Genomic DNA, 62,394 nt, shown 5'->3' with positions numbered 1-62,394 from the left:
GCTCGAAGCCCTTTGTGAGTGCAGGACATTCACTGCATAGAAACATAGAAAATAGGTGCAGGAGTAGGCAATTCGGCCCAGCGAGCCTGCATGATCATTCATTAAGAACATGGCTAATCATTCACCTGAATTCCCCCTTCATCCCTTTAGCCGTAAACGCCATATTTAAGTCCCTCGTAAATATATCCAATGAACTGGCATCAACAACTCTCTGCCATAGTGAATTCTACAGGTTAACAACTCTGTGAAGAAGTTTCTCTTCATCGGAGTCCTAAATGGCTTACCCTTATCCTTAAACTATGTCCCCTGATTCTGGACTTCCCCAACATCGAGAACATTCTTCCTGCATTTAACCTATCCAGTCCTATCAGAATTTTGTATGTTTCTATGAGATCCCCCTCATCCTTCTAAACTCCAGTGAATACAGGCCCAGTCGATCCAGTCTCCTCATATGTCAGTCCTGCTATCGAGGGAATCAGTCTGGTGAACCTTCGCTGCACTCCCTCAACAGCAAGAATATCCTTCCTCAGATTAGGAGACCAAAACGGAACACAATATTCCACGTGAGGCCTCACTAAGACTCTGTACAACTGCAGTAAGACCTCCCTGCTCCTTCAAACAATACAGGTGTAAATACACAGACACATGTTTGATTCAGGTGAGTCTACTGTGCTCATTGGTGGCATCTCCCGCGAAAGGGCAGTGCCTGTGATGTGATTGGTGGCTCCGGATCTGAATCATTGCCGCACTCTCTGCCCCATCTAAAGCAGAGTTTTAATCCAAGGGAACACCTCTCATCAGCTAATCCAGGACTGAACCACTTTTGCACTGAAACCAGACGTCACCACTTTGGATCTCCGAGAAACACCAACATGAAAGGCCAATGACCAGAGGGGAGAGATGAGGTCGATTATTTTTACGCAGCGTGTTGTGGTGATCCGGAACGCGCTGCCTGAAAGGGCGGTGGAATCAGATTCAACAGTAACTTTGAAGAGGGAATTGCATATATACTTGACAAAAGTTGCAGGGCTATGTGGAAGGAGCTGAGGAGTGGGACTAATTGGATCGCTCTTTCAAAGTGCCTGCACAGGCACGATGGGTCGAATGGCCTCTTTCTGTGCTGATAGAACCTATGATGAGCCAGACAGTTAGAGCATATCTGAGCCTCATCATTTCAATCAGATTTAAATATTCATCATTTCAATCAGATTTAAATATTCTTTCGCCTCACTGAAAGCCGACTGTAAAAGGACGCATCTAACACACCAAATTGAGGGGCAGGAAAAGACCAGCTGGTCCATCAAGCCTGCCCCAAAACACGCCGGAGCAAATCATAGAATCATAGAATGGTTACAGCACAGAGGGAGGCCATTCGGCTCGTCGAGCCCGTGCCGGCTCTCTGCAAGAGCACTTCAGCTAGTCCCACTCCCCCGCCCTTCCCCCGCAACCCTGCTATTAATTTTTCCTTCAGGTACTTATCCAATTCCCTTTTGAAAGCCACGATTGAGTCTACCTCCACCACCCTCTCCGGCATTGCATTCCAGATCCCAACCACTCGCTGTGTAAACATGTCGCCTTTGGTTCTTTTGCCAGTCACTTTAAATCTGTGTCTTCTGGTTCTCGACCCTTCCACCAATGGGAACAGTTCCTGTCTATCGACTCTGTCCAGACATCTCATGATTTTGATGGATCAAATGGAGATGTGGGTGATAATATGTTCAGTAATGTTCACTCCCTCTCATTCTCGCTCACTCTATTGAATTTTACCAGGCATCATTCCATGAGAATAAAAATGACAGATCGTTGATGCTCCCATGTAGCCAATCCTCAGACACATGCCCATTCTCTATATTTGAACTGGGGGAAGTTCACACCACCCACAGGATGGAATTCTCATTCCACTGGCCAATGCTTGGTTTGTAAATGCACCAAGACAACTTGATTGCTTTGAATATTGTCTCAGTGCCACAGAAACTTGCAAGTAACAAACTTTGCCAGATTATGACAAACCCCTTTGGCAAAAGTAGAAAATTATCATTTCATTCAAGTGAGAGCGTTAAACAACGGCACACTTTCAGATTTGAAGACGTTCCAGGAACCCAAAGGCAGTGACATCACCAAAACTGATCTCCCCAGACCCCTCCCCCAAATCCCCTCTCCTTTGTTAATTGGTGCCTCAATTCTGGGACGATTCCTGATTGGCTCTCAGGGATTGTCAATCATCATTGATGATGTCATACCCTGTTTGAATGTAGCTGTTCCAGGGGGTAGTATAAATACAGGAGCTTGTGCAAAACAGTGTGAGTTTGAGAACTGTGTAGGTGATAGTGAAATATAGATAGTGAAGATGGCCTCCCAAGTGTGTCAGAACTACCACAAGGACTGTGAGGCTGCTGTCAACAAGCAGATCAACATGGAGCTCTGTTCCTCCTATGTTTACCTCTCCATGGTGAGTTGTGTATTCCTTGTTGCTGCATTCTGAAAAGTTGGAAATTCTCCAGTTCAATGAACTGGCTTTAAACTCTATTTCTCTGGATTTCCTTCCCTGGGAGAGCAGAGTCTTTGGGCAGTGAGGACTTCAGGTGTGTAATACAGGGGGATATTGAGTTCATGGATTGCTCCTGACAGCAGCTGCCCTCTATTGAGGTTTAAAATCTGAAACCAGCTCAGCTGCTGCCTGAGTGTGTGACAGAAGAACACAAATGTGGTCAGGGGCCTGTTGAGCTGAAACAATGTTCAGTTTCAATGGGGGGACTGTAGTGAGTGAAATGTAGGCATCTCCTCACTAGTGTTCTCATTAATTGGAGGTGAAGTACTGAGAATCCTGGTGTTGGAGCCCTGCTCACTGCTGAGATCTCTTGATTACACTATTACTGTGTAAACTACTGGAGTGGAGGATTTTTCTCACTCCATGCCCAAACTTTGATTAGAATGGAAGAATAATCATTTCTATAGTGCCTTTCACTACCTTTGAATGTCCCAAAGTGCTTTGTGGCCAATGAGGGTGTTAAGTGTAGTTACTTTTTATGTGGGAAATGCAGCAGGCAATTAGTGCACTGTAAGCTCCCACAATTTGCAATGTGATAATGATCAGATCTTTTGTTTTAGTGGTGTTGGTTGAGGGATAAATATTGGCCAGGATACTGCAGAGAGCTCCCTACAGTAATACCTAGCACTTGGAGTAGGCTTGAGGGACCAATGGCCTACTACTGTCATTCACTAAGATCATTGCTAATCTTGTACAAACTCCTCCTGCACTGTCCCCATATCCCTTGGCATCCAAAAATCTATTGCTCTCTCTTGAATATACTCATTGTCTGGAATTCTCTACCCCAGGAGCTGTGGAGGCTCAAAGGGTCATCGCTGAGTGAAAAAATTCTTCCTCATATCTCCTCAATGACTGACCCCTGATTCTTGACTCTCCAGCAAGGGGAACCATCCTCCTTGCATCTAATCCTTCAAGTCCTGTAAGAATTTTGTATTTTTCTAATGAGATCACCTCTCATCCTTCTAAACTCTAGAATAGAGGTCTAGTTTGCTTAATCTCGATCTTTCACATCCACTGAATGACTGACACACTCGTGCATGACAGAAAGTAGAGGAGGTATTGCTTATCCAGGAGTAGAATTTAGTTTGACTGGACATGAAATATACTCCTGAACTTTAGTTTTATATGTTCAACCAGCAAAGAAAAACTTTCATCATGCTATAGGAAGGTGAGGCTCGACTCTGATTGATGAAGTCAATGGCATTTTGCTAGTTTACAAATGGTGTCTATATTTGAAGGATTAAGAATTCATGAACTAGGGGAAAAATAACTCTTGCATTGTATATGAAGATCAAGGTCTAAAGAAGCTGTTTTAAATTTTCTCTGCAGTCCTTCTACTTTGACCGGGATGATGTTGCCCTGCGTCACTTTGCTGAGTTCTTCAAGGAGCAGTCACATGAGGAACGTGAGCATGCTGAGAAACTGATGCAATTCCAGAATCGCCGTGGAGGACGGATCATCTTGTCTGACATCAAGGTTTGGTTCAATTATCTAGTGGCTGCCTGTCTGGATACCCTTAGACCTGATTGTTCAAATACCGTATATACTCGCGTATCATGTGACTTTTGAAGACCTAAATTGTAACCTAAATTTGGGGGGTCGCATGATACGCGAGATACAAAATTTGCGGGTGTGAAGTGCTGGCCAAGATTAGGCTGTTAGGCTGTTAAGCAGACCGTATCCACGCTGAATCTCAGCAGGTATCTCCTGGGCTGGATTGCAGCCTCTATTGTCGCTTGTACTGTATCGGGGGGGGATGAGAGAGAGTCGCGGGGGGGGGGGAGAGAGAGTCGCGGAGGAGGGAGACCGGACCGGATCCGACCTGACCCCTGCTCTCCCTACCCCGGCGACCCGACCTCTGCTCCCCCCACCCGGCAACCCGACCTCTGCTTCCCCCCGGTGACCCAACCCAACCTCCTCTTCACCCCCCACCCCCCCCCCCACCCCCCTGGCGACCCGACCTCCGCCACCCACAACTCCCTCTGAAGTTTGCTGCATTATTAGAGGCTCCATCTATCTCAGCCCATGCTGCTTTTACCCGCAAACACAGTAGAGGCTGTGGCTGAACGACGCTAGTCAAGCCAGCTGGAACGATTGCTGTATCGGTGTTCGATTCGCGAACAGCTTTCACAGCAGAATCCACTCTATGTTTCATGTTAAGGTCTGTATTCGATCTCAAAAAAGTGACTCGCATGATACATGAGATATATGGTAAAATCATGTTTTGGGGACAAAAATTTAGGGGTTGCATGATACGCGAGATCGCAGGATACGCGAGTATATACGGTACCTCCTAAAGCAATTGGTTCCATTGTTGTGGTAGTGGAATGCAGTAATTCTATATTCCTGTGATGCATTGTTTATGGTAATATGGATTTATGGTTGCTTTTTCACCCTTATTTTTCTTGTACTGTCTTGTGTATTTTGTTTGTTCCATTGTAAGTGAACTGCCTGTGACTTTCCTCTTCAGAAACCAGAGCAGGATGAGTGGAGCAATGGTCTGGATGCGATGCAGAGAGCTCTGCAGATGGAGAAGAATGTCAACCAGAGTCTGCTGGATTTGCACAAACTATCCACTGGGAGCACTGACCCTCATGTAAGTTCCTCATGTGGGTTTCTGGGTAAGTTAGATATGCTGGAACATTGCTGTCCTTGAGCTGTTTCAAAAGATCTCTGAACAATAGCTTTGTTTTTGGGAGGTGTCTCTCCTTGGTTCTTCAGGGGGTGGGGAGAGGACTGGGAAGTTAGCCTGCTGTGGATATTGAGCAGTAAATGTCTGTTTCCAGGATCTAAGCCCACATTGTACAGTAGTTACAGGATCATTAGAGCAAATTTACATCAATCTCAATTGCCCTACTTGATTCTCTAGGAGTGGACACTTCTCCACTCCCTAGAGAATTACAATCCCAACTGCAGGGGATGCTCTGATGTTCCATTATCTGCTACTGGCCATAAATTGTTTCCCTCTTCTCCTTCAGTTGTGTGACTTCCTGGAGACCCACTACTTGGATGAACAAGTGAAGATGATCAAGAAGCTTGGAGATCACATCACCAACCTGAAGAGACTGGGAGCCCCTGAAAATGGCCTGGGAGAGTACCTGTTTGACAAGCACACCCTGGGGGAGAGTGACTAAACTGACTGCTGGGATCAAGCTTATTGTGCTTAGTCCTTGTATTTAAATAAATCAGACCTGTGTCTTCTTTGCAATTATGGCTTGTGACATTGTACAAAGAGTTGAGACCTGTCACTAAGTAAACAAAGTTTGGATGGGGCTTTGTCACCTTGTACGTTTGAGTGGTTGCTTATTTTTCATTTAACATAAGTTGGTTTACATCAAACAAGAATTATGCTGAGGAACATTTATATTTGATTCAGTTTCATGAAATGTGTTTTTCCTCTAGTGTAATGTCGATATATTGACTGGGATATTCAGGCACCTGTTGTAAGATCTAAAATGTTCAAAGGTGTGTTCAGACAACTAACAGCCCCATGGGATTATAGGCCCAGAGACCAAAAGCATGATCAGAATTATATATTAAGGAGATGCTTAGGGAGGGAGCTCCAGACCTTGGGACTTAAAAGCTGCATAAAATTACCTGTTCCAACTATCTCCCCTTGCATAAATGAAAATTCAATCCAACAAGATGTAACATGTGTTAAACACAGGGCCAATTTGCCATTAAATCATTGTTGCACCATTTCAATCCAGTGAAGAAAAAGTCCTGGATTAGCTTCCTAATTTGTGTTTAGAAGAGCAGTTGGTATTCAGTAGCTGCAATAGATCCTGTTCAATTATCCATGTAGTTCAGTAATGGGACTCACCATTGTTGCTATAGTATTTTTGTTAAGCTTTTTAGGCAGAAAAGTAATATCTTAGCACACTGAACTCTGGGCACTACAATTGGGCGAGGTGGGAAAGCAACAGATGTCATCAGCTTACTATCACAGCTTCATTGGTTAGTGTGGATACCTTTTGTGGATGTGGTTCTGGGACAGCTTCTTTTCTGCCTGCTCCCATCATGGTTGAATAACTTATCAACATAATCTCCATTCACGTGAATAAGGAATTAGTCTTGAAAGGCTAACTATACTCTAACAAAATATAATCCTTCTGGAAGGAGTAAATGTATTTAATTCCACAAAGCTAAAGGCACAAGATGTTAAATCCATTTCTCCACTGCATTGGCTGCAATTTCTCAGCCTGCTAACTTTTTTTTTAGTACCATAGTAATGAAATTCACAATTGCCCTGGATTAGATCTCCATTCCTCTCATTTGTTCCATGAATGGATTCAAATGTTAATGCTGCAACTCCAATAATCCAGTGTTTACAACTTATTTTTAGGAATTGAGTTGAGAACTGTATGGAGTGCAATTAAATTGCCATGTACAGACATTCCATGTTAATGTTTTAGCATTGCTCAGCCACCTTTGGGATATCGATGTTACAAAATTGCATATATTGATGAGTCACAGCTCCACGAGTCCACCTGGGTTTGCGTGCTGATGGTTTCATGTAGTCAACAACGTCTCCAGCTCACTCGATGTGAAACTTTCGAAGTGCCCATGATTTAAGAATTACTTACAATTTACAGTAGAGAAAAAGACCTTTTGGGCCAACTGGGCCATGCTGTGGTTTATGCTCCATGTGAGCCTTCTCCCACCCCACTTCACCGAGATTTATTAGAATATCCTTCTATTCCTTTCTCATTCGTGATTATCTAGCTTCCCCTTAAATGCATCTATACTCTTTGCATTCAGAGTTATTACTGCGGGTAGCTCAGTAAACGTACCACTGCTGCTGTGGATTTTCTGTTAAGATGTGTGAGTGAAGAAGTGAGTAACAGCTATAGAGCCCAGCAATGTCTGAGCTCAAGGTCAGCATTTATTGCCCATTCCTAATTGCCCTTGAGAAGGTGCTGGTCAGCCACTTTCTTGAACCGCCGCAGTCTTGTTGGGAAGCTACTCCCAGTGCTGTTAGGGAGGGAGTTCCTGGATTTTGCTGCAGTGATGAAAAAGGAACCGCGATATATTTCCAAGTCAGGTTGGTGTGTAAGTTGGAAGTGATAGTGTTCCCAAACTTCTGCTGCCCTTGTCCTTCTAATTGCTAGAGCTCGTGGGACGGCTTGTGCTGCTGAAAAAGCCTTGATGAGTTGCTGCAGTGCATCTTGTCGATGGTACACACTGCAGCCATGGTGCACCGGTGGTGGAAGCAGTGAATGTGGAAGGTGGTGGATGGGGTGACAATCAAGCAGCCTGCTTTGTCCTGGATGGTGTCGAGCTTCTTGATGATTGCTGAAGCTGCACTCAGCCAGTCAAGTGGAGAGTATTCCACCACACTCCTGACTTGTGCCTTGTCGATGCTGGAAAGACTTTAGGGTGTCAGGAGGTGAGACACTCACTGCAAAATACCCAGCCTCTGGCCCGCTCTTATTACCAGAATATTTATGCGGCCGGGCTAGTTAAGTTTCAGATCACTGGTAACCCCCAGGGCCTGTGCTGGGGAATGCAGCGACAGGGAAGGTGATTAGATTCTTGCTTGTTGCAGATAGTCATTGCCTGGCACTTGTGTGGTGCCATTGGTACTTGCCCATTATCAGCCCCACACTGAATGTCATCCAGGTCGTGCTGCATGTGGGCATGGACTGCTTCATTTTCTGATGTGTTGCAAATGGAACAGAACACTGTGGAATCATCAGCAAACATCCCCACTTCTGGCCTTTATGATGGAGGGAAGATCATTGATGAAGCAGCTTAAGATTGTTGGGCCAAGAACACTGCCCTGAGGTATTCCTGCAGCGATGTCCTGGGGCTGAGATGATGGATCTCCAACAACCACGACTATCTTCCTTTCTGCTAGATATGAGTCCAGCTCATCGAGAGTTTTCTATATTCGCATTGACTTCAATTTTACAAGGGCTACTTGATGCCGCACTCCGTCAGATGCTGCCTTGCTGTCAAAGGCAGTCACTCTCACCTCACCTGGAATTCAGCTCCTTTGTAGATATTTGGACCAAGGCTGCAATGAGATCAGGAGACGAGTAGTCCTGGCGCAACCCAAACTGGGCATCGGTGAGCAGATTATTGTCGGCAAAATCTTCCATCACTTTGCTGATGATTGAGTGTAGACTGATGGGGTGGTAATTGGCCTGAATGGATTTGTCCTGCTTTTTCTGGACAGGACGTACCAGGGCAGTTTTTCACATTGTCGGGTAGATGCCAGTGTCCCTGTACTGGAAAGAGCTTGACTAGAGGCGGGGCATGAATTTACAGATTGTGGTGCAATATAATTCTGTAGTTGCTGACGGCCCACAATGTCTCATTGATGCGCAGTTTTGAGCTGGTAGATCTGTTTTGAATCTATTCCATTTAACACTGTGGTCGAGACACTCACCACGAAGGAGGTTGTCCATGACAGCATTGGTCCCTGCTACGAATTCTGTCATGGACAGATGAATCTGTGACAGGTAGATTGGCGAGGACGAGTTTAGTAGGTTTTCCCCTTGTGTTGATTCTCTCACCATGTGTCGCAAGCCCTATCTGGCAGCTATGTCCTTCAGGATTCAGCCCGGTCAGTGCTACTGAGCCACTCTGAGTGATGGGAATTGAAGCCTATTGCTAATATGAGTGCTTCTTCCAATTGGCCTTCAACATGGAGGAGTACTGATTCATCAGCTGAGGGAAGGCGGTAGGTGGTAATCAGCAGGTGGTTTCCATGCCCATGCTTGACCTCAATCCATGGGACTTGATCGGGTCCAGAGTAACAGTTGAGGACTCCTATTGCTACTCCCTCCCGACTGTATACCACTGTGCCGCCACATCTGGTGGGTCTGCCCTTCTGTGGGACAGGACATACACAGGGATGGTGATGGAGGAATCTGGGACATTGGCTGAAAGGTATGATTCTTTGATTATGACTATGTCGGGCTGTTGCTTGACTAACCTGTGGGACAGCTCTCCCCATTTTGGCACAAGATACCAGATGTTAGTGAGGAGAACTTTGCAGGGTTGACTGAGCTGGGTGTACCATTGTCATGGCAGAAGCCGGTGCCAATGTCGATGTCGGGTAGTCCGTCCTGTTTTATTTTTATTATTGTTTCTCGTAGCGGTTTGTTATAACTGAGTGGCTTGCTTGGTGTTTTCGGAGGGCAGTTAAGACAAGTTCTCCATGGGCGATGAAAGTAGATGTCGACGGGGTCCCAGTTTCTATGGAGAGCGACACAGGGGCGAGCCAGTCTGCGATGAGCCAAGCGACCTTTGAAGAACTTTGGAGGAATCCCGCCAATCGACCACAGCAGCAACCTGTCCAAGCGAAGCTGCTCCCAGGCCTCCGGGTTCCGGCAATCGACCTCGAACATGGATCCATCGCAGCATCCGGAGGTTCCACTGTCCAGCTCAACTGCCCACAGCACCCCGGCGAAATCTCCGAGACCGAGGATCCAAACTCCACTGTCTGGGCTGCAGCAGCACTCCAAGAGGTGAACATTGACGAAAGAAATGGATTCCCAACATCCAGGATCGAACCTGTGGAAGAAAAGAGCACCACAGGTGACCTGCAGCAAGACCAGAAAATGGCTGCAGCACTACAAGCAGCAGAACCTGTAATCAAAATGGCCTCTGCCATGCCACGAGTGAACATGCAGAAGCATCATGTGACACCGAGCGACCAATCAGATTTGAAGGCTCTCTTAAAGGAGACCGGTAACCAAAGAAATTTAATGGGGAAATTTCGACTAGTTGAGTACACGGACTTTAAAGCTAAAGATGCGATTAAAGGGTGCAAGTATGAACATGTATGCAATGTAACAATGAATAGCGATGCTGGTTTAACTAATGTGTCTAATGAGATGAATACAGGTATCAGTAAGGTTAATAAGTTTGTTACACTTAACAATAATGATAGAGAATGCAAAATGCCTAATGTAACCTTGTCTGTTGAAACCAGGACACCCAAAAGTGATGCAAATGCTAGAATGTATAATGTCGGCTCGACTATGTGTGATCAGAGCCAATGTGTCACGTACACCGGTACGACACTGCCAAAGGACATTGGGTCCTAAAGGGACCATGCTGATGCCAATAAAAATCCCCTGGTGGGAGACCCCCAGCTCTAGCAGGCTACCTGACCATGTAACCTGGAGTTTTGGAACGAATGTGATGCCCCTTGCAGGACACACACACGCAGCCAGTGGGAGCACATCCACTTCAGGGACAGTGGTCAAATGGCAGCCCAGCCACCACCAATGGCAACCTGCACCAGATCAACCCTACAACCCCTGGCCACCAGGGCCAACACCAGGAGCATGAGATCAATACCCTCCAGCTTCCCTGGCAAACCCTGGAATGACCTGACCCTCATCCCAATTGGTGGGCAAGGAGCCCACCCAGTCTTGTGGCCCTGCCCACCACCCCACAACAACAGTGGACAAGGAGCCCACCCAGTCTTGTGGCCCTGCCCACAACTACCCACATCACAGTGTATACATACCACCCACTGCTGGCGTGGCTACCCTCCTGAGGGATCCCACAACAGTAACACCCACATGGTCTATGTGTGAGGGAGGGGAAACATATGAGGCCAGCCTCAAGCACAGGGATCACACCTGACAACCACATAACGCTGACCACAACCTCCCCTAGCCCACCAGTGATCACCTTCCCTGGGCATGACAATAAGGATATGAAAAATGCTTAGGGGGGGGAAGTGTTGTTATGTCTGCATGCCTGTTTACTGTGTGATGTCTGTAACACTGTTATGCAACACTGAATGTACCCTTGCCTGTACACCAGAGGGTGCTGCTGCTGGAGACCTAAGAGTTAACTGCACACTGCAGGTAACCCAGTATAAAAATAAACACACAGCTTATTGTCTTCACTCAGGAGCTGCAAACAAAGGACTACAGGTCTGTACAGTTTAAATATCATACCCTGCCTCGTGGAGTCATTACTAAAGGTGCTGACATACATTACAGTTACCGTACTCTTTGTGAAGCTTTCCTATAAAGGATAAAACTGAGTTCTGTGAACAATGCACAAGTGTGACCTTAGCTCCTTTAATAAGACTCCAGAGTGCAGGTACCTCGGGGTGACCTGCTTATATGCTGGGATCCCTTTGGACTGCAACAGGTAGGCCCTCACTTGGTGGTGATGTAATACAGGGTGCAAGAGGTTAAATACATAACACTTTGCATCTCTCAATGGCACTTTTGGAGAATCAATGTCACCACAATTCATACATTGATGACTCACAATTCTACAATTCAGGTTGAGTTTGCGTGCTGATGAGTTTGACCGCTTCATGTTTCAGACAAAACAAACTCTTCAACTCACTCGATGTGAAAAACTTTACATGTGTCCATGTTTTAAGAATTACATAGAATTTGCAGCATAGAAAAAGGCTATTCAGCCTGGCAAATTGCAGTGGTGAGCGGTCTTTCTCGAACGTAAAATGCATCAAGGATGAGGTAAGGAACCGAATGGGACAAGATCGATTTAATAGTCTTTCAATCATGAGCATGGAGAGCGAAGGACTGAGAGGACTTGACTTCACACACTGAGCCTCCTCCCAACTTCATTTAACCCTATCAGCATATCTTCCAATCCTTCCTCCCTCATGTGTTCATCCAGCTTCCCATTTAACGCGTCTATGCTTTTTGTCTCAACTATTCCTTTCGATAGCGAGTTAAACATTCCAAACACCCTCTGAGTAAAGAAGTTTCTTTTGAAGTCTCTCTTAGATTATTAATTCTAACTTTCTATATAATTCTATGGAGATCAGAACTGTGCACCATACTCCAAGTGTTGTCTAGCCAAGGTTCAATATAAACTTAACATGCTGCACAGGGATGTGGTTCAGTTCACCTCAACCATCTTGTCCCTATGGCCGAGGAGCTCCTCCCGGATTCACAGTGCAGATTTCGTCCCCGACGGGGAACAACGGACATGGTCTTTGCAGCACGCCATGCCGGAAAAATGCAGGGAGTGCGCCAGCCCTTACACATGGCATTTTTCGATTGTACAAAGGTCTTTGACACTGTTGACCATGAGGATTTATGGAGCGTCCTCCTCCATTTTGGATATCCCCAAAAGTTTGTCAACATCCTTCGCCTGCTCCACGATGACATGCAGTCCGTGATCCTAAACAGCGGATTTGTTACAGACCACGTCCGAAGCGGGATCAAACAGGGCTGCGTCATCGCTCCAACGCTGTTCTCAATCTTCCTCGCTGCCATGCTCCACCTCACTGTCAACAAACTCGCCGCTGGAGTGGACCTAAACTACAGAACCAGTGGGAAGCAGTTTAACCTATGCCCTCTCCAGACCAGGTCCAAGACCAAAGAAACCTCTGTCGTTGTCCTGCAGTATGCGGACGACGCCTGAGTCTGCACACTTTCTGAGGCTGAACTCCAGGATATAGTCGATGTATTCACCGAGTCATATGAAAGCATGGTCCTTACGCTTAACATCCGTAAGACAAAGGTGCTCCACCAGCCTGTCCTCGCCACACAGCATGGCTCCCCAGACATCAAGATTCACGGCGTGGCCCTCAACAACGTGGACCACTTCCCATACCTCGTGAGCCTCCTGTCAACAAAGGCAGACATTGCTGCGGAGATTCAACATCGCTTCCAGTGTGCCAGTGCAGCTTTTGGCTGCCTGAGGAAAAGAGTGTTCGAAGACCAGGCCCTCAAACCTTCCACCAAGCTCATGGTCTACAGGGCTGTAATAATACCCACCTTCCTGTATCGATCAGAGTCATGGACGACTTCCAGAAGGCACATCAAGTCGCTAGAGATATATCACCAAAGATGTCTCCACAAGATCCTGCAAATCCCCTGGGTGGACAGACGCACCGACATCAGTGTCCTCACCCAGGCTAACATCCCCAGCATTGAAGCACTAACCACACTCGATCAGCTTCGCTGGGCAGGCCACTTAGCCCACATGCCAGACATGAGACTCCCTAAGCAACTGCTCTATGCGGAACTCCTTCATGGCAAACGAGCCAAAGGTGGGCAGCAAAAGCGTTACAAGGACACCTTCAAAATCTCCCTGATGAAGTGCGACAGCACCACTGATGCCTAGGAGACCCCGCCCGAAGACAGCCCTAGGTGGAGAAAGTGCATCCGGGAGGGCGTTGAGCTCTTCGAGTCTCAACACTGTGAGCGTGAAGAGGTCAGGCAGCGGAAGGAGCATGTGGTAAATCAGTGTCACTCACCCCCTTCCCCCGACAAATATCTGTCCCATCTGTGACAGGGTCTGTGGCTTTCATGTTGGACTGTTCAGCCACCAAAGAACTCACTTTAGGTGTGAAATCATATCTTCCTGGATGCTGAGCGACTGCCTATGATGATGGGTTCAGCTGCAGGCATTCCTCGCTCTGAGCTCAGAACTGCGCTAATGGTTAACCCTCATCTGTCTTTTTATGTCTAGAATTGACTATTTCAATGCTCGCCTGCTGGCTTTACATGCTCCATTAACTTAAGCTTATCCAAAACTCTGCTGCCTGTATCCTAACACACACCTAGTTCCAATCAGCCATAACCCCTGTGCTTGTGAACCATCATTGGCTCCCGGTCTGACAGCGCCTCAAATTCAAGATCCTTATCCTTGTATTAAAATCCCACCATGGCCCCTCCCTTACCACTTTTTCCAGCACATTGCTGGCATTGGTGCCGTTTCCTGCTCTCACAATAAACTGGAAAATTTAATTTGCTATGTTTCCAATTTCCACCCTTCACTCACCTTCACATGGTCCATCTCTGTCACGTCACTTCCCTTTCTCGACTTCTCTGTCTCTATTGCCAGACATAAGTCTATTGACAAATATCCAATGAGTTATTTGGATGTTGCTTCCAAGCCGCAGAACTCTTTTTGGGAGAAAAATAAAACATTAAATCATAAAATGGTGTCCCTCCGATCTGGGGGGCGCACCAAACATTTCCAAGGCCCTTTTTTTTGTGTTTTTTTGTGGTTTTTTTTGTTTTTTTTGTTTTTTAAAGTTTTTTTTTTGGGCACTAAAATCTTATTTTTTTCTCCAAGTGCTCCCTATAAAAGGGGAGGGGGACACTAAAAACACCGGCAATTAAAACAAATTAAACCTTAAAACATAAAATCAAATTAAAATTTGGTTGCCGGGCGTGATGATGCACTCCAGTCCCTCCGGTGCCCACCTCTCGCGGAAGGCCGCGAGCGTACCGGTGGACACCGCGTGCTCCATCTCCAAGGACACCCTAGCGCGGATGTACGCGCGGAAGAGAGGCAGGCAGTCAGGTTGAATGACCCCCTCGACCGCCCGTTGCCTGGACCGGCTGATGGCACCCTTCGCCGTGCTCAGGAGCAGTCCTACGAGGAGGCCCTCGGACCTACCCGCTCCCCTCCGCACAGGGTGTCCAAAGATCAGGAGTGCGGGACTGAAGTGCAGCCAGAATTTCAGGAGCAGCCCCTTTAAATAATAAAACAGGGGCTGCAACCTCGTGCATTCCACAAAAACATGGAACACGGACTCTTCCAGACCGCAGAAATTGCAGGCGGCCTGGGAGCCCGTGAACCGGCTTAAAAATTTATTGCACGGGACTGCTCCGTGCACCACCCTCCAGGCCAAGTCCCCGATAAATAGTGGGAGGACTCCCGCGTAGAGTGCCCTCCATCGGGGACCCCCGCCTCCTCTGGACAGCAAGATGGTACGCCATGGCATGTCCGGACGGCAGGCGAGGATGGCAAAGTTGAGAGTGTGCAGGAGCAGCCCGTACAGGAAACCCCTCCGCGCGGAACTGAAAGGCACGGAGGGGATTTCCAAGTCGCAGATACCTGCAAATGACCAACCCACTGAATAATCCAGAACTATCAAAAAGACACTGACTCGCAAACAACAGAGGATTCAATGAATCTTTTAAAGCGGCCATTAACTGGTCCAGGCAGAGCACGGTCGTATTCTCTCCGTCTGCCTGCCTCTCTTCCGCGGCTATATCCGTGTCCGGGTGTCCCTGGAGAGGGAGCACGCAGTGTCTGCCGGTATGCTTGAGGCTTTCCGTGACCGGTGGGCACCAGAGGGAGTGGAGTGCAGCATGAATACAGGGAAATAATGTAACATTTTTATGTTAGTTTGGTCATAATGTGGATCTTACAGTTTATTCCCCTTTTTAAAGGGGGCACTTATGATTTAAGTGTTTCTGATAGCTGATTTAATCATTCCAATTAATTAGCCCAAAGAATAGAGGGTCCAATTAACCTGTGACACTGGATATTTGAACTGTGTCTGAGGAAAGTGTCTTAGGACAATTGAGATCCTCATTGAGATGTCAGCCAATGATGCTGATTCTTCAAAGATCTGACTGGCTCTGGGAGTCCATCTCCCTCCTCCCTTTACTTGATTGGTGCTCTGAGAGGCTGCAATTTCTGATTGATAGTCGTCAATACACAATCATCATCAAGAGTGCCACACCCTGGATTATCCCTCAGTATAAATACAGGAGTTTGAGATTAGTTAAATGTTAGTTACATACTTCTACAAGGCTTTTTTTTAAAGTGTAGAAAAAGAAAACATTACGATGGCTTCTCAAGTGCGTCAGAACTACCACCAGTACTGTGAGGATGCTGTCAACAAGCAGATAAACATGGAGCTCTATTCCTCCTATGTTTATCTCTCTATGGTGAGTGTTGTGTTTTTTGCCACTTCACAATGGAGACTAACTGATGTAAATTTATGAAATCCTGTGCTGTACCCAGCTCATCTGTTTCTCTCTCTGCCCCCTGCCTCAATCTATGCAGTGAATTAACTTTTAAAGCTATACTATAAAATGATTTATCTTCCTGTGAACTCATTAACAAACTCTCAGCTGTTGCAAGGTACAGCATCATATTCTGAATGTGAATCTTTTTCCTGGGCTCTTGTGAGCTTGGTGAAGTTTATTTGCAATAAATTCTACACAATGTGAGGAACTCAGAATTTGTATCCTCATTCTAAATCACTCCATGGACTTTCCTTACATTGTTGGTTCAATGGGTGATGTCATAAAAATACAGCTGGGCTGTTTAGGAGGGAAGTCAGGAAGTATTCTTTCCCACCAGTGTGGTGGAAATCTGAAACACTTTCTTTCCCAGCCATCCTGCACCTCCACAGGGGGAGGATGGGAAGAAAGTGTTACAAATGTTTCTGCTTCCCTCCTGTTCCTAGTGTTTTTAACCTCTGAATTTTAAATACCAGTTTGTATCCTTCTGTCTTTCCTCCAACTTTTACCACCAATAGATCAAAGAAAGTTAATCATTTGGCTGCACTCAGTGGACTCTCCCTTAACCCCTGTGACCTTCACCAAGCACCTCAAATTCTGAGGGGTTCTCATAACTTTTATTCTGTGGCCTCTGGTTCTCCTACAATGCTTTGATTTGTGTAGACTGTGCCAAATTAATGCTGCTTGTGGTAGTTTTAGTTCCTGGCATAAATATAACCAGTAAAACTCAGCTAGGATTTTCTTTTTTTTTTGTAGGATATGAATTCTGCATTGTGACTAGATCTCTAGTTTAGGAAGTTGCTTTGACTTCCAATACTGCCCTTCAATTAGCCTGTACAAAATATATTGGTCAATAAACAATGATTTATTGGAGTGTGCTACTGGTGACCAGGGTATAAATCTTGTGGCAATTTCTTCACTAATTTCCAGAGCTACAATGAATATTGGGTGCCAAGATTAAGGTTCCAGTTTTGAGCATGTTCAATCAAAGCTGAATTGGTGATTGTGGAATAATGCAGCACAGGAGGCCATTCAGTCCATTGTGCCTCGCTGAATGTTGGGTGGAGTGATACAACTGTGTTCCCATAGCCTGCAAATTTTTGCAAATCACTAAGAGGATGAGACTAGGGAATTAGTAATGGGGAACATAGAGATGGCAGAATATCTGAACAAATATATTGTATTCTTTACAGTAGAGGACAGTAACAAAATTCCAATGCTGGATAGTCAAGGGGCTATAGGTGAGGAACTAATGCAATCACAATCACCTAAGGAGATAGTACTCAGCAGTAAGATAATGGGGCTAAAGACAGATAAATGGACCTGATGGCTTGCTTCCTATGGTCTTGAGAAGTAGCTGCAGGGATTGTGGATGCATTGGTTGTAATTAACCAAAATTCCTTGGATTCTCAGGAGGTCCCTGCAGATTGCAAAACTTTTAATGTAATGACCCTTTTGTGGGGGGGGGGGGGGGAGGAAGAGAAGAGAGAGGCAAACCAAAAGCAGGCAACGATAGACCAGTTGGCCAAATATCTGTGATTGGGAGAATGTTGGAGTCCATTATTAAACTAACAGGATATTTGGCAAAGCAAAATTTGATCAGGCAGAGTCGGCATGGATTTGTGAGGGGATGTCGTGTTTGACAAATTTGCTGGAACTCTTTTTAAGGATGTAACGGACAGGGTGGATAAAGGTGAACCAGTGGATGTGGTGTATTTGGACTTTCAGAAGGCATTTGACAAGGTGCCACATAAGATTACTGCACAAGATTAAAAATTCACAGGCTTTGGGGGTAATATATTAGCATGGATAGAGGATTGGCTAAAGAACTGAGTTGGGATAAATGGATCATTCTCTGGTTGGCAACCAGTATCTAGCAGGGATCAGTGCTTGAACCCCAACTACTTACAATCTATATTACTCAGTCCCTTTTTCCAAGTTGGTAACATAGCCTAGTTTGCTGTTCCTCACATCTGTTGTATTGTCAGTAATGTGTGAGGAGGGGACACAATTCTGCAAAAGGACATCGGCAGGCTAAGTGCCATCATGCACTTTAGCAGAAAAAAAACAAAGCAAATTTTTATTTAAATGGAGCAAGATGGCAAAGTGCCACATTAGTGGGTGGGTTGGGGGTGTGGCAGGTGGCCTCCACTCATTGGAATTCAGAAGAATGAAGTCATATTGAAACATGCAAGATTAAGGGGGCTTGATGGGATGGATGCAGAGAGGATGTTTCCACTGATGGGGGAGACTAGAACTAGAGGGTATTATCTTAGTTTTAAATGGGCAGTCCCTTATTCTGATGAGAAATTTCTTGATGTCAATCTGTGGCATTCGCTGCCTGAGCTGTGGAAAGCTGAGACATTGTCGATTAGTCTTAAATTTATTCTGTTTCTTAAATGATAAGGGATTATGGGGAGCAGGTGGGGAAGTGGAGATGAGACCATGATCAGATCAGCCATGATCTTGAATTGTGGAGCAGGCTCGAGGGGCTGTATGGCCTACTCCTGTTCACAAGAACATGAGAAATAGGAAGTTTCTATTTGACAGTTTCCCTACTGCTGGAGGTGAGATTATCCAATGTCTTTGCCAGGTTAGTTGAGTAGGTGCTAGTTTCCATAATGTACATACAAGTTGAGACTGAGCCCTTGAAAGCAAGAAAAATGAGTTTGGCTTCATGTACAGTGCCTATGATAATGGGACTGCCATGCAATAATCAACTACTCTTCTGATCCCACCACAGTCCTTCTACTTTGACCGGGATGATGTTGCCCTGCGTCACTTTGCTGAGTTCTTCAAGGAGCAGTCACATGAGGAACATGAGCATGCTGAGAAACTGATGGAATTCCAGAATCGACGTGGAGGCCAAATCATCTTGGCGGACATCAAGGTTTGGCTCCATAAACGAGGGGCCTTCTGTCTGGCTCCCCTTAAACTGATTGTTCCCAATACATTCCAAAGCAGTTGGTTCCAATTTACAGCACAGAAACCAGCCATTTGGACAAACTGCTCTCTGCTGGTGATCAGGCTCCAGATGTCATCGTCCCACCTTGCTTTATCCAGCAACGTATCCTTCTATTCCTTTTTCCCCTCATGTACTTATTTAGCTTCCCCTTAAATACATCTATGCTATTCATCTGGTCAATTTGACACCAGTGGTTGATGGCTTAATGCAGTAATTCAATATTCTAACACTGGTTCATGGTAACAGATGTCTGATTGCATTTTTTTGTGCCTAATTTCCTTCAATACTGTCCTGTTTTCTGCTTGTACTATTTGCCACCAGAGGGCACTGCAGTGGGAGAACTTGTAGGTTACCTGTACAGGTGTGCTAGGCCCAGTATAAAAAGCAGGCCACCATGTGTGATCCTCACTCGAGTTACGTTAAATGGATAAGGTTCACTACAGTTCAAGTACAATACATTGCCTTGTGGAGTCATTATCAGAGCATCTAAAGACACAAAATCCTTGTTTAATCCATTGTAAAGGAACTGTGACTTTACTCTTCAGAAACCAGAGCAGGATGAGTGGAGCAATGGTCTGGAGGTGATGCAGAGAGCTCTGCAGATGGAGAAGAATGTGAACCAGAGTTTGCTGGATCTGCATAAACTCTCCACTGGGAGCACTGACCCTCACGTGAGTTCCTAATGCTTCAATGTGGGCTCTTGGGTAAGTTGCTGTCCTTGAACTTAATTTAAAAAGATCTGTGCCCAACAGCTTTGTGTTGGGTCTCTTTTTCAGGGTAGATATTGTAAGTGTCTGATCCCAGCACCCTTTAATACAGCAAGTTTTCATCTAAATGATGCAGTAATTCCATCAATTTCAATTGCACCACTTGACTATCCTCCAGTCCAAGAGGATTAAAATCCAAGCACTCAAGGTGTAAGCTCCAATGTTGCTCGATATCTGCTGCGGGACATAACTAGTTTCTGTCTTTCAGTTGTGTGACTTCCTGGAGACCCACTACTTGGATGAACAAGTGAAGATGATCAAGAAGCTTGGCGATCACATCACCAACCTGAAGAGACTGGGAGCCCTTGAGAATGGCCTGGGAGAGTACCTGTTTGACAAGCACACCCTGGGGGAGAGTGACTGAAGCTTCTGATCAGTACTCGTGTTTATATAATTGTGTGAAACTCTGTCCTACATCGAATGGTGGCTTTGTACAGGCTGAGACCTGGGCTCTTGATGTGAAATGTAATAAACTGTTCAATATTGGACTGGCTTTTGTCTCCTTGCAAGTTTGAGTGGTTGCTTATTCTCCATTTACCAAAACTTGTTTGCAGCACAAGTATTGCACTAGGCTATGCAACAATCATACATTGGTTACAGCATAGGAGGGCATTCAGCCTGTGCTGGCTCTCCAAGAGCACTTCAGCTAGTCCCACTCCCTTGCATTTTCCCTGTAACCCTGCATTTTTTTTCCCTTCACATACTTGTCCAAACCTATGATTGAATCTGTCTCCACCACCCTCGCAGGCAGTGCAATCCAGATATTAACCATTCACTGCATAAGTTTTCCTCAAATCAGCTGTGGTTCTTGTGCCAATTGCCTTAAATCTGTGTCTGCTGGTTCTCGACCCTTCTGCCAGTGCGAACAGTCCTATAATTTTTCTCTTTGCTGGGGTAATGTCAATATATTGACATTTATAGTCATAAAAACAGTAGTAGTCTCCCTTTTGAAGCCTGCACCAACATTCAAGAGGATCATAACTGATCCTTAACACCAGTGTTCATGCTTTTACCCCATAGCCCTTGATGCCTTTTAGGATCAAAATATCTATCTCCTATATATTCAGTGATTGGGCTCTACTACCTTCTGTGGTTAACCGCTTCCCCATCCTGAGTGGAAACATTTCTCATCTCAGTGCTAAATTTCCTACCCCATATCCTGAGCCTGTGACCTATTATTCTCAACTTCCCAGCCAGGGGAACTTCCTCCCCACATCCAGTCTCTCCAAACCAGTCAGAGTTTTATGTCTCAATAAGGTCCCCTTTCACTCGTCTAGTGAATACAAGCCTGGTCAACCCAATCTCTTCATACAACAATCTTTCCATCCAAGGAATCAGTCTGGTGGGACTTTGCTGTGCTTGCTCTTATGGAGACCCAAAACTCTGCACAATACACCAGGTGTAGTTTCACCAAGGCCCTGTGTAATTGTAGTGAGACAACCTTGCTCCTGTACTGTGAAAAATTGGAAATATTATATTTGGTTTTCTCCAAATCTACTAGTGACTAGCTGGGGCCTAAGCACTGATCCCTGTGGTTTCCCACTAGTCACTGCCCACCACCCAGGAAAAGACCTGTTTATTCCAACTGTTTCTATCAATTAACCAATTTTCAATCCATGGCCATATATTGTCCCCAATCCTATGTGCTTTTAATTTTGCACACTAACCTCTTGTGGGACTTTATCAAAGGTCTTCTGAAAATCCAAATACACTACATCCACTGGTTCTCCCTTATCTAATCTCGGTTACATACTCAAAAAAAACTCCAGTAGATATGTCAAACACAGTTTTCATTTCATAAATCCACAGTGACTTTGTCTAATCTCGGTGATATTTTCTAAGTGTCCTTTATCACATTCTATTTCTGATAGGCTAACCGGGCTGTAGTTAACCCGTTTTATTTCTCCCTTTTTAAATAGTGGGGTTACATTTACCACCCTTGAATATGCAGCCACTGTTCCATAATCTCTAGGATTTTGGAAGATGACAACCAATGCATCCACTATTTCCATGGCTGCTACTTTTAGTACTCTGGGATGTAGATTATCAGGCCCTGGGGATTTATCAGCTTTCAGTCCCATTAGTTTCTCCAGCACTATTTAATTAATCATTCCCTTTAATTTCTCTTGCTCACTAGACCCTTAGTTCCTGAGCATTTCTGGGATGTTATTTGTGTCCTCTTTGAAGACAGCTGAAGTATTTAATTGTTCTGCGATTTCCTTGTTCCCTGTTATAAATCATAGAAACATAGAAAATAGGTGCAGGAGTAGGCCATTCGGCCCTTCTAGCCTGCACCACCATTCAATGAGTTCATGGCTGAACATTCAACTTCAGTACCCCCTTCCTGCTTTCTCGCCATACCCCTTGATCCCCCTAGTAGTAAGGACCTCATCTAACTCCTTTTTGAATATATTTAGTGAATTGGCCTCAACAACTTTTTGTGGTAGAGAATTCCACAGGTTCACTACTCTCTGGGTGAAGAAGTTCCTCCGCATCTCGGTCCTAAATGGCTTACCCCTTATCCTTAGACTGTGACCTCTGGTTCTGGACTTCCCCAACATTGGGAACATTCTTCCTGCATCTAACCTGTCTAACCCCGTCAGAATTTTAAATGTTTCTATGAGGTCCCCTCTCATTCTTCTGAACTCCAGTGAATACAAGCCCAGTTGATCCAGTCTTTCTTGATAGGTCAGTCCCGCCATCCCGGGAATCAGTCTGGTGAACCTTCGCTGCACTCCCTCAATAGCAAGAATGTCCTTCCTCAGGTTAGGAGACCAAAACTGTACACAATACTCCAGGTGTGGCCTCACCAATGCCCTGTACAACTGTAGCAACACCTCCCTGCCCCTGTACTCAAATCCCCTTGCTATGAAGGCCAACATGCCATTTGCTTTCTTAACCGCCTGCTGCACCTGCATGCCAACCTTCAATGACTTATGTACCACGACACCCAGGTCTCTTTGCACCTCCCCTTTTCCTAATCTGTCACCATTCAGATAATAGTCTGTCTCTCTGTTATACTTCATCTGCCATGCATTTGCCCACTCACCTAACCTATCCAAGTCGCTCTGCAGCCTCACAGCATCCTCCTCGCAGCTCACACTGCCACCCAACTTAGTGTCATTCGCAAATTTGGAGATACTACATTTAATCCCCTCATCTAAATCATTAATGTACAATGTAAACAGCTGGGGCCCCAGCACAGAACCTTGCGGTACCCCACTAGTCACTGCCTGCCATTCTGAAAAGTACCCATTTACTCCTACTCTTTGCTTCCTGTCTGACAACCAGTTCTCAATCCATGTCAGCACACTACCCCCAATCCCATGTGCTCTAACTTTGCACATCAATCTCTTGTGTGGGACCTTGTCGAACGCCTTCTGAAAGTCCAAATATACCACATCAACTGGTTCTCCCTTGTCCACTCTGCGAGAAACATCCTCAAAAAATTCCAGAAGATTTGTCAAGCATGATTTCCCTTTCACAAATCCATGCTGACTTGGACCTATCATGTCACCTCTTTCCAAATGCACTGCTATGACATCCTTAATAATTGATTCCATCATTTTACCCACTACCGATGTCAGGCTGACCGGTCTATAATTCCCTGTTTTCTCTCTCCCTCCTTTTTTAAAAAGTGGGGTTACATTGGCTACCCTCCACTCTATAGGAACTGATTCAGAGTCAATGGAATGTTGGAAAATGACTGTCAATGCATCCACTATTTCCAAGGCCACCTCCTTAAGTACTCTGGGATGCAGTCCATCAGGCCCTGGGGATTTATCGGCCTTCAATCCCATCAATTTCCCCAATACAATTTCCCGGCTAATAAGGATTTCCCTCAGTTCCTCCTCCTTACTAGACCCCCCGACCCCTTTTATAACCGGAAGATTGTTTGTGTCTTCCTTCGTGAATACCGAACCAAAGTACTTGTTCAATTGGTCCGCCATTTCTTTGTTCCCCGTTATGACTTCCCCTGATTCTGACTGCAGGGGACCTACATTTGTCTTTACTAACCTTTTTCTCTTTACATATCTATAGAAACTTTTGCAATCCGTCTTAATGTTCCCTGCAAGCTTCTTCTCATACTCCATTTTCCCTGCCCTAATCAAACCCTTTGTCCTCCTCTGCTGAGTTCTAAATTTCTCCCAGTCCCCAGGTTCGCTGCTATTTCTGGCCAATTTGTATGCCACTTCCTTGGCTTTAATACTATCCCTGATTTCCCTTGATAGCCACGGTTGAGCCACCTTCCCTTTTTTATTTTTATGCCAGACAGGAATGTACAATTGTTGTACTTCATCCATGCGGTCTCTAAATGTCTGCCATTGCCCATCCACAGTCAACCCCTTAAGTATCATTCACCAATCCATCCCAGCCAATTCACGCCTCATACCTTCAAAGTTAGCCTTCTTTAAGTTCTGAACCATGGTCTCTGAATTAACTGTTTCATTCTCCATCCTAATGCAGAATTCCACCATATTGTGGTCACTCTTCCCCAAGGTGCCTCGCACAACGAGATTGCTAATTAATCCTCTCTCATTACACAACACCCAGTCTAAGATGGCCTCCCCCCTAGTTGGTTCCTTGACATATTGGTCTAAAAAACCATCCCTTATGCACTCCAGGAAATCCTCCTCCACCGTATTGCTTCCAGTTTGGTTAGCCCAATCTATGTGCATATTAAAGTCACCCATTATAACTGCTGCACCTTTATTGCATGCACCCCTAATTTCCTGTTTGATGCCCTCCCGAACATCACTACTACTGTTTGGAGGTCTGTACACAACTCCCACTAACGTTTTTTGCCCTTTGGTGTTCTGTAGCTCTACCCACATAGATTCCACATCATCCAAGCTAATGTCCTTCCTAACTATTGCCTTAATCTCCTCCTTAACCAGCAATGCTACTCCACCTCCTTTTCCTTTTATTTTATCCTTCCTGAATGTTGAATACCCCTGGATGTTGAGTTCCCAGCCCTGATCATCCTGGAGCCACGTCTCCGTAATCCCAATCACATCATATTTGTTAACATCTATTTGCACAGTTAATTCATCCACCTTATTGTGGATACTCCTTGCATTAAGACACAAAGCCTTTAGGCTTGTTTTTTTAACACCCTCTGTCCTTTTAGAATTTTGCTGTACAATGGTCCTTTTTGTTCTTTGCCTTGGGTTTCTCTGCCCTCCACTTTTCCTCATCTCCTTTCTGTCTTTTGCTTTTGCCTCCTTTTTGTTTCCCTCTATCTCCCTGCATTGGTTCCCATCCCCCTGCCATATTAGTTTAACTCCTCCCCAACAGCACTGGCAAACACTCCCCCGAGGACATTGGTTCCGATTCTGCCCAGGTGCATACCGTCCGGATTGTACTGGTCCCACCTCCCCCAGAACCGGTTCCAATGCCCCAGGAATTTGAATCCCTCCCTGCTGCACCATTGCTCAAGCCACGTATTCATCTGAGCTATCCTGCGATTCCTACTCTGACTAGCACGTGGCACTGGTAGCAATCCAGAGATTACTACTTTTGAGGTCCTACTTTTTAAGTTAGCTCCTTAAATTCATTTCGTAGGACCTCATCCCTTTTTTTACCTATGTCGTTGGTACCAACGTGCACCACGACAACTGGCTGTTCTCCCTCCCTTTTTAGAATGTCCTGCACCCGCTCCGAGACATCCTTGACCCTTGCACCAGGGAGGCAACATACCATCCTGGAATCTCGGTTACGGCCGCAGAAACGCCTATCTATTCCCCTTACAATTGAATCCCCTATCACTATCGCTCCCCCACTCTTTTTCCTGCCCTCCTGTGCAACAGAGCCAGCCACGGTGCCATGAACTTGGCTGCTGCTGCCCTCTCCTGATGCGTCATCCCCCCCCCAACAGTACTCAAAGCAGTGTATCTGTTTTGCAGTGGGATGACCACAGGGGACCCCTGCACTACCTTCCTTGCACTACTCTTCCTGCTGGTCTTCCAGTCCCTCGCTGGCTGTGGACCCTTCTCCTGCGGTAAGACCAACTCGCTCCACGTGCTACTCACGTCATTCTCAGCATCGTGGATGCTCCAGAGTGAATCCACCCTCAGCTCCAACTCCGCAACGCGGACCGTCAGGAGCCGGAGGTGGATACACTTCCCGCACATGTAGTCGTCAGGGACACTGGTGTTGTCCCCATGTTCCCACATGGTACAGGAGGAGCATATCACGTGACTGAGCTGTCCTGCCATGACTTAACCCTTAGATACACTTAAATTGGCGACAACAATGTTAAAAGTTACTGACTAATAAAGAAAAAGAAAAACTACTCACCAATCAGCAGCCAATCACTTACCACGTTGGCTGTGACGTCACCTTTTGATTTCTTTCTTCTTCTTTTTTGCCTTCTTTCCCAGCTGGAGCTGCACCGGTACGTCTCTCTCGACTCCCGCCTCTCTCGACGCTCCCCGGACTGCTGAGCCTTTTATAGGCCGCTGCCTCTCTCAACTCCCGCCTCTCCCCGGACTGCTGAGCCTTTTATAGGCTGCTGCCTCTCTCGACTCCCGCCTCTCTCGACGCTCCCCGGACTGCTGAGCCTTTTATAGGCCGCTGCCTCTCTCGACTCCTGCCTCTCTCGACGCTCCCCGGACTGCTGAGTCTTTTATAGGCCGCTGCCTCTCTCGAATCCCGCCTCTCTCGATGCTCCCCGGACTGCTGAGCCTTTTATAGGCCGCTGCCTCTCTCGACGCTCCCCGGACTGCTGAGCCTTTTATAGGCCGCTGCCTCTCTCGACTCCCGCCTCTCTCGACGCTCCCCGGACTGCTGAGCCTTTTATAGGCCACTGCATCTCTCGACGCTCCCCGGAATGCTGAGCCTTTTATAGTCCGCTGCCTCTCTCGACGCTCCCCGGACTGCTGAGCCTTTTATAGGCCGCTGCCTCTCTCGACTCCCGATTCTCTCGACTCTCCCCGGACTGCTGAGCCTTTTATAGGCCGCTGCCTCTCTCGACTCCCGCCTCTGTCCCATCCCATTTGTGACCGTAAAGGACCTACATTTATCTTCACTAGTCATTTTCTTTTTACATACTGGGAGAAATTTTTATAGGTTTTTATGATCCTTGCAAGTTTAGTCTGATACACTATTTCCCCCTCTTAAACAATCTCTTGGTCCTTTTTTGCTGAATACTAAACTGCTTTCAATCTTCAGGCTTGCTACTTTTTCTTGCAACTTTGTGTGACTCCTCTTTGGATCTAATACTATCCTTAATTTCTTTTGTAAACCATGTTTGGGCCACTTTTCCTTTTGTGTTTTGCGTCAGAAAGGAATGTATAATTGTTGCAATTCATGCAGTCGTTCCTTAAATGTTAGCCATTGACTGTCCACCATCATGCTTTTTAATGACTCTTCCCAATCTATCATAGCCATTCCTCATACCTTCGTAGTTTCCTTTGTTTAGATTTAGGACCTAGTTTTGGATTGGACAACTTCACTTTCAAACTTCATGAAGAATTCAATCATGTTATGATCATTCATCCCTAAAGGACCCTGCACAAAAAGACTATTAATTAACCCCTTCTCATTGCACAATACCCAATCTACGATAGCCATTGTTGAAGACCTAATTTCAATTGTACGTATATGTAATGACTCAAAAGTCTGGTTACTGTAAACTCACTCAGGTGCAACCTGATCCATCTTTAGTCCAGCCCAAGAGTGCCAGTGTGACAAAGACACCCAGCTTATATACAGCTGATGAAGCACACATGCTACATGCGTACAGCCCGATGACCTCTGACCGCGGCGCCCTCTGGTGTCTTGTGACTCCCAAGCATTAATACATAAGAGTATATCTTGCAAATTCTATTCATGCATTTCAATCTAACGTTGCAATGATGTAATACAACAGTTGAAAATGTTCACGTTTGTTCAGCCACATAAGGCAGTGGGACCATAGGTACATTTTAGTGTCGTAAAGGAGGCAGAGAGGTTTACATAACACGCTTATGGCACTTGGCACCTCGAGCCTGCTCTGCCATTCAATATAATCATAGCTGATCTGATCTTGGTCTCAAGACTTTCCTATCTGTTCCCCATAATCCTTGACCCCTATTGTTCAAAAATCTATCTATCTATCTCCACCTGGTTGTCAGACAGGAAGCAAAGAGTAGGAGTAATGGGTACTTTTCAGAATGGCAGGCAGTGACTAGTGGGGTACCGCAAGGTTCTGTGCTGGGGCCCCAGCTGTTTACACTGTACATTAATGATTTAGATGAGGGGATTAAATGTAGTATCTCCAAATTTGCGGATGACACTAAGTTGGGTGGCAGTGTGAGCTGCGAGGAGGATGCTGTGAGGCTGCAGAGCGACTTGGATAGGTTAGGTGAGTGGGCAAATGCATGGCAGATGAAGTATAATGTGGATAAATGTGAGGTTATCCACTTTGGTGGTAAAAACAGAGAGACAGACTATTATCTGAATGGTGACAGATTAGGAAAAGGGGAGGTGCAAAGAGACCTGGGTGTCATGGTACATCAGTCATTGAAGGTTGGCATGCAGGTGCAGCAGGCGGTTAAGAAAGCAAATGGCATGTTGGCCTTCATAGCAAGGGGATTTGAGTACAGGGGCAGGGAGGTGTTGCTACAGTTGTACAGGGCATTGGTGAGGCCACACCTGGAGTATTGTGTACAGTTTTGGTCTCCTAACCTGAGGAAGGACATTCTTACTATTGAGGGAGTGCAGCGAAGGTTCACCAGACTGATTCCCGGGATGGCGGGACTGACCTATCAAGAAAGACTGGATCAACTGGGCTTGTATTCACTGGAGTTCAGAAGAATGAGAGGGGACCTCATAGAAACATATAAAATTCTGACGGGGTTAGACAGGTTAGATGCAGGAAGAATGTTCCCAATGTTGGGGAAGTCCAGAACCAGGGGTCACAGTCTAAGGATAAGGGGTAAGCCATTTAGGACCGAGATGCGGAGGAACTTCTTCACCCAGAGAGTGGTGAACCTGTGGAATTCTCTACCACAGAAAGTTGTTGAGGCCAATTCACTAAATATATTCAAAAAGGAGTTAGATGAGGTCCTTACTGCTAGGGGGATCAAGGGGTATGGCGAGAAAGCAGGAATGGGGTACTGAAGTTGCATGTTCAGCCATGAACTCATTGAATGGCGGTGCAGGCTAGAAGGGCCGAATGGCCTACTCCTGCACCTATTTTCTATGTTTCTATGTTTAAATGTCTTCAATAACCCTGCCTCCACACACACACATGCACAGTACTGAGGGAGTGCCGCACTGTCGGAGTGGCAGTACTGAGGGAGCGCCGCACTGTCGGAGGGGCAGTACGAAGGGAGTGCTGCAGTGTTGAGGGGAAGTACTGAGGGAGCATTGCATTGTCAGAGGGGCCGTACTGACAGGGTTCTGCACTGTCGGAGGGGCAGTACTGAGGGATTGCTGCACTGTCAGAGGGGCAGTACTGAGGGATTGCTGCACTGTTGGAGGTGCCATCTTTCAGCTGAGATGCTAAACCATCTGTTCTCTTAGTTGGACATAAAAAATCTCAGAATGCTATTTCGAAGAAGCGCAGGGGGAAGTTCTCTCCGGTGTCCTTGACAATATTTATCCCGCAACCAAAACAGATTATCTGGTCATTAACACACTGCTGAACTTGATTGGTTGTAAAGAGCTCTAAGACATCCTGAGACCATGAAAGGGCTATATAAATGGAATTCTTTCTTCTTTCTAAGACGATAAATGTTCCCAAGGCTGCCACAATGAAGTCCAGGTGCAGGGCGATATTTTGTCTTTTTGGACTGCAGTCCATTTCATTGCTTGTAAAATGTCATGGTAACATAACAAGAACTCAAAATCCCACGGTCCGTGCCACATTCTAACTCCTGTGTGTACAGGTGCTCACTAAACTTGGAAGTGATGGAGTATCTGAGCACTTGCGCTTGTCAAATTCCTCACACACACTGACCATTCACCTGACCTGCTGTCGGTTGCATTGCAGACTCATTGCTCCGTCATTGGATGTTGCATCCACAGATATCTGAAATTTACCAACCCACTGAACCGCACAGAACTATTAAAAAGTCACTGACTCGCACACAACGGAAGATTCAATTAACCTGGGCAAGAGGCCGGCAACAGTGCTGGCCAGCGGGCATTCGAGGTGATCGTTCAGCCCGACTGCCCACCTCTCTTCCGTGGCTACGTTCGCACCTGGGTGTCCCTGGAGATGGAGCATGCGGTGTCCATCGGCACGCTCGCAGCCTTCCGTGAGAGGAGGGACTGGAGTGCATCATCACCTTGGGTATAGAATTTTAATTTAATTTGTTAAGTTTCCTTTAACATCTTTTGTTAAGTTGCAGTCTTTATTGGTTGTGCCCTTTTAAAAAGGGGCCCATTCTTGACTTTAAATTGACAATTACCACCAACAAAAAGAAGAGTCAGCCAATGATGCTCATTCATCAAAGTTCGTGACTGGCTCTGGGAGTTATGGCCCCTCCTCCCTTTACATGATTGGTGCTCTGACAGAGGCTGCAACTTGTGATTGAGTATTGAGGAATGTCACTCACAGCTTGACTGTCACGCTCTGGATTATCCAACAGTATAAAGACAGGAGTATGAAATTAGCTAACTCTTAGCTTCTTGCTTCAACGAGGCATAGATTTTTGGAAAAGCAACTTAGGATGGCTTCTCAAGTGTGTCAGAACTACCACAAGGACTGTGAGGCTGTTGTCAACCAGCAGGTCAACATGGAGCTCTGTTCCTCCTATGTTTATCTCTCCATAGTGAGTTTTGTATTTCTGAGCACTTCACAATGCACCTGTTGCAATGCCAATTTACTAGATTCTGTGCTGTATCTGGCCCACTCCTCACTAGATGCACAGTGAATTCATTTGTTAAAGCTATACTATAATAGAAGTCGGGAAGCAACTTTTCACACGTGTGTTGGAAGTCTGGAACATATTCTCTCTCCTTGCTTCCTGCATTCCACCCACCCAAGGCCGTGGCTGCCTGGGCAAGGTTTTTGATGGGTAAGGGTATCAAGGGATTAGAACATTAAAAAAATAGGAGTAGGCCATTTGGCTGATCTTCTCCTTCAATTCCATCTTCCCACACTATCCCTTGGGCCATAATTTCTTTACTTTCCAAAAATTTGTTGACCTCTGTCTTGAACATACTCAACGACTGAGCATCCACAGCCCTCTGGGGTAGAGAGTTCCATAAATTCATCACCCTCTGAGTGAGGAAATTTCAACTCCTCTCAGTCTTTAATGGCCAACCCCTAATTCTCAGACTGTGACCCCCTGGTTCTAGATTTCCCCAGTTAGGGTAAACATTATTTCTGCATTAATACTGTGAAGCCCCTGAAGAATTTTATTGAATTAGATTTGCACCTCATTCTACTAAACTCTCGAACATTGGCCTAGTCTACTCAATCTTTCCACATAGGGCCATCCCATCATCATTCCAGGAACCAGTCTAGTGTACCTTTGTTGTTCCATCTCTAATTCAAGTATGTCCTTTGTTTGGTAAGGAGACCAGCACTGTACACAATACTTTGGTGAGGACACCCAGAATGTCCTGTATAATTATAGCTAGACTTTTACACAAACTCCAATCCCTTTGTAACAAAAGCTCACAAACCATTTGCTTTCCCAATTACTTGCTGGATAAATGGAGTTAAGCTGCAGATCTGACCAAATTGAATGGTGGAACTGGTTTGAGGGGCTGAATGGCCAATCCTGTTCCTAATGTTCTTGAACTCCTCACTTTAGTTACCAGTTTTTGCCCTTCTGTCTTTTTTTTCTCTAACTCCCTTTTGCTTTATTAGTGGTAAAGCCTTCAGCCATTTCCCCCCTACTCGGTGGAACTCTCCCTTAACCCCTCTGCTTCCCTACCTTGACCTTCATTGATGACCTCAAGCTGAGGGGTGGTATCTGGTTGTCCGCTGGAATGCCTTGATGTTTAGTTTTGAAGGTGCCAAATGAATGCTGTGTGGTTTTGGCTCCACGGGATGAATGTAGCCAGTAACACTTGGGCCAGATGTACTATGTGAATTGTGTGCTGTGACTAGATCTCTACTTTAAGGGCTTTGCTTCTAGTTCCGGTCGTGCCCCTTGGCTAGTCTGTACAAAATGGATCTTGGTCAATAAACCATGATTGGAATGGTACTGTTAATAATAATCATTCACTAATTTCTAAACCTACACTTGAGCATTGGGTGCCAAGATTAAGGTTATAGTTTTGAGCATGTTCTATCAAAGCTGAATTGGTAACCATGGGATGATGTAGCATTGAAGGAGGCCATTCGGCCCATCCTGCCCATGCTGACTGTTGGGTGGAGCTATCCAACTAGTTCCACTCCCCTGCTCTATCCCATAGCCCTGCAAATTTGTCCCTATTATGTCTATTTTTTGTTTAAGCTGTTGCCATTTAATTTACTGCCATCATCCTTTCAAGCACCCGATGTATTTATTAAAAAAAAAAGTTGTCTCTTGTTGCCTCTGTTCCTTTCGCCAATCACATTTGATTTTCCATTATCCAGCTTCCCTACTGCTCGGGGATTATCCACTCTCTACCACATTAGTGAAGTCAGTCGGCTGGTGCTAGCTTGTGTAACATTGTACATTGAAATTCAGGGAGATATTGAACCCTTTGAAGGAAGCAAAATTGAGTTTGGCTTTGTGTACAATACCCACAATAATGGATCTGTCATGTGATACCCAACTACTCTTCTGATCCCTCTGCAGTCCTTCTACTTTGACCGGGATGATGTTACCCTGCGTCACTTTGCTGAGTTCTTCAAGGACCAGTCACATGAGGAACGTGAGCATGCTGAGAAACTGATGGAATTCCAGAATCGGCGTGGAGGCCGCATCATCTTGGCAGACATCAAGGTTTGGCTCCATAAACAATGGGCCTTCTGTCTGGCTCCCCTTAGACTGATTGCTCCCAATACATTTTAAAGCAGATGGTTCCAATTTATAGCACAGAAACCAGCCATTTGGACAAACTGGTCTGTGCTGGTGATCAGACTCTAGATGTCTCCTCCCACCTTGCTTTATCCAGCAACATATCCTTCTATTTCCTTTTCCCTCATGTACTTATTTAGCTCCCCCTTAAATACATCTATGCTATTCACCTGATCAATTTGACTCCAGTGGTTGATGGCTTAATGTAGTAATTCTATATTCTAACACATTGGTTCATGGTATCCTTGACTTCTGATTTGTTTTTTTCATCCCTAATTCCTTCAATACTTGTTTGTTTAATCCATTGTAAAGGAACTGTGACTTTCCTCTTCAGAAACCAGAGCAGGATGAGTGGAGCAATGGTCTGGAGGCCATGCTGAGAGCTCTGCAGATGGAGAAGAATGTGAACCGAGTCTGCTGGATCTGCACAAACTCTCCACTGGGTGCACCGACCCTCATGTAAGTTCCTCATGTGGGGTTCTGGGTAAGTTGGAGGTGGTGGAACCTTGCTGTCCTTGAGCCTACTACAAAAATCTCTGCTCAATAGCTTCATGATGGGGTTTTTTTTTGGTGGGTGGGGGGAGCGGTCGGGACAGGAGGCTGGCCCACTGTGGACATTGACGAGTAAATGTATCCCAGCAACTATCGTGCAGCACGTTTAATCTAAATGATGCAGCAATTCCATTGATTTCAATTGCACCACTTGACTATCCTCCAGTTCAAGAGGATTAAAATCCAAACTCTCGATGGGTAAGCTCTGATGTTCCTTGATATCTGCTCCTGGTCACAACTAGTTTCCCTCTTTTCTCCTTCTGTTGTGACACTTCCTGGAGACACACTACTTGGATGAACAAGTGAAGATGATCAAGAAGCTTGGAGATCACATCACCAACTTGAAGAGACTGAGCCCCTGAAAATGGCATGGGGAAGTATCTGTTTGATAAGCACACCCTGGGGGAAAGTGATTGAACTGACTGCGAGAAACAAGCTTAGTACGAGTGTTTATATAATTGTGTGTGAGACTCTGTCCTGTAGAGAATGACAGCCTGTGACTTTATACATGGTGTGAGACTTGGCCTCGTGATTTGAAATTAAATAAACTGTTCAGAAAAGGACGGGATTTTGTATCATTGTAAATTTGAGTGAGTGGTTGCTTATTTTCAGACTAATGTCAGCCCAGAATTACACTGGGCTATGTAATCACTTTATTGTTCCTCTTCCCTTCTGGTGTATGTCTGATTTGTTGAGCTGCATCGTTAGGGTATCGTGTTGAAGATGTCATTCCAATTCTGTGCATCCATTGAGAGTAAATTATTTGGTGCATTTCAGTGATTGTTGCAATGCTGTAATCCAACAATTTGCTTTGATGTAGTACCTGTAAAATGTCCTGAACCACATACGGGAATGGGACAGTTACCCAGAAGCATAGGCCAAGAGGTATGCTCTCTGGGAGTCGATGATTATGGGGAGCATGCAGGAAAGTGAAGTTGAGGCCAAGGTCAGCTGTGATCTTACTGAATAGTGCAGCAGGCTCGAGGGGCCAAATGGCCAACTCCTGCTCCTATTTCTTAAGTAGATAGCATTTAGGGAGGGGACTCTACAGTAGGGATCCAAGGCAGCTGAATACAAGTAACTGCTCCCACTAGTGATGAATATTCTCTCTGCCCTTTGTATCAATGGCAAAAATTTAACCCCTCACTACAACAAAATGTCAGCTGCTGTCATGTTTAATGCATGGAGAGTTTTCCAGTCCATTAGCGTTTAACCAGTTCATTCCAAATGAACACTTCCAGTTTAGGTATTTATTTAAAGTAAGCTACCAATGCCGCTCTGAGTTACTCCTGTAGAATACACTGCACGTCACCCACTCAACCAAACTCATCGTTGCTATTGATTTTCTCGTCAGCGTTGTGGGCAAAGTAGCACAGAATGCTGATCTCCACACCCACTCTCTGAGCTTATTGAGTGAGCCATGCTGCTAGGGGGCAAGGGAAGTACAATTGGGTGACTGGGAAATCTACCCTCAACTTCACATTTACATGAACTAATTTGAGAAAATTAGTTCAGAACTGCAGGGAGTGCAATGAAATTTCAGTTGTGTCATTCCATGTTATTGCATCTCAAAGAAGTTTCCAGTCAACATATAGTAATTAGTAGTATCTGGTGCTCACGGATTGGTCAATGAATATGACCCTGTGATGTCCATCAGTTTGCTTGAAGCCCTTTGTGACTGCAGGACATTCACTGCATAGAACCATAGAAAATAGGTGCAGGAGTAGGCCATTCGGCCCTTCGAGCCTACACCATCATTCAATAAGATCATGACAGATCATTCACCTCAGTACCCCTTTACTGCTTTCTCTCCATACCCCTTGATCTCTTCAGCCGTAAAGTCCATATCTAAGTCCCTCATGAATATATCCAATGAACCGGCATTAACCATTCTCGGTGGTAGTGAATTCCACAGGTTAACAATTCTCAAGAAGTTTCTCCTCATCTCCTTTCTAAATGGCTTACCCCTTATCCTTAGACTATGTCCCCTGATTCTGGACTTCCTCAACATTGGGAACATTCTTCCTGCATCTAACCTGTCCAGTCCCGTCAGGACTTTATATGCTTCTGAGATCCCCTCTCATCTTTCTAAACTCCAGTGAATACAGGCCTAGTCGATCCAGTCTCTCCTCATATGTCAGTCCTGCTATTGCGAGAATCAGTCTGGTGAACCTTCGCTGCACTCCCTCAACAGCAAGATTAGGAGACAAAAACGGAACACAATATTCCAGGTGAGGCCTCACTAAGGCCCTGTATAACTGCAGTACGACCTCACTGCTCCTTCGATCAATACAACTGTAAATACACGGACACATGTTTGATTCAGGTGAGTCAACTGTGCTCATTGGTGGTATCTCCCCCGAAAGTGCAGTGCCTGTGGTGTGATTGGTGGCTCAGGATCTCAATCACTGTCGCCTCCTCGGCCCCATCTAAAGCAGAGTTTTAATCCAAGGGAATACCTCTCATCAGCTAATCCAGGACTGAACCACTTCTGCATTGAAACCAGACGTCACGGCTTTGGATCTCCGACAAAGGCCAACGACCAGAGGGGAGAGATGAGGACGATTATTTTTACGCAGCGAGTTGTTGTGATCCGGAACGCGCTGCCTGAAAGGGCAGTGGAATCAGATGCAACAGTAACTTTGAAGAGGGAGTTGCATATATACTCGACATAAATTGCAGGGATATGGGGATGGAGGTGAGGAGTGGGACTAATTGGATCGCTCTTTCAAAGTGCCTGCACAGGCACAATGGGCCAAATGGCCTCTTTCTGTGCTGATAGAATCTATGATGAGCCAGACAGTTAGAGCACTTCTGAGCCTCATCATTTCAATCAGATTTAAATATTTTTTCGCCTCACTGAAAGTCGACTGTAAAAGGACACGTCTAACACACCAAATTGAGGCGCAAGAAAAGACCAGCTGGTCCATGAAGCCTGCCCCAAAACACGCTGGAGCAAATCCTAGAATCATAGAATGGTTACAGCACAGAGGGAGGCCATTCAGCCCATCGAGCCCGTGCCGGCTCTCTGCAAAAGCGCTTCAGCTAGTCCCACTTCTGCGACCTTTCCCCGCAGCTTTGCTATTAATTGTTCCTACAGGTACTTATCTAATTCCCTTTTGAAAGCCACGATTGAGTCTACCTCCACCACCCTCTCGGGCATTGCATTCCAGATCCCAACCACTCGCTGTGTAAACATATCGCCTTTGGTTCTTTTGCCAGTCACTTTAAATCTGTGTCCTCTGGTTCTCGACCCTTCCGCCAATGGGAACAGTTACTGACTGTCGACTCTGTCCAGACACCTCATGATTTTGAATCCCTCTATCAAATGGAGATGTGTCTGTGGGTGACAATGTGTTCAGTAATGTTCACTCCCTCTCATTCTCACTCACTATATTGAATTTTACCAGGCATCATTCCATGAGAATAAAAATGACACATTGTTGATGCCCCCAAGTAGCCGATCCTCAGACACATGCCCATTCTCTATATTCGAACTGGGGGCAGTTCACACCATCCACAGGATGGAATTCTCATTCCACTGGCCAATGGTTGGTTTGTAAATGCACCAAGATGACTTGATCGCTTTGAATATTGTCTCAGTGCCACAGAAACTTGCAAGTAACAAACTTGGCCAGATTATGAAAAACCCCTTCGGCAAAAGTAGAAAATTATCATATCATTCAAGTGAGAGCATTCAACAATGGCACACTTTCAGATTTGAAGATGTTCAAGGAACCCAAAGGCAGTGACATCACTGAGGCTGATCTCCCCCTGCCCCCTCCTCCAAACCCCCTCTCCTTTGTTAATTGGTGCCTGAATTCAGGGAAGATTCCTGATTGGCTCTCAGGGATTGTCAATCATCGATGGTGATGTCATACCCTGTTTGAATGCAGCTGTTCCAATAGTATAAATACAGGAGCTTGTGCAATCACAGAGTGATTTCTAGATCTGTGCAGGTGATAGTGAAATATATATTGTGAAGATTGCTTCCCAAGTGTGTCAGAACTACCTCAAGGACTGTGAGGCAGCTGTCAACAAGCAGATCAACATGGAGCTCTGTTCCTCCTATGTTTACCTCTCCATGGTGAGTTGTGTATTCCTTGTTGCTGCATTCTGAAAAGTTGTTAATTCTCCAGTTCAATGAACTGGCTTTAAGTTGTTTTTCTCTGGACTTCCTTTCCTGATGGAGAAGAGTCTTTGGGTAGTGAGCACTTCAGGTGTGTAATACAGGGAGATCTTGTTGATTTAATGGACTGCTACCTGTTGCAGCTACCCTCTATTGAAGTTTAATATCTGAAACCAGCCCAGCTGCTGCCTGAGTGTGTGACAGAAGAGCACAAACCTGGTCAGGGGCCTGTTGTTCAGTTTCAGTGGGGGGACTGTAGTGAGTGAAATGTGGGCAGGTCCTCCGAGTGTTCTTATTGGAGGTGAAGTACTGAGAATCCTGGTGTTGGAGCCTTGCTCAATGTGCTGAGATCTCTATCACACTATTGCTGTGTAAACTATTGGAGTGGAGGATTTTTCTCACTCCTTGCCCAAACTTGGACTAGAATGGAAGAATAATAATTTCTATAATGCCTTTCACTACCTTGGCAACAAAACACATTGGGACATTCCAATGAAGTAGTTACCTGTTATGTGGGAAATGCAGCAGCCAATTAGTGCACAGTAAGCTCCCACAAACTGCAATGAGATAATGATCAGATCATCTATTTTAGTGGTGTTGGTTGAGGGATAAATATTGGCCAGGACACTGCAGAGAGCTCCCTGCAGTAGTACTGAGAACATCGAACAGGCTTGAGGGGCCAATGGCCTATTCCTGTCATTCACTAAGATCATTGCTGATCTTGTACTGCAACTCCACTTCCTGCACTGTCCCCAGATCCCTTGGTATCTAAAAAATTCGCTCTTTCTCTTTTCCTCTTACTCTTTCTCTTTCTTGTGCATATACTGAGCCTCTGCAGCTCCTGGGGTAGAGAATGCCAAAGAGTCCCACCCTGAGTGAAGAAATTCCTCCTCACCTCTGACCTCAATAACTGACCCCTGGTTCTCGACTCACCAGCAAGGGGAACCATTCTCCCTGCATCTAATCCTTCAAGCCCTGTAAGAATTGTGTATGTTTCTAATGAGATCACCTCTAATCCTTCTAAACTCTAGAATAGAGGTCTAGTCTGCTCAATCTCTCCTCCTTAATCTTTCACATCCACCTGATGACTGACACACTCTTGTGTGAATGACAGAAAGTAGAGGAGGTATTGCTTATCCAGGAGTGGAATTTAGTTTGATTGGACATGAAATATCCTGAACTTTAGGTTTATAGGTTCATCCAGCAAAGAAAAATTTTCATCGTGCTATAGGGAGGTGAGGCTCAACTCTGATTGATGAAGTCAATGGCATTTTGCTAGTTTACAAATGGTGTCTATTTTTGAAGGATTAAGAATTCACTAACTAGGGAAAAAATAACTCTGCATTGTATATGAAGATCAAGGTCTAAAGAAGCTGTTTTAAATTCTTTCTGCAGTCCTTCTACTTTGACCGGGATGATGTTGCCCTGCGTCACTTTGCTGAGTTCTTCAAGGAGCAGTCACATGAGGAAAGTGAGCATGCTGAGAAACTGATGGAATTCTAGAATCGCCGTGGAGGACGGATCATCTTGTCTGACATCAAGGTTCAGTTCAATAAACTAGTGGCCTTCTGTCTGGATACCTTTGGACCTGATTGTTTCAAATACCTCCGAAAGCAATTGGTTCCATGGTTGTGGTAGTGTAATGCATTATTTCTATATTCCTATGACACATTGTTTATGGTAACATCGATGTCTCGTTGCTTTTTCAAACCCCTATTTTCCTTGTACTGTCTGGTGTATTTTGTTTGTTCCATTGTAAGTGAACTGCCTGTGACTTTCCTCTTCAGAAACCAGAGCAGGATGAGTGGAGCAATGGTCTGGAAGTGATGCAGAGAGCTCTGCAGATGCAGAAGAATGTCAACCAGAGTCTGCTGGATCTGCACAAACTCTCCACTGGGAGCACTGACCCTCATGTAAATTCCTCATGTGGGTTTCTGGGTAAGTTGAAGGTAGTGGAACATTGCTGTCCGTGAGCTGTTTCAAAAGATCTCAGAACAATAGCTTTGTTTTTGGGGAGGGTTTCTCCTGGGTTCTTCAGGGGGTGGGGAGAGGACCGGGAAGTTGGCCGACTGTGGACATTGAGAAGTAAATGTGTCCCAACGTTTCCAGGATCTGAGCTCACATTATACAGGAGTTAGTCGATCATTAGAGCAAATATACGTCAATCTCAATTGCCCGACCTGATCCTTCTCCACTCCTCGAGAATTAAAATCCTAACGCGAGGGAATGCTCTGATGTTCGTTGATATCTGCTACTGGCCATAACTAGTTTCCCTCTTTTCTCTTTCAGTTGTGTGACTTCCTGGAGACCCACTACTTGGATGAACAAGTGAAGATGATCAAGAAGCTTGGAGATCACATCACCAACCTGAAGAGACTGGGAGCCCCTGAGAATGGCCTGGGAGAGTACCTGTTTGACAAGCACACCCTGGGGGAGAGTGACTAAACTAACTGATGGGATCAAGCTTATTTTGTTTATTACTTGTATTTATATAATCAGGCCCCTGTCCTGTCAGGAATGAAGGCTTGTACTTTATACAAAGAGCTGAAACCCATAACTGTAAATAAACTGTTCAACATTGGACTGTGTTTTGTCGCCTTGTAAGTTTGAGTGGTTACTTATTTTCATTTAAAACAACTTGGTTTTCATCAAACAAGAATTACACTGAGCTGTGCAACAGTTATATGGGATTCAGTCTGATGAAATGTGTTTTTCCTATAGTGTAATTTCTTTGTATTGACTGGGATATTCAGGCACCTGTTGTAAGATCTAAAATGTTCAAGGGTGTGTTCGGACAACTGGCAGCCCCATGGGATATTGACCCAGTGACCAAAAGCCTGATCAGAGGTATGTATTAAGGAGGTACAGACATGTTTAGGGAGGCATCTCTAGAGCTTGGGACTTAGAAGCTGTATAAAATTACCTGTTCCAACTATCTGTTTTTGTACAAATGACAATTCAATTCAACAAGAGAAAACATCTGTTAAACACAAGGCCAATTTGCCAGTAATTCATTGTTGCACCATTTAAGTCCAGTGAAGTAAAAGTCCTGGATTAGCTTCCGATTTAGTGTATCTGCCTCTTGCAGCTACTGAATACAAACTGCTCTTCAACAGATCCTGTTCAGCTATCCAGGTAGTTCAGTAACTGGACTCACATCAGAAAACCTTTACAGCAGTGAAGCTTTGTAGGCAGACAAGCAATGTCTCAGCATACTGAACACTGGGCACTACAATTGGGTGAGGAGGGAAAGCGACAGGTGGCATCAGCTTGCTGTCACAGCTTCATTGGTTGGTGTGGATACAGTGCCTGTGGTTCTGGGACAGCTTCTCTTCCACCTGCTCCCATCATGGTTGAATAACTTGCAGCACAACCTCCATTCATATTGTAGTGTCCTTACATCTTACTATAGAATTTTACGAGGCCTGTACTGCAGACAAAGTCATTATGTGGTCTGAACCTTTATTACCAGGACCAAGAAGTGCTAACCCTGCGTGGGACCTTCCTTTATGTACCTGGATGACCAGGTGTGGAGTGTCTCACATAAGTTCACCCCCTGTGGTCAAGGTGTGCATTTCTCAGATGGATACAGTGCACAGTGTTGTTACATAAAGGTTAGTTATGTGAAGGTTACAAACATGACAACACCTCCCCCCACCATCTTTGGGTCAAAGATTGAGTCTTTCCCGCAGTCGATGCTCTCTCATGGAGCGCTGCAGTTGGCGCTTTGGTGGTTGAGACTTGGCATACGTCTCTGTCGCCTGAGGTGATTCCTGTCTGTCAGGGCTGGCCGCAGGGACTGTGCATGCTGGTGAATGTCCTTGTTGCTCGTTCACTGGCAATGGTGTAGGCAACATCTCATGATCTTCCTCAGGTTCGGTGGAAATGTATTTTTATCTAAGCTGATACCATACGGTATTTGTGTGCCTTTTGATTAAAATGGAGTCCTGGCCCTTCCAGAACTTTCTGCATTTTAGCAGCCAGCTTATTATGAACAGCTAAACCTGCTGTTAGATGGCTGATGGTTATCAGACAGCTAGGAGACAAGTCATGCTGAGACAAGTAACTCCCATGGTGCTCTCCTATTGTCTACACTACAGGAGTTCCATGTCACCCCACCCTTATCTTCTAGCCATTATCTCTTTCCTTTACCTCATCCATTTGAAGCAAACAGGTAAACTGACCAGGAAATTGGATAATCCTGATACAATACAAGACAGGTGATAGCCCATTACCTATGACTCATGGAGTAATGGCCGTTTGGCTTTCTGATAACCCTGACAAAAGGAAATATCTTGACACCATTTCAGTACCAGGATATAGTAATTAACTCTTTATCTGTATTCACTGACTGTGAGACAGAGCAATACACAGGGAGAGGCCAGAACTTGGGTTTTACTGTATAAATATCTTGTGAAGCTGTACCATTGCGGAGGTGTTCATTTGGCCCTTGACTGAGTGAAACCTACCCCTTGCGAGCAAGTAAATTAAAAGGGAAACTTCCATCGGAGCTGTAAGTGTCGGAGTCATTCTTTTCTGAGGTCGAGATTTCGACAGTTCCTCAGTGTACATGTTGAACCTTTTCTTTACTTGGTCCAGATGTTTGCAGCATATCTGCTCATTGTTAAGTCTGACCACTATGACCCTATTCCCCTCTTTGCCACTTGGGTCCCAAAGCATAATTGAGAATGAATACAGGGTCATTGATTTCTTTGCATCTCCCCACTGAGTTTCGATCATGGCACTCGATTTGGGACTGGCGCTTGCCCTCAACAATGTCTGACAGGACTGGATGAATGAAGGACAGCTGCGTCTTAAGCGTGCATTTCATGAGTAGTTCCGTGGGCGGGGCTCCCGTGAGCGAATGCGGTCGGGACTTGTAGGCCAGCAGGAGGCGCGATAGGCGCTACTGAAGGGAGTGTCCTTGAATCCGGAGCATGCCCTGTTTTATGATTTGAAACGCACGTTCCGCCTGGCCATTGGAAGCCGGCTTGAATGGCACTGTCCTGACGTGTTTGATACCATTACCCGACATAAACTCCTGGAATTCATAGCTAGTGAAACACGGGCCATTGTCGCTAACTAGGATGTCTGGCAAGCCGTGGGTGGCAAAGACCGTACGCAGACTCTCCACAATGGTGGATGTCGTGCACAAATTCAATAGGATGCACTCAATCCATTTCGAGTATGCATCGACAACAATCGGGAACATTTTTCCCATGAACGGGCCCGCGTAGTCTACATGAATGCGTGACCATGGCCTGGTGGGCCAGGGCCACGGGCTGAGTGGGGCCTCCCTGGGGGCATTTCCTAGCTGAGCACACGTCATGCACCTGCGAACACAGTGTTCCAGGTGTGAGTCAATTCCTGGCCACCATACATTTGACCGGGAAATGGCCTTCATTAACACGATGCCTGGGTGCTCGCTGTGGAGTTCCCTGATGAATGCTTCCCTTCCTTTCTGGGGCATGACTACCCGGCTGCCCCATAGAAGGCAGTCGGCTTGGATGGAGAGCTCATCCATCCGTCTGTGAATCAGTCTGACCTCCTCAGGGCACGCTCCGTGTGCGGGAGCCCAATCCCCAGTCAGGACACATTTCTTTATCAGGGATAGGAGGGGATCTCTGTTGGTCCAGATTTTGATCTGGCGGTCTGTGATGGGGGAGCCTGCAGTGTCGAAAGCCTCAACGGCCATGACCATCTCCGCGCTTTGCTCCGACGCCCCCTCAGTGGTCAACAGTGGAAGCCTGATAAGCGCGTCAGCGCAATTTTCTGTGCCTGGCCACTGCCGTATGGTATAGTCATACACAGCCAGCGTGAGGGCCCACCGCTGTATGCAAGCATTGGCATTGACAGCTTTGCTGCCATACAACAGGGATGTTAATGGCTTGTGGTCTGTTTCTAACTCGAATCTTCTGCCGAAAAGGTACTAGTGCATCTTTTTCATCCCGTAGACACATGCGAGTGCTTCCTTTTCAACCATCCCATATCGCCGTTCTTCCTGGGAGAGTGACCTGGAGGCATAAGCTACAGGTTGGAGTTAGCCCTCATCATTACTCTGCTGCAACATGCATCCTACCCCATAGGATGACGCATCACACATTAAAACCAGTTTCTTACAGGGGTTGTACAAGGTCAACAGCTTGTTAGAACAAAGCAGGTTCCGCGCCCGATTGAAAGCCCGTTCTTGACAATCCCGCTAAAACCATTCGCAACCCTTACACAAGAGCACTTGTAGCGGCTCCAACAATGTGCTTAAGTTCGGCAGAAAGTTCCCGAAGTAGTTTAAGAATCCCAGGAATGACCGCAACTCTGATATGTTGCCGGGCCTGGGCGCACGACGGATCGCCTCCATTTTGGATTCGGTAGGCCGGATCCCGTCTGCGGCAACGCTCCTGCCCAAAAACTCGACCTCTGGGGCCAAAAACACGCACTTGGACTTCTTTAGTCGCAGGCCTACCCGATCCAGTCGGCGTAGCACCTCCTCCAGGTTGACGAGGTGTTCCTCGGTGTCTCGACCCGTGATTAGAAGGTCATGTTGGAATTCGATTGTTCCAGGAATGGATTTAAGCAGGCTTTCCATGTTCCTCTGGAAGATAGTGGCCGCTGAATGGATGCCTAACGGACACCTGTTGTAAACAAATAGCCCCTTGTGCGTAGTGATGGTGGTCAGAAACTTGGGTTCTTCAGCCAACTTGGTGAACAGCTTGCCAACTGCCAGCGTGGCAAAAAGATCCTCCGCTCTCAGAAGAGGGTATTGGTCCTGTAGTGACACTTGTTTGATGGTGGCCTTGTAGTCGTCACAAATCCTGGCCGAGCCATCCACTTTAAGGCAGGACCGATGGGGCTTGCCTAGTCACTCAATTCAACAGGCAAAATTATGCCGTCTCTTAGCAGTCTGTCATCTCACTCTCAATCCTCTCACGCATCACATACGGCATGGCTCTGGCTTTGTGCTGCACTGGCCTGGCGTCCGGGGTGTTGCGTATCACTACTTTGGTGCCCTTAAAAGTCCCGACACCTGGTTGAAAAAGTGACTCAAATTTCTGTAGGACATGTGAGCATGAACTTCACTCCACAGAAGAAATGGCGTGCACATCCTCCCATTTTCAGTTCATCTCGGCCAACCATCTCTTCCACAAGAGCGCAGGACCATTCCCTGTGGACAATCCAGAGCGGCAGCTGGTTCTCCGATCCATTGTGTGTGACCACCAAGTTTGCACTGACTAGCACTGGGATGATCACTCTGGTGTACGTCCGTAACTGCGTGTCAATGCGTTCTAGTTTGGACCTGTTAGCTTTGAGTGGCCATAGTTTTTCAAATTGTTGGGCACTCATAAGTGACTGGCTGGCTCCTGTATCCAGCTCCATGCGTACCGGGGATGCCATTTAATTGTACTTTCATCATCATAGGTGGTGTTTTGGTATACGAACTGTGGATGTCTGCCACATGAATCCACTGGACTTCAGCGTCCATAACTTTGCCCCAAGCATCAACCTGCCTTGCAGACCCCTCGTCTGGTTCCTCTGCCTCGTAAACTAGCCTCGCAACGGGCTTTCTGCACATTCTGGCCAAATGTCCACTGAAATTACAGTTTCTACAGATAAATTGTTGATACCTACAGGTTTTCGCAAGATGTCTGCCAACGCACCTCCAGCATGAGCTGAGATTGTTGTGAACAAAGGAACTGTTACCAGGCATTCCTCTCTGATTGTCTCTTTGATTACTCCTGAGCACTCTGTTGGTGAGTGTCAATGGTCCCATCCCAGGACGCATTGTCCCTTGTGATGGCGTGAATTGCTGATCCCCCTGCCATTGTCTCTGTTGCTGGCCCACCCGAGAGTCTGCTGCTGCCTGGGCGGTGTCGAATTGCCCTTGCCTGTCTGAGGGGTTCTGAGTCTCGTTTACAATGTTAACTTCCTGGTCCATCGCCACGTTGGAACCAGGGCTGCGCGCATAAATTATCTTGGTCTCCTCTTCCCTTGCCATGAAGGTCTGAGCTATCAACGCTGCCCTTTCCAAAGTCAAGTCGTTGGTCTCAATAAGCTTCCTGAAAATCCCGGCCTGACCAATGCCCTCAATGAAGAAATCCCTTAACATCTCCCCCCTGCAGGCGTCTGTGAACTTACAGAGTCTGGCCAATCGTCGAAGGTCCGCAACGAAGTCCGATATGCTTTGTCCCTCCCGACGCCGGTGTTTATAGAACCGGTGCTCGGCCACGTGTATACTGATCGCTGGTTTGAGGTGCTCACCGATCAGTGTGCTGAGCTCGTCAAAGGACTTGTCCGCCGGCTTCTCAGCGCATAAGTCTTGGATCCGCAGCTGGTCAGCCGCTTCCTCTCCCAGCCAGTCCTTCGTGACAAAGCTCTGCTGGAGCCTCTCAACGAAATCGTCCCAGTCCTCACCAACACAGTACCGTTCCTCTGTGCTACCAGTGGCCATCCTCGTGGGTCGCTGATTCCCGTTTCTCGTCGCCAAATGTAGTGTCCTTACACCTTGCTATAGAATCACACGAGGCATGTACTACAGGCAAAGTCACTATGTGACCTGAACCTTTATTCCCAGGGCCAAGTAGTGCTGACACTGCGTGGGACTTACCTTTATACCTGGATAACCAGCTGAGGAGTGTCTCCTACAAGTTCACCGCCTGTGGTCAAGATGTGCATTTCTCAGGTGTATACAGTGTACAATGTTGTTACATAAAGGTTACAGTTATGTGAAGCTTACAAACATGACACACATGAATAAGCAATTGGGTAAGGTATTGAAAGACTAACTATTCTCCAACAAAATGTAATACTTCTGGAAGGAGTAAATGTATTTCAATCCACAAAGCAAAAGGCACAAGATGTTAAACCCATTTCTACCCTGCCCTGGCCACTATGCTGAAACACTCAATTTCTAAGTCTACGATCAATTTTTTTTTTAGTACCATTGTGTATTTAATTACTATCACCCTGGATTAGATCTCCATTTCTCTCCTTCGTGGCGATGAATGGATTCAAATGGTATTGCTGCAGCTCCAATAATCCAGTGTTTACAAGTTATTTTTAGGAATTGAATGCAATTAAATTGCCATGTACAGACATTCCACGTTAATGTCTTAGCAACACTCAAGCACCTTTGGGATATCGATGTGTCAAAATTTCATATATTGATGAGCCACAGTTCCATGAGTCGGCCTAGGTTTGCGTGCTGCTGGGTTTGATGGCTTCATGTATTCAATAAAATCTCCAGCTCACTTGATGTGAAACTTTACAGGTGCTCGTGTTTTAAGAATTACTTACAATTTATAGCACAGAAAAAGACCATCCGGGCCAACTAGGCCATGCTGTGGTTTATGCTCCATGTGAGTCTTCTCCCAACCCACTTCATCTAGACTTATTAGCAGATCCTTCTATTCCTTTCTCTCTCGTGTTTATCTAGCTTTCCCTTAAATGCATCTATGCTCTTTGCATTCAGAGTTTTTACTGCGGTAGGTCAGTAAATGCACCGCTGCTGCTGTGGATTTTCTATTAAGCTGTGTGGGTAAAGAAGTGAGTAACAGCTATAGAGACCCACAATGTTTGAGCTCAAGGACAACATTTATTGCCCATCCCTAATTGCCTTTGAGAAGGTGCTGGTCAGCCATCTTCTTGAACCGCTGCAGTCTTGTCGTGAAGATACTCCCATAGTGCTTTTAGTAAGGGAGTTCCTGGATTTTGCCGCAGTGACGAAAAAGGAATGGCGATATATTTCCAAGTCAGGTTGGTGTGTAACGTGGAGGTGAACTTGCAGGTGACAGTATTCCCAAACTTCTGCTGCCCTTGTCCTTCTAATTGCTAGAGCTCGTGGGATGGCTTGTGCTGCTGTAAAAGCCTTGGTGAGTTGCTGCAGTGCATCATTTCGATGGTACACACTGCAGCCATGGTGCACCGGTGGTGGACGCAGTGAATGTGGAAGGTGGCTGATGGGATGCCGATCAAGCGGCCTGCTTTGTCCTGGATGGTGTCGAGCTTCTTGATGATTGCTGAAGCCGCACTCATCCAGTCAAGTGGAGAGTATTCCACCACACTCCTAACTTGTGCCGTCTCGATGCTGGAAAGACTTTAGGGTGTCAAGAGGTGAGACACTCACCGCAAAATACCCAGCCTTTGGCCCGCTCTTATTACCAGAGTATTTATGCGGCCGAGCGAGTTCATTTCCTGATCAGCGGTGAAGGGTTAATGTTGGGGATTCAGCGACAGTGATTGTTAAGGGCAGCTGGTTAGTCTCTTGCTTTTTGCAGATAGTCTTTGCCTGGCACTTGTGTGCTGCTATTGTTACTTGTCCATTATCAGCCCCACACTGAATGTCATCCAGGTCTTGCTGCATGTGGGCATGGACTGCTTCATTTTCTGATGTGTTGAAAATGGAACAGAACACTGTGGAATCATCAGCGAACATCCCCACTTCTGGCCTTTATGATAGAGGGAAGATCATTGATGAAGCAGCTTAAGATGGTTGGGCCAAGGACACTGCCCTGAGGTATTCCTGCAGCGGTGTCCTGGGACTGAGATGATTGACCTCCAACAACCACTTCCTTTGTGCTAGATATGAGTCCAGCTCGTCAAGAGTTTTCGATATTCGCATTGACTTCAATTTTACAAGGGCTACTTGATGCCGCACTCCATCAGATGCTGCCTTGCTGTCAAAGGCAGTCACTCTCACCTCACCTGGAATTCAGATCCTTTGTAGATATTTGGACCAAGGCTGTAATGAGATCAGGAGCAGAGTGTTCCTGGCACAACCCAAACTGTGCATTGGTGAGCAGATTATTGTCAACAAATCTTCCCTCACTTTGCTGATGATTGAGAGTAGACTGATGGGGCGGTAATTGGCCTTCATGGATTTGTCCTGCTTTTTCTGGACAGGACATACATGGGCAGTTTTTCACAGTGTTGGGTAGATGCCAATGTTTCAGTACTGGAACAGCTTGGCTAGTGGTGTGCTCATGAAGTTACAGGTTGTGGTGCAATACAATTCTGCAGTTGCTGATGACCCACAATGCCTCATGGATGCCCAGTTTTGAGCTGCTAGATCTGTTTTGAATCTATTCCATTTAACACTGTGGTCAAGCCACTCACCATGAAGGAGCTTGTCCTCAGTGTGAAGAGAAGACTTTATCCCCACAAGGAATGTGTGGTGGTCACTGCTACCTGTGATGTATGTAGCACTCAAATCACTGACTACACACAGTCTGGTGTTGTAGTAACTGCTGTAACCTTAGTCCTTTGTTTTGTAACTCCAGAGTGCCCCTCAGATGTGGTGGGAAGCCTTTTATACTCTGTCTTGCAGGTACTTTCGGGTCTCCCACCAGAGTGCCCCTTGTGGCACACCGTTGTAACTACGCATTTAATGTACCTGGACAATACATAACATCTCACTGCGCCCCCCCCGTTGCAGTTCCAAAAGCACATTCTACACTGAACAGTTATTTAATCCCAGCTCCACTGGGTGAGGTATGGTGGCGGCATACTGTCCCTTTTTGCCCAAGGTAATGGGCTGCGCTGAGACAGGGTGTTGCAACTAGTGCGCTGCCTCTGTTCTCAGAAAATAGTTGCCTTTGTGGCTTGTCTGCAGACGCTGAACCATTGCATAAATCAAATAAAATCAGAAATCGCATTAATCTATTAGTCATGTTAGTCACAGGTCCATTAACCCTTTGAACTGTGCATTGTGATGTTAACTCTTTTCAGCAATCATATCAATCATTTTAACCACAGTTATCATTTTAACATCAAAATATTAACTCTTGTCATAAATCATATCATCATACAAATCACAGCAATCATTTTGACTCGCTCTTGCCCTTACAAAAGCCTCTTTGTGGGGACCGGCAACAGTGTAACGCAACTTTAAGACTCCCAGGTACATTTCCCTTTTAAGACGGCATTTGGTTTTTCCCACAAGGTTTCCAAGGGCGCCGCCATTTTAGGTGCTCTGCTGGTGCCTGCCTGCCTCTCCCTGCAGAACTCTGCTGCCACGAGACTCGCCGTCATCTTGAACTCGCAGTGCTGCTGCCTGCTCTCCCTCTCTCTCTCTCGAGATCCGCCACACTCTGACCGCACCCGGGAGACGCAACGCACCGGCCCCCGCACCGCCGCATACTCCGGAGCACCCCACGCAGCTGAACTTTTTGCCCGGGTGCCACCACACACACACACACACACACACACACACACACACACACACACGTCCTCCGGAGCCGACCTCCTCACTGCTGCAGCCGGTCCTGTGCGAGCCCCGCTCCTCAGAGCACTGGCCCTCACGATGTTGCCGAGCGAGTCGCGCTCCCGGAACTGCCGATTCACCGCTCCACCCGCTAACGGCTGCCTCTGCCTGCGGGCCGACGGTGCCTGCTGGAGCAGCCCGTCGAAGCCTTTCTCTCTTCTCCAGCACAATCGGCCTGTTGCTGGTTCCAGCGCCTCTTTCTCACTCTCAGACTTCGCAGGGGAGATTCGACGCCCGCCGCTGCTCTGCCCAACCCCACACACGCTTCCTTCGCTGCCATCCGATCCGAAGGTGAAGGCCTGCTCTGCCTGTGATCATGGGGGACAGTGGTCTGTGGAGAAATGAAGTCTTCGCAGCTCCCACGGACCTTCCCCATCCATCTCCTGACGAGTAGCGTCGGCCCATCGCCTGCAATGATCCACAAAGGTAAACCGTGTGGCTCACCACCGTGAGATACCTGCACATCCGCTCTGCCAAGAACAGGTATCAGTTCCTTCGTGTTGGTGCGCAGCTTCGCTGTGACCGGGACCAGCTTGGGTCGTGCAGCTGGGTTGATCCACAGTTTATCAAAGGTTTCCTGACTCATCAGCGACTGACCTGACCCCATGTCCACTTCCATACTGGGACTCCGTTAATCTTGACTTCCATGATCACTGGGGCCGAATCTTCGGTACAAGTATACAGTCCAAACGCATCATCTTCTTCTGCCTGGGGCCGGGATGCCCGTCGAGCCAAACCGCAATGCTCCTCGCTGGACAGCAGACCATCTACCATCTCCTCAGCCACATGGTGTGTTGTGTTTCTTTTGCACATACGCTGAAGGTGGCCTTTTGTGTGGCAGGTATTGTACGTATACTCCGCAAATTTGCACCGGTGAGCCCCATGGCTTCCTCCACAGCGCCAGCATGGTGCTACTCGATTAGCCCCCCTCGGCGGACTCTGAGTTCCAGGACCCTGAGGTCCATGTTCTCTGCCCTGGGCAGAGCCACTGGACAGAGCAGTTTTGGCCGTGACAGGCGCTGTCCTGTGAATAGTACCTGCCGGGTTCGAGACCGTGTGGATCATCTGCTTGGTGCTGCAAGGTGAGTAAATGCCCGGCTGATGTTGATGGCTTGCTGCAGGCTGACTGTAGGTTCAGTGGATAGCAGCTTGTGAAGTAGACCCTCATGGCCAATCCCCATAACAAAGAAGTCTCGCAATGTCTCGTTAAGGTGTGTGCCAAAATCGCACGGCGCCGCAAGTCTCCTGATGTCCGCAGCATATTTTGTGACATCGTGGCCCTCAGGTCTGCAGTGGTGGTAGAATTTGTGCCTGGCCGTGAGGATGCTCTCCTTCGGTTTCAGTTGGTTACGAATGAGTTCAATCAGCTGCTCATATGACTTGTCCTTGGCACTCGCGGGTGCCAGCAAATCCCTGACAAGACGGTAAACCTCATCGCCACAACTGGACAGCAATATCGCCTTACGCTTCTCTATCAATGCGTTCATGTTCCCTGTCAGGTCGTTTGCTATAAAGTAGTACTCGAGCCTTTTCGTAAAGGCATCCCAGTCATTACCCTCTGTGAAATCCTTTAGCATGCCCAAAGTAGCCATGGTTGCGTGCAAAGCTCGTCCGTGTCCTCGTCGCCAATTTGTGATGTATGTAGCACTCAAATCACTGACTCCACACAGTGTGGTGTTGTAGTAACTGCTATGACCTTAGTCCTTTATTGTGTAACTCCAGAATGCCCTTCAGATGTGATGGGCAGCCTTTTATACTCTGTCTTGCAGGTACTTTCCGATCTCCCACCACAGTGCCCCTTGTGGCGCAGCATTGTAACTATACACTTAATGTACCTGGACAATACATAACACTACCAATACTGTCATGGACAGATACATCTGTGATAGGTAGATTGGTGAGGACAAGATCAGTAGGTTTTTCCCTTGTGTTGATACTCTCACCATCAAATCTGGCAGCTATGTCCTTCAGGACTCACCCCGCTTGGTCAGTGCTACCGAGCCACTTTGGGTGATGAACATTGAAGCCCATTGCTACTACCAGTGCTTCTTCCAAGTGGCCTTCAACATGGAGGAGTACTGATTCATCAGCTGAGGGAGGATGGTAGGTGGTAATCAGCAGGAGGTTTCCATGCCCATGCTTGACCTCAACCCATGGGACTTGATCGGGTCCAGAGTAAATGTTGAGGACTCCTACCGCTACCCCCAACTGTATACTACTGTGTCACCACCTCTGGTGGGTCCGCCCTTTCGCTGGGACAGGACATACCAGGGATGGTGATGGAGGAATCTGGGACATTGGCTGAAAGGTACAATTCTGTGATTATGACTATGTCAGGCTGTTGCTTGACTAACCTGTGGAACCGCTCTCCCCATTTAGGCACAAGATACCAGATGTTAGTGAGGAGGACTTTGCAGGGTCGACTGGGCTGGGTGTACCATTGTCATGTCAGAAGCCGGTGCCGAGGTCAATGCCGGGTTGTCCATCCTGTTTTATTCTAATTATTGTTTCTCGTAGCGGTTTGTTACAACACAGTGGCTTGCTTGGCCATTTCAGAGGGCAGTTAAGACTCAACCACATTGCTGTGGGTTTGGAGTCGCATATAGGCCAGGCCAGGTAAGGACGGCAGATTTCCATCCCTAAGGACATTAGTGAACCAGATGGGTTTTTACGACAATCCGCTGAATTTAAATTCCGCAGCTGTCGTGGTGGGACTTTGGATCATTAGTCCAGGCCTCTGGATTACTAGTCCAGTAACATAACCACTATGTTACCATACACTTTGTGATCCTTTCACTATAAAGGATGAAACTGAGTACTGTGAACAATGAGCAAGTGTGAACTTAGCTCCTTTACTAAGTCTCCAGAGTGCAGGTACCTCGTGGGTAGCCTGCTTATATACCATGCTTCCAAGGGATGCTGGGAACCCTTTGGACTCCCACAGTTAGGCCCTCTGGTGGTGATGTAATACAGGGTGCAAGGGGTTAAATACATAACACTTTGCATCTCTCAATGGCACTTTTGGTGTAACGATGTCACCACAACTCATACGTCGATGAGACACAATTCTACAATTCAGGTTGGGTTTGCGTGCTGATGGGTTTGACGGCTTCATGTTTCAGACAAAACAAATTCTTCAGCTCACTCGATGTGAAAAACTTTACAGGTGCCCGTGTTTTAAGAATTACATAGAATTTACAGCACAGAAAAAGGCCATTCAGCCCGGCAAATTGCAGTGGTGAGCGGTCCTGCTCGAACGTAAAACGCATCAAGGATGAGTTGAGGAACCGAATGGGACAAGATCGATTTAATAGTCTTTCAATCATGAGCATGGAGAGCGAAGTACTGAGAGGACTTGACTTCACACACTGAGCCTCTTCCCAACTTCATTTAACCCTATCAGCAGATCCTTCCAATCCTTCCTCCCTCATTTGTTTATCTAGCTTCTCCTGAAACGAGTCTATGTGTTTTGTCTCAACTATTCCTTTCGATAGCGAGTTAAACATTCTAAACACTCTGAGTAAAGAAGATTCTTTTGAAGTCTCTCTTAGATTATTAATTCTAACTTTCTATATAATTCTGTGGAGATCAGAACTGTGCACAATACTCATCTGTGCCTTTTTATCTCTAGAATTGACTATTTCAATGCTCTCCTGCTGGCATTACATGGTCTATAAACTTAAGCTCATCCAAAACTCTGCTGCCTGTGTACTAACACACACCTAGTCCCATTCACCCATAACCCCTGTGCTTGTGGACCATCATTGGCTCCCGGTCTGACAGCGCCTCAAATTCAAGATTCTTATCCTTGTATTAAAATCCCACATTGGCCCCTCCCTCACCTCTTTTTCCAGCACATTGATAACTGTTTCCTGCTCTCACAATAAACTGGAAAATTTAATTCACTATGTTTCCAATTTCCACCCTTCACTCACCTTCACATGGTCCATCTCTGTCACTTCACTTCCCTTTCACGACTTCTCTGTCTCTATTTCCAGACATAAGTCTATCGATAAATATCCAATGAGTTGTTTGGATGTTGCTTCAAACCCGCAGATACCTGAAAATGACCAACCCACTGAACAATCCAGAACTATTAAAAAGACACTGACTCGCAAACAACAGGGGTTTCAATGAACCTTTCAAGTTGGCCATTAATTGGTCCATGCAGAGCACGGTCGATGGGGTGTTCTCTCCATCTGCCTGCCTCTCTTCCGTGGCTATATCTGTGCCCAGCTGTCCCTGGAGAGGGAGTACGCAGTGTCTGCCGGTATGCTTGAGGCTTTCCGTGACCGGTGGGCACCAGAGGGAGTGGAGCGCAGCATGGATACAGGGAAATAATGTAACATTTTTATGTTAGTTTGGTCATAATGTGGATCTTACAGTTTATTCCCCTTTATAAAGGGGGCACTTATGGTTTAAGTGTTTCTGATAGCTGATTTAATCATTCCAATTAATTAGCTCAAAGAATAGAGGATCCAATTAAACCTGTGACTCTAGATATTTGAACTGTGTCTGAGGAAAGTTAGGACAATTGAGATCCTCATTGAGTTGTCAGCCAATGATGCTCATTCTTCAAAGATCTGACTGGCTCTGGGAATCCATCTCCCTCGTCCGTTTACTTGATTGGTGCTCTGAGAGGCTGCAACTTCTGATTGACAGTCATCAATACCCAATCATCATCAAGAGTGCCACATCCGGGATTATCCCTCACTATAAAAACAGGAGTTTGAGCTTGGCTAAATGTTACCTATGTACTTCTACAAGGTATATATATATATATATATATATATATATATATATATATATATATATATATATAAATATATATATAAATAAATATAAATAAATAAATAAATATTAGTGTAAAGTGTAAAGTGTAGAAAAATAAAACATTAAGATGGCTTCTCAAGTGTGTCAGAACTACCACCAGTACTGTGAGGATGATGTGAACAAGCAGATCAACATGGAGCTCTATTCCTCCTGTGTTTATTGCTCTATGGTGAGTGTTGTGTTTTTTGCCACTTCACAATGGAGACTATCTGATGTATATTTATGAAATCCTGTGCTGTACCCAGCTCATCTGTTTCTCTCTCTGCTTCCACCACCCCCCTTCAATCTATGCAGTGAATTCAATTTAAAGCTATAATATAATACACTATCTTCCTGTGAATTCATTAACAAACACACTTTGCTGCTGCAAGGAACAGCATCATATTCTGATTTAGAATCTTTTTCCTGGGCTCTTGTGAGCTTGATGTGTAGAATTTATTCCAAAGAAACTTCAATGCAAGGAATTCAGAATTTGTATCCTCATTCTAAATCACTCCATGGACTTTCCTTACATTGCTGGTTCAATGGGTGATGTCATAAAAATACAGCTGGGCCATTTAAGAGGGAAGTCAGGAAGTATTCTTTCCCACCAGTGTGGTGGAAATCTGAAACACTTTCTTTCCCAGCCATCCCTCACCTCCACAGGGGGAGGATGGGAAGAAAGTGTTACAACTGTTTTTGCTTCCCTCCTGTTCCTAGTGTTTCTAACCTCTTAATTTTAAATACCAGTTTGTATCCTTCTGTCTTTCCTCCAACTTTTACCACCAATAAAGCAAAGAAAGTTAATCATTTGGCTGTACTCTGGACTCTCCCTTAACCCCTGTTACTGTCACCAAGCACTTCAAAGTCTGAGGGGTTCTAACTTTTATTCTGTGGTCTCTGGTTCTCCTCTACAATGCTTTGATTTGTGTAGACTGTGCCAAATTAATGCTGCTTGTGGTAGTTTTAGTTCCTTGGCATGAATGTAGTCAGTAAAACTCAACTAGTTTTTTTTTTAGTAGGATATGAATTCTGCATTGTGATTAGATCTCTAGTTTAGGAAGTTGCTTTGACTTTCAATACTACCCTTCAATTAGCCTGTACAAAATATATTGGTCAATAAACAATGATTTATTGGAGTGTGCTACTGGTGACCAGGGTATAAATTTTGTGGCAATTCCTTTACTAATTTTCAGAGCTACAATGAATATTGGGTGCCAAGATTAAGGTTCCAGTTTTGAGCATGTTCAATCAAAGCTGAATTGGCGATCATGGAATGATACAGCACAGGAGGCCATTCAGTCCATTGTGCCTTGCTAAATGTTGGGTGGAGCAATACAACTGTGTTCCCATAGCCTGCAAATCACTAAGAGGATGAGACTGGGGAATTAGTAATGGGGAACATAGAGATGGCAGAAAATATTTCAGATTTTCTATCAGTCTTTACAGTAGAGGACAGTAACAATATTCCAATGGTGGATAGTCAAGAGGCTATAGGAGTGAGGAACTAATGCAATCACTATCACCTAAGGAGATAGTACTCTAAGGTAATGGGGCTAAAGGCTGATAAGTGGACCTGATGGCTTGCTTCCTATGGTCTTGAAGTAGGGGCAGGGATTGTGGATGCATTGGTTGTATTTAACCAAAATTCCTTAGGATTCTTGGGAGGTCCCTGCAGATTGCAAAACTTTTAATGTAATGACCCTCGTGGGGTGGGGAAGAAGAGAGCAAGGCAAACCAAAAGCAGGAAATGATAGACCAGTTGGCCTAATATCTGATTGGGAGAATGTTGGAGTCCATTATTAAACTAGCAGGACATTTGGCAAAGCAAAATTTGATCAGGCAGAGTTGGCATGGATTTGTGAGGGGAAGTAGTGTTTGACAAATTTGCTGGAATTCTTTGAGGATGTAACGAACAGGGTGGATAAAGGTGAACCAGTGGATGTGGTGTATTTGGAATTCCAGAAGGCATTTGACAAGGTGCCACAAGATTACTGCACAAGATGAAAGTTCACAGGCTTTGGGGGTAATATATTAGCATGGATAGAGGATTGGCTAAAGAACTGAGTCAGGATAAATGGTTCATTCTCTGGTTAGCAACCAGTCACAAGGGAGTGCTGCAGGGATCAGTGCTTGAACCCCAACTATTTACAATCTATATTACACTTAGTCCCTTCTTCCAATTTGGTAACATAGCCCAGTTTGCTGTTCCCATCTTAACATCGTCTAATGTGAGAACACAATTCTGCGAATGATATCGGCAGGTTAAATGAGTGGGCAAAAATTTGACTGTTGGAGAGTGAGTTCATGCACTTTAGCAGAAAAAAAAAAGTAAATTTTTATGTAAATGGAGCAAGATTGCAAAGTGCCACATTAGTTGGTGGGGGGGGGGGGGGGCTCTACTCATTGGAATTCAGACGCATGAGGTCATCATATTGAAACATGCAAGATTGAGGGGGCTTGATGGGATGGATGCAGAGAGGATGTTTCCAATGATGGGGGAGACTAGAACTAGAGGGTATTATCTTAGTTTTAAATGGGCAGTCCCTTATTCTGATAAATTTCTTGAAGGCTGTCAACTGTGGCATTTGATGCCTGAGCTGTGGAAAGCGGAGACATTTTCGATTAGTCTTAAATTTATTCTGTCTTCTTGAATGAAGAGGTTATGGGGAGCGGGTGGGGAAGTGGACATGAGACCATGATCAGATCAGCCATGATCTTGAATGGTGGAGCAGGCTTGAGGGGCTGTATGGCCTACTCCTGTTCCTATTTCTCATGTTCTTGTGAAGTTTCCATTTGACAGTTTTCCCTACTGCTGGAGGTGGGATTATCCAATGTCTTTGCCAGGTTAGTTGAGTAGGTGCTAGTTTCCATAATGTACATACAAGTTCAGTGAGACTGAGCCCTTGAAAGCAAGAAAAATGAGTTTGGCTTCATGTACAATGCCCATGATGGGTCTGCCATGCAATAATCAATATTCTTCTGATCCTACTGCAGTCCTTCTACTTTGAACAGGTGATGTTGCCCTGCGTCACTTTGAGTTCTTCAAGGAGCAGTCACATGAGGAACGTGAGCATGCTGAGAAACTGATGGAATTCCAGAATCGGCGTGGAGGCCGAATCATCTTGGCGGACATCAAGGTTTGGCTCCATAAACGAGAGGCCTTCAGTCTGGCTCCCCTTAAACTGATTGTTCACAATACATTGTAAAGCAGTTGGTTCCAATTTACAGCACAGAAACCAGCCATTCAGACAAACTGCTCTATGCTGGTGATCAGGCTCCAGATGTCATCCTCCCACCTTGCTTTATTCAGCAACATATCCTTCTATTCCTTTTTCCCTCATGTACTTATTTAGCACCCCGTTAAATACATCTGATATTCACCTGATCAATTTGACAACAGTGGTTAATGGCTTAATGCAGTAATTCAATGTTCTAACACTGGTTCATGGTAACCTAGACTTCTGATTGCATTTTTTCATTCCTAATTTCCTTCAATACTGTCCTGTTTTCTGCGTGTACTATTATGTGCCACCAGAGGGCACTGCAGTGGAGATATTGTAGGTTACCTGTACAGGTGTGCAGGCCCAGTGTAAAAAGTAGGCCACCATGTGTGATCCTCAGTCGAGTTATATTAAATGAACTAGGGTCACTAGAGTTAAAGTACAATACATTGCCTTGTGGAGTCATTATCAGAGCATCTAAAGACAAAAAATACTTGTTTAATCCATTGTAAAGGAACTGACTTTCCTCTTCAGAAACCAGAGCAGGATGAGTGGAGCAATGGTCTGGAGGTGATGCAGAGAGCTCTGCAGATGGAGAAGAATGTTGATGAGTTTGCTGGATCTGCACAAACTCTCCACTGGGAGCACTGTCCCTCATGTAAGTTCCTAATGCTTCAATGTGGGCTTTTGGGTAAGTTGCTGTCCTTGAACTTAATTTAAAAAGATCTCCATGCCCAATAGCTTTGTGTTGGGTCTATTTTTTGGGGTAGATATTGTACATGTCTGATCCCAGCATCTTTTTGTACAATAAGTTTTCATCTAAATGATGCAGTAATTCCATTAATTTCAATTGCACCACTTAACTATCCTCTCAGTTCAAGAGGATTTAAAATCTAAACACTTGAGGGGTAAGCTCCAATGTTCCTTGATATCTGCTGCTGTCATAACTTTTTTTTCTGTTTTCTCCTTCAGTTGTGTGACTTCCTAGAGACCCACTACTTGGATGAACAAGTGAAGATGATCAAGAAGCTTGGCGATCACATCACCAACCTGAAGAGACTGGGAGCCCCTGAGAATGGCCTGGGAGAGTACCTGTTTGACAAGCACACCCTGGGGGAGAGTGACTGAAGCTTCTGATCAGTACTCGTGTTTATATAATTGTGTGAAACTCTGTCCTACATAGAATGTTGATTTTGTACAGGCTGAGAACTGGGCTCTTGATGTGAAATGTAATAAACTGTTTAATATTGGACTGGGTTTTGTCTCCTTGCAAGTTTGAGTGGTTGCTTATTCTCCATTTACCAAAACTTGGTTGCAGCACAAGTATTGCACTAGACTATGCAACAATCATACATTGGTTACAGTACAGGAGGCCTTTCAGCCTGTCCACCCTGTGCTGGCTCTCCAAGAACACTTCAGCTAGTCCCACTCCCTTGCATTTTCCCTGTAGCCCTGCTTTTTTTTCCCTTCTTGTACTTGTCCAATTCCATGATTGAATCTGCCTCCACCACCCTCTCTGGCAGTGCAGTCCAGATATTAACCATTCACTGCATAAGTTTTTCCTCAAGTCAGCTGCGGTTCTTGTGCCAATTGCCTTAAATCTGTCTGCTGGTTCTTGTCCCTTCTGCCAGTGGGACGAGGCCCATTATTTTTCTATTTGCTAGGGTAATGTAAATACATTGACATTTATATTCATAAAAACAGTAGTAGTATCCCTTTGAAGCCTGCACCGACATTCAATATGATTATAACTGATCCTTTAATACCACCATGTTCATGCTTTTACCCCATAGCCCTTGATGCCTTTTGGATCAAGATATCTATCTCCTTCTTAAATAATTTCAGTGATTGGGCTCTACTGCCTTCTGTGGTCAACAGTTTCCCATCCTGAGTGAAAACATTTCTCATCTCAGCGCTAAATTTCCTACCCCATATCTTGAGCCTCTGACCTTTTATTCTCAACTTCCCAGCCAGGGGAAACTTCCTCCCCACATCCAGTCCCCAACCCAGTCACAATTTGATGTTTCAATAAGATCACCTTCACTCTTCTAGTGAATACAGGCCCGGTCAACCCAATCTCTTATGACAATCTTTCCATCCAAGGAATCAGTCTGGTGGGACTTTGCTGTGCTCACTCTTAAGGAGACCCAAAGCTGTGCACAATATACCAGGTGTAGTTTTACCAAGGTCCTTTCTAATTGTAGTGAGACAACCTTGCTCCTGTAATGTGAAAAATTGGAAATATTACATTTGGTTTCCTCCAAATCTACTAATGACTAGTTGGGGCCCAAGCACTGATCCCTGTGGTTTCCCACTAGTCACTGCCCACCACCCAGGAAAAGACCTGTTTATTCTAACTGTTTCTGATCAATTAACCAATTTTCAATCCATGGCCATATATTGCCCCCAATCCTATGTGCTTTAATTTTGCACACTAACCTCTTGTGGGACTTTATCAAAGGTCTTCTGAAAATCCAAATATACTACATCCACTGGTTCTCCCTTATCTAATCTCAGTTACATCCTCAAAAAAAACTCCAGTAGGTATGTCAAACACAATTTTCTTTTCATAAATCCATACTGACTTTTTCTAATCTCTATATTTTCTAAGTGTCCTTTATCACGGTCTACGACTGATGTTAGGCTAGCCAGGCTGTAGTTACCCGTTTGCTTTCTCCTTCCTTTTTAAAAGTGTGGTTTCTTTTGCCACCCTCTAATATGCAGCAACTGTTCCATGATAAGAATTTTGGAAGATAACCAATGCATCCACTATTTCCATGGCTGCTACTTTTAGTACTCTGGGATGCAGATTATCATTCCCTGGGGATTTATCAGTTTTCAATCCCATTAGTTTCTCCAGCACTATTTTCTTACTAATAATCATTCCCTTTAATTTCTCTTGCTCACTAGGCCCTTAGTTCCCTAGCATTTCTGGGATCTTATTTGTGTCCTCTTCTGTGAAGACCGAACCAAAGTATTTCATTGTTCTGCTATTTCCTTGTTCCCCATTATAAATTATCCCATTTATGACAGTAGAGGACCTACATTTATCTTCACTAATCTTTTTCTTTTTACATACGGGGAGAAACTTTTACAGTCGGGTTTTATGATCCTTGCAAGTTTAGTCTGATACACTATTTCCCTATCCTTTAACAATCTCTTGGTCCTTTTTTGCTGAATACTAAACTGCTCCCAGTCCTCAGGCTTGCTACTTTTTCTTGCAACTTTGTATGACTCTTTGGATCTAATACTATCCTTAATTTCTTGTGTAAACCATGGTTGGGCCACTTTTCCTTTTGTGTTTTTGCAGCAGAAATGAATGTATAATTGTTGCAATTCATGCATTCGTTCCTTAAATTTTAGCCACTGACTATTCACCATCGTGCCTTTTAATGACTCTTCCCAATCTATCATAGCCATTCCTCATAGCTTCTTAGTTTCATTTGTTTAGATTTAGGACCTAGTTTTGGATTGGACAACTTCACTTTCAAACTTCATGAAGAATTCAATCATGTTATGATCATTCTTCCCTAAAGGACCCCGCACAAAAAGACTATTAAGTAACCCCTTCTCATTGCACAATACCCAATCTACGATAGCCATTGTTGAAGACCTCATTTCAATTGTATGTATATGTAATGACTCAAAAATCTGATTACTGTAAACTCACTCAGGTGCAACCTGATCCATCTTTATTCCAGCCCAAGAGTGCCAGTGTGACAAAGACACCCAGCTTTCTTCAGCTGATGAAGCACACATGCCATGTGTGTACAGCCCGATGACCTCTTGTGACCCCCATGAATTAACACATAAGAGTATATCTTGCAAATTCTATTCATGCATTTCAATCAAGCATTGCAATGCTGTAATACAACAATTGAAAATGTTCATGTTTGTTCAGCCACGTAAGGCAGTGGGACCACAGGTAAATTTTTGTGTCTTAAAGGAGGCAGAGAGGTTTACATAACGTGCTTATGTCACTTAGCACCTCGAGCCTGCTCCGCCATTCAATAAAATCATGGCTGGTCTGATCTTGGTCTCAACACTTTCCTTCCTGTTCCCCATAATCCTTAACACTCCTATCATTCAAAAATCTATCTATCTCCAACTTAAATGTATTCAATGACCCTGCCTCCACACACACGCACACACGCTCACACAGTACTGCGGGATCGCCATACTGTTGGAGGGGCAGTACTAAGGGAGTGCTGCAGTGTTGGAGGGGAAGTACTGAGGGATTTCTGCACTGTCGGAGATGCCATCTTTCAGATGAGATACTAGACCGTCTGCTCTCTTAGTTGGATGTAAAAAAATCGCAGGATACTATTTCGAAGAAGCGGAGGGGGAGTTCTCTCCGGTGTCCTTGACAATATTTATCCCGCAACAAAACAGATTATCTGGTTATTAACACATTGCTGAACTTGATTGGTTGTAAAGAGCTTTGAGACATCTTGAGGCCATGAA

The 62,394-nt window shown here is 45.5% G+C and overlaps 3 protein-coding genes and 1 pseudogene across 3 annotated transcripts; all 4 read left to right on the top strand.

The window, feature by feature from the left end:
* The first annotated feature begins 2,347 nt into the window (after window positions 1-2,347).
* Window positions 2,348-5,682, top strand: LOC139262220 (ferritin heavy chain, oocyte isoform-like). The gene is made up of 4 exons (XM_070877364.1): window positions 2,348-2,449; window positions 3,878-4,024; window positions 5,019-5,144; window positions 5,527-5,682. The coding sequence occupies exons 1-4, from the start codon at window positions 2,348-2,350 to the stop codon at window positions 5,680-5,682; spliced, it is 531 nt and encodes a 176-aa protein (XP_070733465.1).
* A 10,416-nt stretch (window positions 5,683-16,098) lies between these two features.
* On the top strand, window positions 16,099-20,374 carry LOC139262622 (ferritin heavy chain, oocyte isoform-like). The gene is made up of 4 exons (XM_070877773.1): window positions 16,099-16,200; window positions 19,022-19,168; window positions 19,789-19,914; window positions 20,219-20,374. The coding sequence occupies exons 1-4, from the start codon at window positions 16,099-16,101 to the stop codon at window positions 20,372-20,374; spliced, it is 531 nt and encodes a 176-aa protein (XP_070733874.1).
* Window positions 20,375-30,671: 10,297 nt separating this feature from the next.
* Window positions 30,672-40,086, top strand: LOC139262621 (ferritin heavy chain, oocyte isoform-like). Its single transcript, XM_070877772.1, has 4 exons — window positions 30,672-30,773; window positions 32,739-32,885; window positions 39,429-39,554; window positions 39,931-40,086. The coding sequence occupies exons 1-4, from the start codon at window positions 30,672-30,674 to the stop codon at window positions 40,084-40,086; spliced, it is 531 nt and encodes a 176-aa protein (XP_070733873.1).
* A 329-nt stretch (window positions 40,087-40,415) lies between these two features.
* Window positions 40,416-59,058, top strand: LOC139262620 (ferritin heavy chain-like; annotated as a pseudogene).
* The last annotated feature ends 3,336 nt before the right edge of the window (window positions 59,059-62,394 follow it).

Source organism: Pristiophorus japonicus, chromosome 4 (genome assembly GCF_044704955.1).
Source record: "Pristiophorus japonicus isolate sPriJap1 chromosome 4, sPriJap1.hap1, whole genome shotgun sequence".
In the NCBI taxonomy this organism is placed as follows: Eukaryota; Metazoa; Chordata; class Chondrichthyes; family Pristiophoridae; genus Pristiophorus; species Pristiophorus japonicus.
Note: the sequence above shows the minus strand (reverse complement) of the source record. Positions and strands in the feature narration are given on the sequence as shown.

Excerpts from the sequence above, each read along its gene's own strand:
- LOC139262621 (XM_070877772.1), top strand. The coding sequence starts at position 30,672 with ATGGCTTCTCAAGTGTGTCAGAACTACCACAAGGACTGTGAGGCTGTT. Across the intron at positions 30,774-32,738 it reads CCTATGTTTATCTCTCCATA|TCCTTCTACTTTGACCGGGA; the intron begins GTGAGTTTTGTA and ends ATCCCTCTGCAG. Across the intron at positions 39,555-39,930 it reads CTGGGAGCACTGACCCTCAT|TTGTGTGACTTCCTGGAGAC; the intron begins GTAAATTCCTCA and ends TTTCTCTTTCAG.
- LOC139262220 (XM_070877364.1), top strand. The coding sequence starts at position 2,348 with ATGGCCTCCCAAGTGTGTCAGAACTACCACAAGGACTGTGAGGCTGCT. Across the intron at positions 2,450-3,877 it reads CCTATGTTTACCTCTCCATG|TCCTTCTACTTTGACCGGGA; the intron begins GTGAGTTGTGTA and ends TTTTCTCTGCAG. Across the intron at positions 5,145-5,526 it reads CTGGGAGCACTGACCCTCAT|TTGTGTGACTTCCTGGAGAC; the intron begins GTAAGTTCCTCA and ends CTTCTCCTTCAG.
- LOC139262622 (XM_070877773.1), top strand. The coding sequence starts at position 16,099 with ATGGCTTCTCAAGTGCGTCAGAACTACCACCAGTACTGTGAGGATGCT. Across the intron at positions 16,201-19,021 it reads CCTATGTTTATCTCTCTATG|TCCTTCTACTTTGACCGGGA; the intron begins GTGAGTGTTGTG and ends ATCCCACCACAG. Across the intron at positions 19,915-20,218 it reads CTGGGAGCACTGACCCTCAC|TTGTGTGACTTCCTGGAGAC; the intron begins GTGAGTTCCTAA and ends TCTGTCTTTCAG.